The 72,089-nt window shown below is 33.5% G+C and overlaps 4 protein-coding genes and 1 long non-coding RNA gene across 11 annotated transcripts; 2 read left to right on the plus strand and 3 right to left on the minus strand.

Annotated features, from left to right (window-relative positions):
- Window positions 1-1,050: 1,050 nt before the first annotated feature.
- LOC145141275 (uncharacterized) lies at window positions 1,051-4,444 on the minus strand. Of its 7 annotated transcripts, none has more exons than XR_013722557.1 (8): window positions 4,203-4,444; window positions 2,914-3,044; window positions 2,766-2,833; window positions 2,505-2,689; window positions 2,308-2,345; window positions 2,093-2,172; window positions 1,403-1,918; window positions 1,051-1,248 (listed from the first exon to the last, which is right to left on the minus strand). It is a non-coding gene; the product is annotated as an uncharacterized LOC145141275 (long non-coding RNA). The 7 variants fall into 7 exon arrangements; XR_013722559.1 differs by having other exon boundaries at window positions 1,403-1,476; window positions 1,841-1,918; window positions 2,766-3,044; XR_013722556.1 differs by adding an exon at window positions 4,047-4,111 and having other exon boundaries at window positions 2,766-3,044.
- Window positions 4,445-28,041: 23,597 nt separating this feature from the next.
- EMB2737 (embryo defective 2737) lies at window positions 28,042-31,186 on the minus strand. The gene is made up of 12 exons (XM_079073612.1): window positions 30,873-31,186; window positions 30,618-30,682; window positions 30,340-30,438; window positions 30,130-30,262; window positions 29,982-30,041; window positions 29,795-29,854; window positions 29,577-29,699; window positions 29,416-29,487; window positions 29,195-29,332; window positions 28,503-28,658; window positions 28,318-28,422; window positions 28,042-28,216 (listed from the first exon to the last, which is right to left on the minus strand). Exons 1-12 carry the CDS (start codon window positions 31,095-31,097, stop codon window positions 28,181-28,183), a joined length of 1,272 nt encoding a protein of 423 aa, XP_078929738.1. The 5' UTR covers window positions 31,098-31,186; the 3' UTR covers window positions 28,042-28,180.
- Window positions 31,187-34,878: 3,692 nt separating this feature from the next.
- On the plus strand, window positions 34,879-37,724 carry LOC145140191 (uncharacterized). The gene is made up of 4 exons (XM_079073763.1): window positions 34,879-34,995; window positions 35,098-35,472; window positions 36,612-37,275; window positions 37,345-37,724. Exons 1-4 carry the CDS (start codon window positions 34,879-34,881, stop codon window positions 37,722-37,724), a joined length of 1,536 nt encoding a protein of 511 aa, XP_078929889.1.
- A 1,564-nt stretch (window positions 37,725-39,288) lies between these two features.
- Window positions 39,289-39,801, minus strand: LOC145140192 (uncharacterized). Its single transcript, XM_079073764.1, has one exon. The coding sequence runs from the start codon at window positions 39,799-39,801 to the stop codon at window positions 39,289-39,291; it is 513 nt and encodes a 170-aa protein (XP_078929890.1).
- A 14,002-nt stretch (window positions 39,802-53,803) lies between these two features.
- LOC145138772 (putative bifunctional methylthioribulose-1-phosphate dehydratase/enolase-phosphatase E1 1) lies at window positions 53,804-56,467 on the plus strand. The gene is made up of 9 exons (XM_079072794.1): window positions 53,804-54,051; window positions 54,131-54,274; window positions 54,678-54,857; window positions 54,926-55,081; window positions 55,203-55,352; window positions 55,522-55,623; window positions 55,767-55,876; window positions 55,950-56,068; window positions 56,194-56,467. The coding sequence occupies exons 2-9, from the start codon at window positions 54,170-54,172 to the stop codon at window positions 56,289-56,291; spliced, it is 1,020 nt and encodes a 339-aa protein (XP_078928920.1). The 5' UTR covers window positions 53,804-54,051; window positions 54,131-54,169; the 3' UTR covers window positions 56,292-56,467.
- The last annotated feature ends 15,622 nt before the right edge of the window (window positions 56,468-72,089 follow it).

The following is a 72,089-nucleotide window of genomic DNA, read 5'->3' on the forward strand; positions in this document are numbered from 1 at the left end:
TAGTACGAGTTTTAGATTTTAAATCAATTTATATGTTCTTAAAAAATGGTAAAGTTGGTTCCATATATACTTTGATTTTATTTTAGAAATAGGACAAGTCTTTAATAAATTTATTAATTAGTCTATTTAAAGTTTTTTTTTTTTTTAAAAGTGATAGAATAACCTAACTTATTAAGTTATCTCGATGTAGGATATATGGTCATTTCTTTGTGCGAAAAAAGAACCAATTTCAATACTAAGAAATAAAGCTATTTTCATACCGAGAAATAACCATATTTTCATAGTAACTATATCTTAGTATAGAAAATGACCATTTTTTACATTGAGTTTGTAGTGCTATTTCTTAGTGTGGAAAATTGTTATTTTTGTTGAAAATCAGAACCAATAGACACGCAATGAAACCAACAAATAATATTGAGAATTATACGTCAATTACTTGCGAATAATAAATCCAATTATTATTAATATGATTACCAAGTTTCGTCCAAAAACCAGATCAATCCTTCTCGATTATATCTTATTATAAGAAAGGTAGAAGAAAAATGTCCAGTTATTAAACGAAAGTAAACGCAAGACAATAATGTAAAACTAACATGTTGATGGCTAATCTTGATCTTAGAGAACTTCACAGATCGGACTACTACAAAAAATATGTCATATAGTGGCACACAAAAAGTGCCACTAAAAACACAAAAAAATGCCACTAAAGTTTTTTTTGATAATCAGTGGCACACATAATAAGTGTCACTAGAAACGCTTCCACTAAAATCTTTTAGTGACACTTTTTGCTTTTGTCTTTGCAGGTTTTTATACTTTTAGTGGCACTTTTTTATTTGTCACAATAGAAGAAAAGTTTTTTATGGCACATATTGTGTGCCATTAAAAACTCATGTGATTTAAGAGTTCATGCTATTTTTAGTTACACATTTTAAGATTTTAGTGGCACTTTTATATTTGCCACAATACATAAAGATATTTTGTGGTACAATTTTCGTCGGTAAATACTGATGAGATTCTATATATTTAAAAGCTACTTATATCTACATAACCTTTATCTAAAATATAAAATAAAATAAATAATTAAATTGTAGTACATAAAAAATAATAAAAACTCCAGTATTTTCATCAATATTGATAAAATTTTTGAATCTAAGAAAATGTCAAATACGGCTAAACATTTGAAAAAAAAGAACCATCTATAGATCATTGGGTACTTGAGGAGTCGCTTGCAATGGCTCGTAGGGAAGCCTGCATAATAAGAACATACAAAAAAAATATAACAATTATTGTTCTGCTTTCAAAATAATAGCAACATACTTTTAAAGTAGGTTGCTATGCTTTGAAAGTATAGCCACCTAAGCACAAAAAAATGAAAGTCATTTGATTTTTAAACTATACGCACTATTTTCATTTTTTCTTTTAGTTGTTGAGGGCACTGCCCTACTGCCAGCTGTACCTAATAGTCCTCACCATGACCTAATTAAGATATCAAAAATTATTATATCATGTACATGCTTTAGAAGAGTATGTTGTAAAATCCCAATGATTATTAGATTTGTTTTTTTAACTATGATAATTACTTCTATATATGATTAAATACAAATCTATGCAACACTGTTTCATTTTTTTCTTAAATTATGTAACAAAGTGGTTTTTTGTTTAAGAGATAAAACCACAACTAAATTTAAGATCAAAACATTCAATATTGCACCAGTAATCTTTATTCCATAATTTAGGAAAAAGGATCCACTTTTTGTTGCATAAATTAGGTAAAATTTTAACTTTGTTTCACAAGTTACGAAAAAAGTGAAACTTTGTTGTATAAATTTTATATACAAACATGCAGTTCCTGTTGAAGAACCGGATGTGAAGGTATGAGGTGCTGCCTTTACAGCCTTTACAGATGAATAAGGACACCCTACATAAAAAATCAATAAAGAGTATTTTGGTCATTTAATATAATTTTCATTCCAATTAATTTGATAGATTTCCAAACCAATAGAAAACAACAAAAGAATGGAATTGAATTCCATTCCATTTCTTGCCAACCAAACGCATGACATATTTAGTTCTTCATATTTGAATTTCTTACATTTTCTAGCACATAGAACCTCATTTACAAAGATTTCAAATGCCTCATATTTAGGAGCATCAAAAGGGTCTAGACATTCACTACAATTTCATATCAAAACCCACAGTTAGAATATATAATATAGGATCTGTATTTTTTACTAGAAAATATGAAATTAAAAAAGGACAAAACATGTATTAAATGAAATACCTAAGCATTAATAAAAGGATACATACCTTTCAATTGCCTATGATTTGCTTAAATTGGATAACACCTGGAAAAACATATTCAAGATTTTGATGAGTATCCCTAAACCATTACATGTTTAGATCTTTAAGAAGTTAGGAAGTTTATAAAAACTGGACTTCCATAAAGAAAGCAAAGGACAAAAAAGTTATTTCATATATAAAAAAGGATGAAAAAGGAAACATACATCATGACAATGGTCCTCTGTCCATTTACTCTTCTAACCAAGTTGACGCGAGGTGAAAAAGGAACATCCGACTTTGACACTACAATCTCAATCTTCATAGGCTTCTCATCTAATTGTACATTGTTGTAATGTTTAAAAGCTTGAAATGCATTACTTCTTCTAGAAAACATCACTTCATATGTTCCCTAAATAAAACAACAAAAAGAATTAAAAAAAATATCTTTTTTATCAAAGAATTTGAGACTCTTTAGTTACACTTACATTTGGATCAACACTTTTGTCATATTGAATTGCATATCTATTCAACTCTCCAATCACATAAAACAGTTCTTGGGATAGGGCCCAAATCAATTGTTAACTTAATGAAAATATATAGAAACAAATTTGTGATAGTTGATAGTTTTTTTACCCTTATATCTTCATCAATGACTCCAATTTCTAAATTGGAGACATAATTTCGTAGTATTATCCATTCCTGGTAGACTTGCTGCTCTTAGGCTGTCTTCCAACAAATCACGTTGCCATGGCAATGGCTTGGGTCTGCGAAAATATTGATGCAAGCATACCGTACGTCAGCATTATAATACCATAATACAAAAATATATATATATATATATATATATATATATATATATATATATATATATATTCACCATTCTTCGTGAGCTAATCAATTATCATGATTCATGGTATCTAGAACTAATCCGAATCATTTTTTTTAAATAAAGATTGGATCTTGAGAATTTAATGATGTATCTTTAACACTTAACATAAATCAAAATACAGGTAAGGATAGTTGGGAGTTGAAGACTAAACCTACTCCTTAAAACATGTGAGATAATGTACAGGAGAAAGCTCCAGTCCTATAGTTCAGAGAATAAATCTCTTTTGTAGAAACTTCATGTAATTAGGAGTATGACAGTAGGATACTCCTCCCTCTATCAAGACTTTGACATTGAGTCTAAATATAGCCATTTTTTGGAGGATATAAAGTACTATATATATGAAACAATTGAACCATCAGTATACAGAAACTTCACAAAAGAGTCCCATGTATCATTCTACTCCAGTAGTGTTCATATAATAACAACTGGTAATACTAAAAGACCGATATTTAATTCCCGGGCTTATCTAGGCAAATAACTAAACCATATCCAAGGTTATTCAAAAATACAATGTTCACCATAACACTTATGACCAATAGCTAATACTTATAAGACGCTAAATTTAAACATAAATGCACTTGCAGATCAAAGATGTAATTTCATAGAAAAGGACCAATGATATAGATTCAATTCAGATATCCGACCCCAAACAAATCACAATTAGAACAACAACATCGATTTAATATGATACCTAATTTGCGTCTATGATGCTATATCTATAAATAAATCAATGCGTGAAAGAATCTAACCCGAATCACAACATATATGAAATAGATCTTTAAATTTAGGGTACAGAAACGACAAAGAATCACTTGCAGAAAACATATGCAGACATCAGGAAGAATTTAAGGCATAAGTTCTTCAGATTTGAACATACATGGGTTTGCCTCCGGTGAGAATTGAATTGAAATCCTTAGGGTTCGTAGCTACTTCCTTTCACAACTATTATGTTGAAATTGGAACTACATACGAGTTTAAAATTGGCAGAAATTACTAGATCAATGGAGGTGAGTTTAAAATTGGCAGAAATTACCAGATCAATGGATCGTACATCCGAGTGTTATGTGTGTATGTTGGGAGAATTCGAAGCTAGGAGCAAAAGATGAAAAAATAATGTCGAGACTAGCAACGGTGAACAAATGTGACGGCGACGATGGATGCACGCGACGTCGGCGGTGAAGCAATCGACGATGACACATATGCAGCAGCAGTGACGATGGTGACGCTGGAGCAGGGGCGATGACGTTAGCTGAAGATTCGGTTGAACTGATTGTTTGAACTTCGAATCATCGCTTGGGATCAAGCGATCGGTTTTAAGAGTGGGAAGGGGTAAAAGTGTAAAAACAAAGGAAAAAGTAAAATTGTAATTTACTCTTATTTTTTTATAATAATCTAATTATATAATACTTTTAATAAAATAAAATATGATATATTAATATATTATGTCACTAATAATTATAAATATTAGTGAGATAAAATGGGAAGTGCCATTAAATCCATTAATTTTTATGATGGCACATAGAATATGCCACTAAAAACATGGTATAGTGGCACATTAAATATATGTCATTAAAAATATATGCCATTAAATGACATTTTGTTTGTAGTGGACTCATGTCCTTAAAGGTTTTTACTTCGCTTCTATCGGTTGTAAGCAACAGAGTAAAACTCCAGGACTTAATGCAGATTACCGAGTTTCCAACAGCAATGGAGAACGATAAACGCAAAGTGAATACTGAGAAACTGGGAAGAAATCGCCAAGAATACTGAGAGGGATTTGAATTTCGTGTGTCAAGTACGACTCAGGGAGTTGTATTTATACGTGTCGAAACCCTAGAAGGCAATAAAAGGGACCCTTATGGGCCGGCCCCCTAGAACCCTAGGGCGACGACTTGCTCTCCAAGCAAGTCATTTTCTAAGCCTTTTAGAACATTTTGTTGCCTTATTCACGAAGTCAATGTTGGTCAAACGTTTGACTGGATTGGTCAAACCGACTTGACCCGAACTCGTCAAAAATAAAAGCTCCTCAGCTCCCAGCAACCGATGCGTCGTGCCAAGTGCGCCTAAATCACGCCATTTTGCGCATTGTGGCATCGTCTAGGCTAGGCTAGGCGCGCGCGTGGGCTTGGCCTATTCATTTGATCCACTAAAGCTTTTGAAGGCCTATCAAGGGAAAAACCTTATAAACCCACTAAATGTTTCTTCCCCCACCAATATGGGATAGAGGAAACTTGTCAACTTGCAATATTTCCTCTATAATTTCCAACAATCCCCCACCAAGTTGGAAAGTTTCCTTTCACTCAGATGCATGATGTCACTTGGGTGTCACGAAGATTAAACCCTAATTTAATGAGAACAAACAAGAAGAGAACAATTTAATGGTATCCTTATAGGTTTAAACCATGAACCTTGTGACCTCTCCGGTTTACCCCCACACATCAGATGTCGTCTTTGCGTTCTCCCTGAGCGCTAATATGGTCATGCGCTATAAATCCTTTAATAACCCTTTAGAAGATAAACCACTAATCTTCACTTGAGGCGATACCACCTCTAGATCATATAGGCAAAGTTTCACAACATCTTCGTTGCTTATATGTCTCCAAAACTTTTTTAAGAGCCTTGACTCAACCTCGTTCTCGGTAACGACATACTATCCTACCTCACATGGATCTATCATTAATGATAGTACCTTCTATCATTAGTGACTTTGTTGTTACCCTTTAAACTTGAGAATTAGAAGCATTAATGCCAAGTTAGGTTTCCATCACTAAGAAATTCTACTGTGGTTTTAGACCCATGACTCTCGTGGTAGATCTAACCAAATCCCTAGTTAGAGGTTTGGTAAATGGATCTGCCAAGTTCCTACTTGTCTTGACATAGACAACCTTAATGGTACCACTTTCAGTTAGTTGTCTCACAAAATTGTGTCTCAGACCTACATGTCTCGACTTCCCATTATATACCGCATTATATACTTTAGACAGTGTGGCCTCACTATCACAGTACATGGGTATAGAAGGCAATGGAATATCCTACAGAGGGATATTGTAACGCCCTATATTTCAACCCAAATTTTTTCAATTAAAACTTTAAGTGTTTATTCAAATCACAACTACAATATCTTAAAAAATTTATCAGAGTATCATTTAAAATTTATCATGTACACAAGTCCGCATTGATGCGATGCTATCGAGCTGTGCCCCTCATTTATTATAAAAAAAAACCTGAAACATTTAAACCACTAATCGTAAGCACAAAGCTTAGTGAGTTTCCCAAAATACCACATACAACACATCACAAATAAACAGCTATGGGTTATCAACAACCCTAGGGACTATCAGCAGTCCTAGTGGGCTAACAAGACGCCCGGTAGGTTATTAGCAACCCTGGAGACTATCAGCAGTCTCAGTTACATATAAACAGCATAACACAATAATAACAGCTAGACCCGGCTGGTCATCACATATACTGCTATTCTACCACTCAGGCTCATAGAAACATGCAAGAGTCACAAAGACAGCTAGCATCCTACATACATAATGTAGTGAGCCGGCATTGGTGCCTTTGACTCATGAGCACCGGGAGAAGACTCACCTCAAACAGCTGTAACAACCAGATAAATTCTCGAACTGCCGATCCGGGAAACCTCCGCACTAAATATCATCAAAATAATATCCTAATTAATAATCAGGACATAAACGGCAAATCAGTCCCTGCCCAAAGTCACCCAAAAGCCTCGAGTGGCCCAAAATCCCAAATGGTGCCCAAATCCCATTATGGGTCCAAACCCCTAATAGTCCAAAAATGGCCCAAAACTCTGAAGTCAACAAAAGTCAACAGTCTTGGTCTGTACACGGAGGGTACAACTCTTACGCGGGGCGTACTACTCGAACCAACGTGATCGGGAGTCGTTCCTGACTACGCAGGGCGTAGCCATGAGTACACCCAGCATACACGGTCTGACCCTAAACTCCCAAATAAAATGTCTTATTCCTTTAAGACACCTATTCCAACCTCGGATTTGGCCTCTAAAGAATGTCTTAATCCATAAAGTCTCTGACTTTAAGCCTTACTCTCTAGTATGCCCAACGTGTGTTGCCTCTGTCCCAACTCAAAGCCTTACTTAAACGGATGAAACCCTAAAAAATAGGGTTTGGCATCTCTTACTTCGTCTTTCCTTTAAGTTATCCGTTTAAGTAAGGCTTTGAGTTAGGGTCAAATTTGGTGCTTTTTGATCCCTAAATAGGGATGAAACCCTAAAAAATAGGGTTTGGCATCTGCTTGCGTAAGCCCGACGTACTCTCTAGTACGCCCAATATACGTTGCCTCTGTCCCAACTCATTTAACGGCTTACGCCCAGCGTACGCGGCTTAGCCCAAAATCCTCAAAATTCAACCTGTCATAACTTCTTCGTTTCAACTCTTATTTCGACAATCTTTATATCCATGGAAAGGTATTGAGAAGCTCTACAACACTATCTAATTACTTTTTCCTCAAAACACATCGAATTAAATTCCACAATTTATAAAAGAAGTCTGAAACACTACTTTCCCATTTTACCCTTTGACTCCAAAGCACAAACCGAACTCTTAGATCACACAAACTACATTACCCACATCCAAATGGGTCTAAACCTCTCGTTACCAAAGCCCGAAGCCTTATGATACTTGATCTTCGGGTCACGGCCCGAATTATGAAACGACACGAAACAGTGTGTTACAACTCTCCCCCACTCAAATTAGATTTCGTCCTCAAAATCATTCCTTACTATCTCTTCTGTCGAACCAAACGATCCTGACTGAACTCCCTGAATTACGAAGATGACTGGGAAAGTCACCTCACTCTGATATCCATCTACTCTTACATTACTTCCACAACCACACACAAACCTGGTGAATGTTACGGTTGCTCTGCAGTCTTACATCACGTCCACAACCACAAACTAACCAAAAACACTGCGAGTCAAAACCCTTCCTACCGGTCTCTATCAGGTGTTCGGGTCATGCTTCAGACCCCAAAGCCTTCATCAGACAAGAACAGGCAGAGAGGTCCTAACACAACCCTCGACCTGAACCTAGCCATGAGTCCATATCATTTGCTCCGTTGCTCATCACTGAACAAAGAACATTATTCCTTGCTTAACCCCACCCTTCTCGCAACCAAAACTGGCTCTCTAGTTAACTTAGGATGATACCATGTTGACCGGCCTTCCCAGTTAATCCTTATTCCAACAATATCTTATATGCACCACCCGATTAGTCGTTCAAGGCCCTGCTGGCCAACGGTAGTCTGCTCCACACTCACAATCCTGACCTATCATGGATTCTTCCCAGTCTCAAGGAACTCTGGTGCTCCCTTCAGGTATACCGATCCAAAATTCTAATTATGGGCACAAGTTCTAAAGTGGCTCGCACCTGGAACTGTCCCCAGCATCCCCAAGTGACCATCCATCACTTGGATTCATCTACATTCTTAATAAACTCGTGATCATTGAATTACCAATCCATCCCACACTCTCCCTATCCAAACACTACCATACTCAGCTTGCTGAACTCAGATCCCATGACCAAACACTATCAAGTGCTCACACCCCAAACTAGATGAAGCAATGTACTACTCTCGACAAAGATTGTCGTATCCAAAGTACCTTCCCTTGAAACAATTCCACATTCTTCTACAATCCCAAATGATGACAAGGAACCCAAAAGACCCACAACTGGAACAGATAGATAATCACTTCAATGTTCTTCCTCCTACCAAAACAAACCCGAGTTTGCTATAGACCATAATTCCACAATCCAACAATTCAAGGCAACGTACCCAGAAGCCATGATATACCATAACAGAACATGAAGATTGGTTGTCACAATCAGTGAGCTTTAATTATATAACTCAAAACCTTTGAAGCATCCCCATACATTGAAGATAAACGAGAACAACAAACGATCAAGAATGCACTAACAACAACCCGATAATCCGAAGTTTTCCACTGAACTAAACTCATGCAGGACTACACATACCAAATTCTGAAATTGATTGACAGACCAACGATAGCAATAATCTATACCCTAAGCTAACAAATTCTTTAGCAACCGACACTTGACCGGAGAAACTTAACCACCTCTTGACCAGTTCATCAGCATCCCCGAAGGGGACCATTGGCTACAACGAGCTCTTTGACCAATAGCTTCCTTCCACAAAGATAACTCGTTTATTCTCGAGCACATACAACAAAGGTTAACTTGGTTTACACCCCATCTTGACCATATCTTGAACCAAAGCCCTGTATATCCGGACTATAAATCCCTATAACCCATTCTTATGAAACCGCAAACTCAAACAGATCGATGATCTTTCTAGTAGCATGCCCAGTTCTTCCCCACTTGGGTTCGAACTATCACCAACTGTCGTTGCAGACAAACCAACTCATCCAGTTTCATACCATCCCTGACTCTTGGAATGTATAACACAATGCAAGATAATCTCCCAGATAAAGACCCAGCAACTCAAAGACATTCTGAATCTCATATAGAGACCTCGGAAACTTTCCATACCTAACCGCTTCTATCATCAAGAATCTCATGCAGATGTACAAGCAATAACTCTAATATCCCATTCATAGAATAGATTCTCTATCTAAGAACAATTGGACTACCACAAACTCGCCTCTGATTCCCTGACCTTCACTCCATCGCGGCACGCAATCATGCAACATGAGGCATCATCCTCATAGTCGAGACACAACAAAAGTTGTCGTTCCCGATTCACTTTTCCTGATCATCTGGAACAACCTGCCTGAACACGCTCTAATTGAACTCAAGGAAAGCATACCCCTGGTCCTAGTCTCCACGAAAATAACTCTCTTTACACACATGAAAATTATTGGAAGAACAGAATCCTCATCATAGAAAATGACATCATAAGCCATCGGCCGATCACTCAATCTCAAAACTGCAATCCTCAAGCTGCTCATCCCAACCGCTCCCTCACTGAGTTCCACGAATCAGACTGAAACTACCTCAAGTAGGTCCCCAAGACCTCGAAACCAACTACTCATCTAGGTCTTTACCATTCAACCCCAACTGACATAGCCACTAAGGCCCAAACAATCACCCAACCCGTCTTCTTCCCGGACAACAATAACCGAAAAGCTGATAATACCTAAAATGTTGCAACAGATTCATGGTGCCAAACCATGTTCCTACCCTCAAACAGCTCCTTAGAATTTTCAGGGCTTTCCTTGATTCGAGTACGGATCCTGTGTTTTCAGTAACAAATTGAATCAATCTCAATCGATTCAATCCCTTTACCACTATACACTATTTTAGTGTACAAGCTTTAGGGTTATTTATTTTTTTGGCCTCTACAACCACCAAATTTTGGCGCCATTTTCGGGGATTGGTTTATTTTTAATCAGTTTGTTTCTCTATGCCCAGATCTCATCGTATAGGTACTTTAGTCTACAATCCAGAAATTGCAAAAGAAGCAAGGCGTTTGGAAAAGGAAAGGAGAATAGAATGTGGTCAAATTTCTGACCATAACGTGGACCTGGAGGTTGAAACCCCTTCCTCTAGTAATACCGAAACTGAAGTAGATCCTGATTCTAGCCCCGACCCTCGCCAAGAGATTCTTGAAACACCACCCCTACAACAAAATCCACCTATGATAAACCAAAATCCAATGGCGGAAGGAGAAGAAACTCCCGAGATAACCTTTAGATAAATGATGGAAACCGATGACAAACAAACTCCAACCGGTATCAATTACCCCGTTTTGGAAGGAGGCTCAGAATTGAATTCATGCTTAGTTTATCATCTTCCAACCTTTTGTGGATTAGACAAATGAAGACCCTCATAAGCACTTGAAGATGTTCCACATCCTTTGCACTAGCATGAAGCCACAAGGGTCAACTGATAACCAAATCAAGCTAAGGGCATTCCCCTTCTCATTGGCCGATAGAGCAAAATATTGGCTTTTTTATCTTCTACCGGGGTCGATCAACTCATGGACCGACATAGAAAGAGCTTTCCTTGATAAGTTATATCCCGCCTCAAGAGTCTTACGTACTAGAAATGAGTTTGTGGAATCTATCAAGGTCAAAATGAGACTTTCCATGATTATTGGGACAGGTTCAATAGCTTGTGTTTAAGTTGCCCACAACACCAAATTCTGGAACAACTCCTCATTCAACACTTTTATGAGGGATTTTTGCCAATGGAGAGAATACTTATTGATGCTTCTAGTAGTGGAGATTTCTTTAGTAAAACTCCTCAACAAACAAGACAACTCTTCAACACCATAGCCACAAATTCTCATCACTTTGGCCCCTGCCAAGACATGCAGAGAGACATGCATCAAAAGGTTAAAGAAGTGGAAACATCAAGCTTAGAGGCACAACTTAAAGATTTGACATCCGTTTTTCAAAAGTTAGCCATGGGAGGAACTCCACAACTGATGGTTTGTGGAATATGTGCAACAATGGGACATCCTACGGATATGTGTCCCATTCTTCAAGAATATGCGGAACATGTAAATGCCACATGATAATTTCAAAGCTACCCCAACAAACCATTCAGTTATCAAAATGCTTATAATTCAAGTTTGAAACCTAATCCCAATATAAGTTACAACCCAAGACCACTGCCTCAAAATGAATTTGTTAGACCTTCCTACCCACCACAACAACCCCATTACCAAAATCCACAACTTCATTATCAATCCAAAATTCACCCTTCACATCATCACCAACAACCTCCTCAATCCTAACCTAGTAGCTTTGAAATGTCTCTTGAAGACATTGTCAAGTCTCTTGGCACTAGCACCCAACAATTCCAAAAAGAGAAAAGAACTAGTATCTCCAACCTTGAAGCACAAGTGGGAGATTTAGTTACATCTTTGAGAAAGTTAGAGTCTCATGGAAAATTACCTTCTCAAACCAAAAAGAGCCCAAATGTTAATGTGGTGACCTTGAGAAGTGGTAAACAAACTAGAAAGAGTAGCTCAAAGAAGAAGTCAAGGGGAAATGAGGAAGAAACGGAGAACACCCGCACCATCCAGGATGTGGCAACCTGGGTCGAAAGGCTAGAACAGAGTGGAGCCTCCACTTCCCATCACATCCATGACATATGCGATTTCACTACTATCATGGAAATTTCCCACCACCCTATCCTCCAATTTAGGGCATTTCTGTCCTTACCTTAAGCATTAAGGACAATGCTTGTTATTAAGCTTGGGGTGGGGTATTCCCTTTTACTTTTTACTTTTTCATGTATTTTTAGTTAGGTTGCATAGCATATTAGTTTTTATCTAATTTACATTCATTTTTGTTTATTTATAAAACTCCAAAAAGACTTTATTTTCTTCTTTTCCACTTTTTATTTTAGCATAACATTTAGTTTAGGTTCATTCTCATGCATTTTTGTTATCTGTTTTCTTCTCACCCCCTTGGATTCCATGGAACATGTTCATAGTTATTGTATCATTATTGGTCCAGTATCTTGTTTGTTATCTCACACATCAAACCGGGACCACTAGGCCGCAGTTTGGGACTTCATACTTGGGATCAACTGTTGGAGCTTAAAGCGGTAAGGGATCATTTTCAGGGAAGTTTTCATGAAGAATTATGAATGCAATACTAACAACTATAGGATATATTATAGAAATGGATGTTTTTACCCTGTGGTCCATGATGCTGAGAGGATCACACTTGATCATGTTTTAATTGTTAGGACGAAGCATCGGTGCTTGTCCCCAAGTAGAATCCATATTTGGTCTCTTTACATCACCATATTTTGTGTGACTTTCTTAGGTTCCACATATATACTTTTGGAAACAAATCTCAAGTTAAAAAGTTTTTTTGTTCAAAAATTTTGCTATGTTGCAACATTACCTTCAAGCGTTAGTTATCAAAAATCAAAAAAAAAATTCAAATCAGAAAAGAGAAGCTCAAATAAGCAATTTTAAGTTGTGATTATTTTAGATGGGTGACCGGTTCAATTATTGAACAAGTATTCTTACATTTAATTTGGTCACCCCGCGATTGATATTCATTTAGATAGGTAAGTTTTATTTTATATAGACTGAGTTGTATTTTTTGCAAATTAGTGATGTTAGGGAGTCTGTCAAGTCGGATACAATGGGAGGTTCAGGCCTACACTAAGTGAACTGATTCCTACAATGGTGTCGAGTGATGAATACCAATCACATATGAGAGCATATGTCTGACGTGAAATCATGCAACTTTCATGATAACAGTGTACACTTAAAGAAGAGCTCCATCCGAGCCCATCCATCTACTTTCTCTCTACTACAGAGGTTTTTCATTGTATGCATGTTCCATTGGGGCCGTGATTGACCTTCCCTCCTTAATCGCTTGAAGGAGTTGTTCTAGGCTGTGGTTTATGGTTCTAATGTCAATCGGATGAAAAATTCTTAGGATAATAGCAAGATCAACTCTAACCATGTTGAATAACTTTGACCAGGTTTTGTGGTTATGTCCATTCTTTTTATTTTTAGGATATTTCATCACAAGTTCATTTTAATCTTGTCTTACTTGAGGACAAATAAGTTTCAAGCTTGGGGTGATTTGATAGCTTCATTACTTCTTTTTTATAGTTTATTTTAACATATTTCATTCATAATTTATCTAATCATCTTGCATATTTTCCTTTTTGTTATTTTATGACTATTTCGAGTACTTTCTAGTTTTGTGAGCATAATTACATATTTTAAGGACACTAGCAGTTCGGGAATGTTCTGGAACTTTGGGAAGCAATTAGACATAGAGTACAACAAGTATTATGGGCTTGATAACTAGTGGAGATGATCCATAAAGTAAACTAGTAACCATGAAGCATTGATAAAGATGGGCATGTGGTTAAAAGAAAATGGTGGAACATTTGTGCATTCGGGATAAAAATGATCGGACGAGTACATGAACTTTGGATGATTTGGAGAAGACAAATTGGTCTTAAATTGAAGGAAAGTTGAAGATTTATGGGCTACTATCTGATGGGAAGCGATCTGGCTAGTGGACTAAAGCTTTGATGGCCCAAATCTCAAAAGAGCCCACATTAAGCACCACCCACGTAGCCCACCCGTGCAGTAGCACGTGGGCCGTGCACAAGCCTACAGGGGCATTTCTGGGAATTCATCTTTTGTGCTATATGGGGAAGGTTGGTGTGCATCTTTTTCATACTTCTACACATCCGATTTTAGAGCAATTCTCTAGAGATTTTTTGAGGACTTTGAAGGCCAAGAACACTTGAAGAACATTTCCTTTTACTCTAAAATCTTGCTACATGTTTTTGGTACAATCTACTTTTATTTTGTTTTTTTGAGTTTAGCCATGCTAAGCTAAACTAATCTTGGTTGACTTTGGTGAAATTGCTTGAATGTTTGGTTGAATACTGAAGAACTCCGTGAACTTGTTCTTAGATTTTTATGAAATTGTTTTACATTTTAACTTTTTCTTGCTACTTATATGTCTTTATTCATGAGTTTAAATGTTTATGTAGTGACTAGTTGGCTATTTTTTGATTAAGTAATGGATCTTCAAATTAGCAAGCAACAAATGGTTCTTGCGTTAGTTTTCGCTTCACACAATCATAAAAACATTTTCTCCAACATGGTAGTGAAAGCATTTGACTCCTCTTTGATTTGGTGACTTTTTGGTTCTTAATGCTAGTTAATTTCACTAATTACAAGCTTAATGGAAATTGTGACTTTAACTAAGGAAATATGTTATGAGTTTCTCTAGTTATTTCAATAACTAAGAAAAGTCTAGGTAATCTCAAGCTTCTTGGATTACTATAGCCATATTAGAGATTTATGACAAGTATTGCACCTTGGATTCTAATGATGTATTTACCAAATGTTCAAGTGATAAAACCTTAAGTCAACCATCTTTCTCTCATTGATTTTACATCAAAATTTTTCTTTTTTTAATTGTGTTCTTTAAATCTTAGTTTAAATCTAGTTTTCTTTAAAAATATCAAAAGACTAAAACCCCCATCTTACTTTTATTGTCATTTTATAAGTATTTTACAAAGAGATTAACATTGAGTAACAAATTGAACCAGTCTCCATGGATTCAATCCCTTTACCACTATACACTATTCTAGTGTACAAGTTTTAGGGTTATTTATTTTGTTGGCCTCGACAACCACCAGTTTCGAGGAATTCATTAGATAAGATACTTAGGAAAGTATCTATCTTTATATTTGATCATATACTTTATATTTATTTTCCATAGGATAAATCAGTTCGTTCGTACTTATCCTATAACCTTTTCTTTCATAAGTTCTATTTCTTATCTTCTCATACTTTAATTATCTCATAGGCATTCTCATCTAGGTAGTAAGTTTATATTTCCTTTTTCCTTATTTTCACATACTTTAATTACTCCCTAGACATTCTCCTCTAGGCAAATTAATTTAAAAAGGTTGATGGTTAGTGTTACAATGATTCCCTATAACCGAGCTAAAGGACTTGAAATTTCTCCGCCACGACGCTTCATCGGACATCGTGAAAAATAACTATAAAGTTATGCCTGCTAGGGTTATAGCTATCAACCGCAGGTGGGAGTGTCAATCTCGTATAGATCTATACATACCTTTAACGCTCACTTGAGATTAACTATTATAGGTCTGGGGTAGCCAAATATCAATCAACTATGGATGAATAATATGCCTCATTTAACACATACTTTGTTTAACCCTTTTAAGTATGATTATTTATCTTTGTTCTTCTTTCTTTAGTTTTTCATTTAATTAACTTTTCTTTACATAATTATTCATATATATACTTAACCCTACATATATAATAATTATCATTTTATAGATATTCTTTTATAGTTTATGGTACAGTTAAGTACATTGCCTATCCTTACGTTTCCTTTTGATATAGTTTATTCCATAATTAGTTCGATACGTATGTGTGTATATATATATATATATATATATATATATATATATATATATATATATATATATATATATATATATATTATACCATATCTATAAAATAATTATTATGTTCTTGATATTCTTAGGATATTAGGACAGAGTAACAACTAGGTACAACGCTTATCCTAAAATTTGGCCAGTATAATGACTAGAAACTTGGTTATTCTAGGGAATAGTTCAGCATAACAAATAGGTATAATCCTCGATTTTAATATTAGGCACTATAATGACTAGGCATAATATCATATTTAAAGCTTAGATAGAGTAACTATCAGGCATAATATTATCCTAACGTTTGCATGCAGTTTCAAAACTATTCATATATTACAAGAAATCATCTTTTTTGTAAAATCATTGAAATAGTTTTATAGCATGTATTCCCCCCATAAAACATTTGAAAATGGTAAAAGTAGGGTTGTGAAAATCACCTTAACGACATGATTTAAAAGACTCGGGTTATCGCATTGGGGACTTCCAGCCATCTTGGGAGGAGGAGAGGATTCTGGATCGATTCAAAGAGAAAGTGAAAGAGTTTGAGGTGTGGATTTGGACGAGGTGAAGGCTTCTATTTATAAGGCTGGTGCGCGCTGCGCAATATGTGTACATCGTGCACGAGCCTCCTGGCTCCATCCAAAATTGACACGTGTCTCCTTCCTGGTGGTTCACGTCTGTCGTATCTCGACGAATCAGGGTGTTATACATGTGTATCGTGCGCGGCCTGCCTTACACGCGCACGATTTTTTTTTTGTTAAATTTCATATCTCCAGTGTACGAGCTCCAACCTTTACCCTCTTTATATCTATGTGATGGTCTCAACTAATACTACCACTTTGCTTTAGGTTGTATTGGCTAGTTTTTATGTTTACACATATTAGCCTAACAGGGTAAAATTTAATTCTTTTATAAAAATCATATATTCTTCATACAGACTCTGTTTTCGGTGTTCTTTGTCTTGACGTTCTCACTTTGAGAAGTACTACAATTCTTTTATAAAAATCATATATTCTTCATACAGACTCTGTTTTCGGTGTTCTTTGTCTTGACGTTCTCACTTTGAGAAGTACTACGACTTTCCTTTTGATGACACTAGCCAAAAATCAACCAGTCTCTAAGTATTATTTTGACGTCGTAAATTTTGTTTACGCGGCTGATTTTTTTCTTCTTCTTTTTTTACAAAAGTCATAACTCCTCCAATCGAAGTTAGATTCTTATGAAGTTTATATCCTTGAAATCTCCTCGTAACATACTTTCTTAATATGTTACCCATTATGCTAACTAACACAACTTTTTATGAATTTAATTATGCGATTTGTGTATATTTTGCGTTGTTTTCTCTTATATACCGAGGCTCAAAGCCTTGTGCTTAGTTACTCATCATTTTATGAGTCCTTTTAGAATCGGTGACCGGTCACAATTATCGCAGTTGTCATAGATTTAGCCAATAGATTCTAAACGAAAGTTATAGTACTCATCGATAGCTACGCATGGATATAAAAACCGTCGAAAATGGAGCTCGTATGAGAAAGATACGGTTTTCTGAAGTTTTTCGAAAAGCGCCCCGCGCAAAATAGGTTGTGTGGCACGCAAGCCTTCTAGAAGGGGCAGCATGGACCAGGTAGATTTTGACACATGTCAAAAAGCCAGAGGAGCAACGTCAACTAATAGGCACGGTGCGCCCCCTGTACTCCTATAAATAGCACCTCGTTTGCTCTCATTTCTCTCATACTTCAAGTCTCTTTCTCTCTAAGACATTTTTCCCACCCTTGAGTCCAATTTTTTTTGGAATTCTAAGCACTTTAGCAAGGCTCTGGACCTCCAGATAGGCCGGTGAAATAAAGCTTTCGGTTTCGAAGTTCTGCCTGCAAACTTTCCGGTTTTCGCTAAAATGCGTATAAGTTAAGCTTCACTTACTATGCTTCAAGTGTAACTTATATTTATATGTATAGTCGTTATTATGAATTTATAAATAAGATTTATTAGTGATTCCAAGTCATAATATTGATTGATCTACTTACGAGATTGATGTCTAGGCTAGATCTAATGAGGTGTTTAAAGTGGGATTTCCAAATTTATATGCATAGTCATTATTATGAATCTATAAATAAGATTTATCGGTGATTCCAAGTCATAATACTGATTAATCTACTTATGAGATTGATGTCTAGGTTAGATCTAATGAGGTGTTTAAAGTGTGATTTTCAAACAGTATACTTTATATACCAAACAGACCCTACCTCCGATATGATATTACCTGGTTATTCCTTGCTTGATAAATATTGATGTAGACATTGGGATTAGTGAGGAATCTAGACTATCATTAGTCATCAGGAATATAAGACTAAGAATTAGTGATGTATATACCTAGATCATGTCAAAGGAAAAGCTAAGGTGTTAGGCGAAGCTCCGCCCAAATCACCAGCCATCCGCCTAAGTTAGTTGAATGCATAGTTACTTTCATGAACATGATTTTAATACAAATATTAATTGAGGTATTAAATATCTGTCAGAAGTTAAAATGTGAATTATATGCCTATTTCCTGGAATATATGCTAGATTTATATGATGTGGGAATTAGATATGGTTCTATACGTGATAAAATGTATATAATAATAATAAGCATTATTATTGTTGAGACTATAAATGAAAGTTAATACCTAATACTCCGTGTTAAATATACATACTAAATTAGGATGGTGTTTCCTAAAATAGAGTTGGTATTGGAAGTATATTATAAGCAATGTAGACTTGCTTAGTGATGAGATAAGACTTACAAAGGATGCTTAGTTTGAGTTAAGTAAGGAGATGTTAGATTTAACCTGTATTGTAAGGAGATTACATAGGTAGGAAGTTTGGGATGATTATGGGTATTACAAACTTATTTAGTTATACCCTAAGGGATGCTTAGTTCAATTAAGTTTGAATATTAGGTAGCATCTTATTGGGAGTAAGGGTGTGACGAGATTTGATGATCGGTGGGGTACGTCCTACGTACAGGAGTACTGTATTTGTATTCTCCCCTCCTGAAATTATAATTCACTGACGATAATGGTGATGATGATCGATGGGGACATTCCACATACATGTGTGCTACATTAGCATTCCCTCTCCTCTATGGATGACCAGATGGTGGGTCTAGATCAGGAAATCAAAAGGTATGTTTGGACATCTGTTGGAGTGCGATACCAACCACAGACGCCCGTCTTGTGGAGAGTTGCAGACTCATAGTCTGTAAGTGTAAATGAATCATAAGATGCGCGCAGGAATATGATTGTGTGTTCATTTGATGTACTTCATTCCCACTTCAGGATTGTCTTTTTTTAATGACTTTCAACTGCCTAAGATTCTCCGAACAAGTATCTTCTGATGAACTTTATATGTCAGCGTTTTCTTTCACGAAGTAGTTGAGGGAACTGCGTAGACTTCCAAATAAAGTGTGTTAGTATAGACCACTACTAGGTATGTCTGATGTTATTTTTCTGGATAGGGTGAGTCTGGGGCTAAAATACCTCAGAGACAGACCACTGCTAGGCACCGTTATCTAGATAACTACCCCTGACTTAATTGACTTGTGGTATTTTTCGTGATAAGATACAGTTCATTCCCCTCATTTGATGTATTTATTGATTCTTGTTTGCTGTCAGGGAATCCCCTGAAGCATTACAGTCAACATGTTGTTCACATTGATCCTTTAGGTTAGAAACTCGTAAGGTCTTTGTATAAGATTCAGTATGGGAGGGTCGACGGGATGGGGTAGAATGTTTTAGTGACATGATATTACGTGTGTTGATGATAACAGATGGTTTTGCAATATATATATATATATATATATATATATATATATATATATATATATATATATATATATATATATATATATATATATTATCACATTTTGGGATTGAAAACCCTATGTATCTCACCAGGTTTCCCAACATGACCCACTCAGTTTATATGTATCACAGGTAGTAGTGCTAAGACTGCTGAAGACTTGAGTAGGATGTTGAATGATTAAATGGAAGATCTGCAATAGAGTTCAGGACCATTAGGTCTTTACGCTATAACATATGTTGTGCATCGATTATGAAATCCTTATAATTATTTTGAGAGAATCATTTGTACTCGAATTGTTTTAATATACTGGGAATTTCCACAATAAAAGTTATTATGATTTCCAAAGCATATAGAAAAAATTTTCGATTCTGAAAATTTGGGGATGTCACACAAACCCTAGGAAACTCTAGGATCGAAAATAAGAGAGAGGACAGGGATTTTTCGAAAATCCTTGTGATTGTACAGGGTTCTCAAGCCTTCTAAAGTTCCCTACTTATAGTTGTAGGAAACCCTAATTTGAATTTAAAATAATAATATTGTAATCCAATTCAAATCACTTTCCGTATCTTCTAACCATAGTCACAGGGATCGCACAACATGCCACGATTTGCACTCCGGATCGCTCGTACCGGTTCGCGGTACATTTTCGTACAGAACGCATGAGGAACACGACTTGGATCGTAAGATTTGACATCTTCAATTTTGTACCTATCGAGCAGCGGGTCACGTTTTTCGGTTTGGGAACACGATTTCAGAACGCCGATTTCACCGATTTTTCAACTTGGGATCGTCGATTTCATCAAATTTTTGCTGATTTCATCAAATTCTCGTCGATTTGGAATGTTTTGGGTTGAAATCGCTTGTCGATTTCGCCAAAGTGGATGTTCATCACATACTTACCGGAAAAATGGGAAGGTCTATTATGTAGATTACTTATATATAGACTTAATTGATTTCACAGAGTCAGATTTACATAATTGATTTCAAATTGATTTCTTTGACATAACCGTTTTTACATTTACAATTGATTTCGTGACTTCTAATTGATTTCTTTGAATTAATTTAATGAATTCACTTATAGCATTGACTTAATTAATTATGATGGCTTTTTACACATCTATTAATTAATTATATTATATATATAGATTTCATTGACTTAATTCATTATGTTGGTTTTTTATTCTTATGTTAATTATATTATATTTTTTTTATATTTTGGATATAATCCAGATAACATGTACAGTGTTCTGCGTATCAAAATCACATTCCGAATGAACCTACTCCCCCTCGTACCGAACTTTAGAGATTCCCGATCCTCGTTCCCGTTTTCGTTCCGCGAACCAGAGTGTTTCACGTTCCATGTGACTATGATTCTAACCTTTATACATTTTCATGAGTTCTAATTAATCGAAAACCATTAATTGAATTAATTCTGATTAATTCTTAATTTATTATTTACTATTTCTAATTAATGTATTAATCATATAATATATTAATATATCATTTATCTCTCTCTTAATATCAATCCAAACTCTTTCTTGGTTATGAGGGAAACCCAAAAAGAACTTACTATTATTCACTCGATTATACCAATTTAGTTAAGACCGTAGACACCTTAATACAACATCTACTTTCTCATGTCACAACATATGTGTAATTGAATTTACAACATTACATGGGTTATGTCTTCCTAACAACTACTTAGCTTTGAATCCTTAGGTTCAATTTAGTCCTACATAAGTGATCAAAAATCCTTTGTTTTGGATATCCATATGAACATGAAACATGAAATTTTTGTCGAGTTATTATGTTTAATAGTCTGTTTATCAATATAGACTCATAGTGACCCAAAAAACAAACAATCTGATTGACTATTAATCCAATTTATGTGTTGCTACATATTTATTGCAAACACCGAATCATTCATGGGACCCTTGGATATCACTTCCACTAATGGTCAGAAGATACAAATCAACTTCGCTATACAAACCCTTACCATTCGCCATATCATACCTAAGTATAATCTATATGGCTGCCAGTTATAAACAACGTTGAAGGGCATCAAAGCATAACATAATAAGGTCAATTCCTATGTGTCTCCATTTCAAGGACATAAGATATTACCATCTTAAAATTACTATTGATTAATTTCATGAAATAATACTATAAGTGAGGGTTAGTCTAATACTTATTCACAATTAATAACATGTGGTTAGTCTCATCACTACGACATATCCATCAATATGGGTGATCTACTAACACCACACATCAGTATTAATTCATTACTTCCTTCCTTAGAGTATGATCAACTATTGATATTTTGAATTTTCATTCAAGGAAGTGTAAAACATGCTATATATAATACATAAATGACTGGGTGATAATAATTGCTCACTAACATATATTTAGATCTCTAATTAATAATCCTTACATCATTTGTTATTTCATATTATATATCAATTTAAATATCAAATCTACCAATACCTATTGTTAGTCTTGAATCACTACTTACTTCTACAAGTATGACTGACTATGGAGGCTTTGGATGATTTAATATTTAGGAAGTCAATTAAAACATGCAAAATTGGAACAACTAATCAACCAATAAAAATGACTTCACCTAAATTATATTAAGATATCTACATAATAATCGTCAAATAACATAAAGATTTATAATGTACAAGTTCCCAAATAAAAATCAAACCAAAATAAATACACTCAAACTAATTTATTTTCAAGTCTAATGCCTATCAACATAGTATAAGAATCATGTTTGTTCTGTGACAATGGTTTAGTGAATGGATCGGTAAGGTTCTCTTCCAATGTAACTCTATTGATTATGATGTCTTTGGCTTCAACAAGATTCCTAGGGAAATGGTACTTTGTAAATATATGCCTTGTACACTTGTGGGCTTTGGATTCTTTAGCCAAGGCGATTGCACCCTCATTTTCATAGAAGATCTCAACATGACCATCAATACTTGGAATAACACCGAGATCTCTGATGAAATTCCTCATCTACATGACCTTCTTTTCAGTTTCATTAACTACAATTTACTTATCCTCTATTGTTGAATTTGTTATCATATCTTAGATGGAGCTCTTTTATACCTCCATAAGCCAAGAACATGTCCTTTATCCTCCATAGGTACTTGAAATGTTCTTGATAACAATCCAAAGATTTTCACTAGGATTAGCTTGATAATGAATTGTCATGCTCAAAGAACACGAGACATTAGCCCTTATACATATCATAGCATATATATACAATCCCAAAACCAAAACATATGGAACAAAAATCATTCTCTCTAGCTCATTTGTAGAACTAGGACATGCATCTCTGCTCAATGTCACACCATGCTACATAGGCACAAACCCTTTCTTAGAGTCCTACATCTTTTCTTCAAGACTTTATCCATGTATGTACTCTCACTCAATCCAACGATTCGCTTATATCTATCTCTATAGATCTTTATACCTAGTATGTATGTTTCTTCTCTTAATTCTTTCTAAGATAAACAATCCCCAAGCAAAGTTTTCACACTTCGCAAAGTTGGGACATCATTTTCTGTAAGTAGTATATCATTGACACATAGTATAAGGAAGAAAACAACAGCACTCCCACTAGCTATAATATATATATATATATATATATATATATATATATATATATATATATATATATATATATGGCTCATCTTCACTCCTTAAAATACCGAACTCTTTGACTTTCTCATCTAAGAAAAGATTCCAACTACGAGATGTTTTTATAAGTCCATAAACTGAATTTTCAGACGTTCACGCTCTATTTGGATACTTATACTATACAAAATCCTCTAGATGTGTCAAATACACATCCTCTGATAGTTTCACATTAAGGAACTTGACTTTTACATCCATTTTCTATTTCATAATCATGTAATGATGTTATGGAAAATAATATCCTAATAGATTTAAGCATCCCCATTGAGCAGAGATGTGTGTCCTAGTTCTCCCTAGCATCACCTTGAGTATGAGTAAAACCTCTTACAACCAGCCGTGATTTGTATGTATATACCTTACCATCCATGCATATCTTCTTCTTGAAGAATTATTTACATCTGACGGTTTTAAGGTCATATGTTTGATCAACCAAGCTCCAAACTTGGTTAGCATACATGGATACCATTTTGCTCTCCATAATCTTATTCTATTTGGCAGACTCAAGGCATATCATGCCTTCCTGATAGTTGGTAGGCTCATCATGACGTACTATATCAGATCTCTGGACAAGAGGTGGAGGTATGTCATATTCCTATACAACTTTTTTATGAGGCTCAATAGCTTTTTTCAACCTCTAGTTGAGAGCTAGTGTTAACATTGGGACCTTTGTTGGTTTACTCTAGAATTTTTTCTTAAGATTAATTTGGCTCCCATTGGTCTCTTTAGATATAAACTCCCTTTCACAGAAGACTGTCCATTGAGGAAAAAAAATTTGTTCTCTGAAGGTTTGTAAAACAAATATGCAAAATATCTAGCATGATATCCAACATTATAATATCTCTTTGATTTAGGTTCTAACTTGTCGCAAACTTCACGATGGATGTAAGACTCACAACCCCAAAATTTCAAATGTGATAATGAGGGAGTATCTTCAATGTTTCAGATGGTGTCTTGGAAACCTTCTTAGTTGGTACAAGGTTCAAGACTTTAGCACCAGCCTATAAGGCGTAGCCATAGAAATTGATCAAAATCGTAGAATGACTTGTCATGGATCAAATATATCAAGTAATGTTTTGTTTCTCTTCTCAACTACACCATTATGTTACAGTGTTCCATGATAATTCAAATGTGAAACAATTCCATAGTTCCTTAGGTAATCATTGAATTATTGACTAACATATTCCCCACCCTTATCGGATCATAGGACCTTAATTCTTTTTCCTATCGAATTCTCTACCTCGTTATAGAATGTCCTCAACACCTCAAATGTTTTAAATTTATGTTTAATAATATAAATAACCATATCTAATGAAGTAATCAATAAATGTAACAAAGTATCTCTCATCATGTCTCGTAGCTGATCTAAATGGTTCATATACATTGGTGTGTATAAGATCCAAGATAACCTTACCTCTTTCACAGCTTTTTATGAATAACGCCTTTTTCATCTTCCCTAATAAACAAGACAAGCATACATCATCTGTAACATCCCTCATATGGGCCCATTTGAAATATCCATTAGTAAAATCTTTTATAAATGATAGTCCCAACGTAGTTCATGCAAGACTCCTATCTTAGATAGTTAGACACCAACCTCTAGAGCCTACAATGTAAGTAATTACCTTTTTATACCTTGTGGATCATAATATGTGTTTACATAGATGTTTGCGTTGGCAAATATGAAATTTCAAGAATTGTGACCATATTTATATTTATAGTTTCATGGTCAAATACAAGACTCCAAGATGAATCTATATATAGCATTTAAGGTACTAAAATTATTTTATTTTTCTAACTATTTCTAAATTATTATCGAAAACCCTATAGGATCATCTTTTTTTTATTTGTGTGCTTTAATTGTGTAAAGTTCTTTTTTTAGGTAAAATGTCATAAAAGCCCTCAAAATTGTAACTTTTTTGGTTTTTACAAAAGTAGTTTTTTATGTCCCTTAATGCCTCATATTTAGTTTTTTCATTTAAAACTTTTAACCGGTTTTCGCTCATTAGTCGGTCAGTATTTCCTCTAAAACTCTTCACACACATCATGAACACACAAACACAAGATGGGTTTGTTTCTCTGTTTGAAGAAACACAATCATACGTGTAGTGTGTGTGACGAGGAGAAAAGAGGGGAAAATTGTAGATCTATGAGCACGCACGCACACCTACTAATCAATTCCAAGGAGGGTGTGGGGTTGTACTTTTTATGCTATGAAATCTGAGAGAAGATGTTAGTAAAATCGAAATGGGTTGTCTCTAGATGAAGGATTGTCAGAACATCATGGAGGAAGTCGGACATTCTATCCTTATTTGGGTAGTGGCGAAGGTGAGTCATCAGAAATACCACCTCCTCCACCGTCGATGAAGCATCATTTCCTGCCACCTCCTTTATCTTTAAACCTCTTCACACACCACCCCCAACTCCATTGGAACGACCACCCCCACCACCATCAGATTAAGCCAAAAACACCAGTGAAAGTGGTGATGGAAGGGTTTACAACAGAGGTAGAGGAGACACCCTTATTTCTCATCATTTTCTTTATTTCATACATGTGTATCGATTTTGGTGGTACACTTGTTTGAGTAAGTTTTTTCTCATGGTGAACATACATAACTAAAGAACTAGTGGCATCAATTTCAGATTGATGAGTGGGGTTGAACCAGAGAGCTGACTTGTTTAGGGAAGACGATGATGGTGGGAACTTTTGTCTATTATGGGTGCAACAACAAAGAATAAGGGGATAGGATAAGGGGGCCCACTAACTTGGCCATGGTAACCAACTAATGAAAGCAAAACCAGATAAAAAATTTAAATGAAAAAATGAGTGCAAATGTGAGGCGGACACAAAAAACGAATTATGGTAAAACCTACAAAAAGTTGCAAACTTAAGGGCTTTTATAGCATTTGTCCTTTTTTGTATGAAAGAAAGGATCCAGATATGCCAAACAAGCTTCAACTTCGTTTGTTTCACCATCCAAAACACTATAGTTTCATTGTTCTCTTATTATGTCACGTGTATAGATTTAACATCTATTCATATTATGTATGTAGATTTAAAAGCATATAGTCGAAACCGGCTTCAGTAGGTTGCCTTGATATGTAAAATTGTTCCTCGCTTACTATTTTGTATGCATAGATTCGAAAGCAGGTTGTTATTATGTGTGTAAAACTATAAGCACATTTATATTATGTGTGTGATTTGAAAGTGTGTTGTTATTATAGAACTGATAAAATATTCATATTATGTGTAAATTTGACTGTTATTATGTGTATACAACTATAACTACTAAACTTCTATGTGTATAAGATTTTAAATAAGTTTCAATAATGTACGGTCCATAGTTAAAGAAACATATTTAAAACCCATGATGTATAGAATAGGGATTTTATAAAAGTATGTGATATAATTATATATCATACTCTTTTTACTTGGTTAAGTTTTGATGAGGGTATTTCTATGTAGTTGTTTTGATTTGGGGTCCAGAACAAAATTTGATGCCAATGAATCATATCATGTTGCTTAAGAGATTCTAAGGGCGATTTTTTTTAAGGAGGGAATATTGTAACACCTAAAATTTTGGCAAGGTGAGGTTTTGAATACTTGGAAATTTGGGTTTTACTGTATTCGTTAGTATGTTTGTATTATAGTATAATATCATGTAATATAAGTTGTCAAAGTTTTGGAAAGTTTTGGAAGTAGGATGTTATAAGTGCTAAATTTCTTAAGTCTTATGTTTCACTTGGGACTCCTTATGTAAGTCCATTTGTTGTGTCGGATTTGAGTGCTTTTGTTATTAAATGTGTGTATGTAATGTCAAAAGAATGTATAAAGATGATAATATGTGGCTGTATACTTTATAAGTAGAATGAAGTGTTGATGATGATCTAAGATGATAAAAGAGCTCATTGGATACTTCTTGGCTATGGTGGAAGTAATCTAATACAATGTAGAGATAATAATATTTAGTTTGATAGTAAATCTCTTGAGCAGATAAAGTTATTGGTGTTGTTGATATACATATGATGCTTCCATCATGTGTTCAAAGTTAGCAACAACATATGGAAAAGATTCAAATATAGTCTTAGAACAAACTATGTGAACAAGAATAAGAGATTGATCAATATTTTTGTAAAATAATTTATACATGTGGTAAGACAAGTCTTTCTAAAGGGTTGTTAGAGTCTAGTAAGAGACTAGTCTGACTTTGTCAGACGTTAAGCTTCTTATTTGATATAGTCTCTAATATGTCTTTTATAGGGTCTGATAAAAGACTGATTTGACTCCATCAACAACTATCACACAACTCGACCGATACACAATCCCAATAAACACAATGTTATTATAGTTTTTTTTTATGTTTTTGTTGTGCATGATTTTGTAATTTTGTAAAACAAATATATATAGTATTTCAAGTATACATTTGCTTACACATTCTAAACTAAAAGCATCTCTTATATATCAAAAAATAAAGCATTTAACCCATACATACTTCTTGACATATTACCTCCCATATCAAAACCACCACCATCTTCTTTGTCGACGAGTCCTCTACCATACATCAAATAAGCAAATTAGTATGTACATTATTATATTATATAAACACGCATTTAAAAAATGATTATGTGAGATATCAAATAATCAATTAAAACCTTTTGATCGTTTTTTGGGGCTCCTATTACTATCGGTTGAGAAAGAACACCATTGTCAATATTCTCAATATAAGGTTGTAGCTTCTCTTCCAACATCTTGTTCAACTAAAAATCACACTTGTTTGGTGAAATTTCACACACAAAGATTAATTTTAATTTTAATAAATTATTATATAACCTTTTACCTTTTCTTGGCGCCATTTTGTCTCCCATTGATCATCTAAAATCTTTTCTGCAATTTCTCTTTGTGCGTTCAAAAGAACTGTCATTTCATATAACTTTTTTGGATCTTTTAAATCTTCCTCACTCCATGAAGATGCATTTAATGGGACATTTAGCTCCTACAAAAAAAAAATTTAAAACTTGTGCAAGTTATACTTTTGGTCCTTGAGTTTAGCTGATTTTTTCGGTTTTGGTCCCTAAAGAAATCGGGTTACCATTTTGATCCTTATTTTGAAGTTTTTCAAGGTTTTGGTCCCTAAGTTGTGTAACTTAACAGTAAAATGACCATTTTGCCCTTGGACCAAACCCAAAAAAAAAAAAAAAACAGTATACCACAAGGATGTATGAAAAAAAAAAAAATAACAAAAACATATATAGTAATTTACTCCAAACCTTAATTAAAAAAAAAATCAGTAAAGATTACAAATTTGGTCCACATGCTATACTTTTTTCAGTTTTGGTCCAAGGGCAAAATGGTCATTTTAAAAAAAATATCACAGCTAGGCTGTTAACTTAGACAATCAGGAAGAAAAAGTGTCATGATTCATGAAGCAGTGAAACAAGGTCCACAAACTGCAACCCGATTCTTTTAGGGACCAAAACCGAAAAAATCAAGTAAACACAGGGACCAAATATGTAATTTATTAGTTTATACCCCCCAGTTTTGAGGTCTTGGTGGTGGATTGAGCTTCATAACTTCTCCTTCTAATTTGGTTTTTGCTTTGTAGTAAGGAATGTTCTTTACAACCACTGGATCATTTCTTGCACGTTCTGGATCCATTGAGATCAATCCCTAAACATGTAAATATAATTAATTAATTAATTAATTAATTTCTCATTTGGGTTTAAAAATTATAAATTATAAATTTATCTCACTTCTTGTAAATACTCCCATCCAGGTTTTCTCATTGCTACAGCATCACGAAGTTGATCATATCGCATATTTTCCTAAATAAAAACAAAAGAAGGTATTTTTTGTTTTTTATTTCTTAATAAAATTGAAATAATTAAAAAAAAAAAAAGAAAGAAAGAAGAACCTTGTATTGCCACCATATTTTTTGTTTGACCTCATCATCATATTCAAATCCTCCCATGATTTGAGGCATTGTGATTAACCAAAATGCAGCAATGCTTGGGTCTTTCATGCTGTCAATAATATGCTGAAATAAAAACAAAAAAAAACAGATGTTTTGAACTGAGGATAATTGTTACAAGAGGAAAAGTGGAAAAGGGTATAATTGTAATTTGCACCTACCTCATAAGGGTAGTCCATTTTTTTCATTATGTTGTAAGCTTTCCATGGTGGCTCGATAATCTGCAAAGTGGATAAATTACTATTTGCTTAAGAACTCAAAACTGAATATATTATAGCTATCCAAATTAAGTGCTTAAACCAATAAGTTCATTAAATTTAAAAAGAAACAGCTTGTTCAGATACTCACATCATCAGCAGATATCCTGACTTGTAATTTATCCTTGCACTCAGGGCATTTCATTACACCCTACAAAAAATTAGTAAGCTAGTTTACATGAAGAAAAGTAAAAAAGTTTATAAATTTTAATTTTTATGTTTAGTGGCTTAATGCTTACAGATCCATCACAGGAATCACAGTCTTTTGATGGCAATGGAACATTTAGATCCATGGTGGCTGGAAGATGAACAAGCTCTGCTCTATTTTCAGCAATGGCATCCGCAATAGCTTCAGCTGTTGCTTTTTCACCACTGAAGAAAAAATTTTAACATAATTAAATCAAGATTATAAAATGAAATCAAGAAAGTATAAAAGATTTTAAACATACCTTCTTAATGTGTAGTTTTTCACTTGATACATGACCTTCCCTGTGCCTCTGCACATGGTGCATCTTAACGCGTTCCATCCATTGCAAGTTTGACAGTTTCTGCAAGTTTGAAGCCACAACAAGCTCATATCATGTAATTTCCAGAATCCAGACATTAAATCTGGAATCAAACTCCTAAAATCATCACTAAATGCATTTTTAAGCTTGGAATTGAAACGAGAACAGGTAGTAATGATAGAATGGAAGAGTTTACATCAATGAAAGAAAGAAAGAAGCACCTTTGACAAATCACTTTTTTCCCTAATTCGAGTGCGATATCACATGTCCCAAGAGCAGCAACTGCCTGAAGATAAACGACGACATACAGGATTATGTTTCAGTAATTTAATCGTATCCCACTGCAAACCCCCAATTCAACAAACCCAAAATGACAATTTGGAGATGAACTTATCTCCGACTAAAACCTCGAATTCAACAAAACCCTAAATGTTTATCATTATCAATGCAGATGAAGCGAAGTGGTAAGAACATACAAAGATTGCAGAATATGAGAGCTTGGAGATGAACTCCGGGATGCCAAAACCACGAGGAGCGGAGCCGGAAATGTCATTAGGGATAGTGAACGGAGACAATACAATTTTGATAGGTAAGTCGAACAAGTTAGCCAAGGGTTCGCTTAAGTGTTGATTGAAGAATCTGACTTGACCATCGAGCAATCCCTTGGCGTTCTTGATGAATTGATTAGTGCCATTCCCCATTGTTGGAAGGGGTAGAACGTCAATGGATAGAGGTAGGTGATGATATACCCCTGACCCAAATGGTCATATCCGGGGACTACGGTGGTCTTGTAACCAAACAGTGTAGTAAATCAAATAGACTTGCCCGCAAACTTAAAAATAAAAAATAGAGAAAATGACAAAAATAGCTAATTATCCTAATCACTTTGCGGAAAATAGCAAAAAAAAATCGAAATTGTAAAAATGGCCTTCAAAATCGCAGATGGGAATGGTCCATCTGCGATTTGACTTTTCCATCTGCGAATGTACAAGTACCTAAAGCATAGTTGTGCTTTAGGTACTTGTACATTCGCAGATGGAAAAGTCCATCTGCGATTTTCACTATACACCTGCGATTTTTCGCAGGAAATTCTATAAAAGGATTTTTTTTTTCCTCATTTTTCACTCTTCAATATAGAAAAACTCTCTCTCTCGGGGATTCCTTTTGACGATTTCTTGAAGAAAATGAACGATTACTTCAACAATCCCGAAAATATGGTTAGATTTTAACTCTTTTTATGTTTATTATTTAATTATTTATTGTATTAGTTAGTGTAAAAAAAAGAAATTATATTGTTTGTGATAGGGTAATTTTGTTGTATTTGATAATTTAATATTTGTTATTACTAAACTTGAAGTTGAAATGCTATTTTGTTAGTGGTTGTATAAATGTACAAGTAGAGATTGCGTAGAGTGTGCATCGGGTAGTTGTACATTTAGTCAAATGGTTAGAATATGCTTATTTTTTTAAGTTAGTAGTTAAATAAATTGTTAGAATAATGTTTACAATATGTTTGGTTAGTGGTTTACAATATGTTTGGTTAGAATATGTTATTTTATATAATTTGAAACTTAAAAATTGTTTGTATATTTCTCGTATAAGTTGAAAATTTGTTAGTTTAGTTGTCGTTTTAGTTGAAAAATTGTTTGTTCTTGTTTATATGGTTAGAAAATGTTATTTGATATAATTAGAAAGATAAAAATCGTTTGTATATTTGTCGTATTACTTGGAAAATTGTTTATATAGTTACCGTTTAAGTTGAAAAATTGTTATAGTATGTTATTGTTTTTTAGCGTAAATATATAAATTATTTATTAAATATTTGTATTTGCATTGTTATTATGTTATTATTGCATTTAATAATAAAATATTTTAAAATGAAATAGTTGTTTAGTTTTCTAATATGTTATTGTGTTTTTTGCAGCATAATTCTAATTATTTCGATGTGAAAGCTATTGTAAACTTAAAGGGATCGGGGTGTAACATATGGGAAGTGTTTGAAGTGTTAGATGGTGTGAGATGTGAAATATTTAGAGATATAGTATTTGGTTATTTGTTGGACGTCCCTCGTTTACAAGGGGACAGATTGTTGTTCCACAAAATGTTCCTTCATCAGATACGGCCGGACGCTGTTTTATCTCCAGATGGAATAAAACGGTTATATTTTAGAGTAGCCGATACGAAATTGTTATATGGGCCGGAAGAGTTTTGTTTGATAACTGGGTTGAAATTTGTGGAGTATCCAAAAAACATCGGGAAAAAAGTGTCAGAAAAAATAGTTAGTACTAAAAAAAGATGTTTATTGCGTGAGCGGCTATTTCCGAACCATACAAATAGTTCGGTGAAAATCGGTGACCTGAAAAGTTTTATTTTAAATCAACCATTTTTAGAAGTTGACGATGCCGATGCAGTTAGAGTATGTTTGATTTACATTTTATGTGAAGGTTTTTTGGGAAAAGAAATAAATGATCGCGTGCCACAAGATTGGTTTTTTTTTGCTGAGAATTTAGATGTTTGGAACATGTATTTTTTCTTTACTTTGATACTTTTATATTATTAATGTTAAGTTATATTATAACTAAATTTTTTTTGTTTTGTTAGTTTCGCTTGGGGTAGCTATTTATGGGATTTTACGTATGATGACCTTGAGGATACATAGAACAAGATAAATAAATATTTATCACTTCCTGAGCGTCGTCAAACTTTAAATACACTGTCTCAGGATTTACGGCTCCAATTAGGGTATAAAAATTTACTTATATTTAAATGGTTTTATTGTTATGATAATTTTTTTAATTTTAACTTTTATTACTATAATTGTAAAAATTGTAGATATGGATATATGAAATGCTTTCGGCTGTTCGTGCGTGTGGATTTGTATTGAGAAAAAATAGAGACATGCCTCGGATGAAACGATGGAGTGGGACAAAAAAATTGAAATTGGTTGATGTGAACAAGATTTTTTCAAAGATACAGGTTTATAAATTTTTTTTAATTATTAATAAAATTCATTATTATACTTTTATATGCAATTTTAATATGTTCTATTTTTTAGGAGGGACAACCACCAAGAAATAAAATGTCACCGAGTGATGATGAGATGACATCTTTTTATTATATGTCATTTCAAGAGTATGTATATGGTGAACGGAAATCAGTTCCATCCCCAGTACGGGACCATTTTAGGAGACAAGACGAATCTTCGTCTAGTATGTCGTCTAGTGGTCGCTCTCATGGTAGAGGTAGGCACAGCGGAAAACCCAACCTAGAGGAGGTGTTGAAACGGCTACATGTACTGGAGCAACATGTGTTTACGAACTGAGAACCTACAGAGGTGTTTGTTGAAGAAGTAAATAATGAAGATCTATGGAATAACATAAGTTTTGAGGAGCCTGCAGTATTCCAAACAAAATTTGATGAACGGGTTAGTTACACGCTACATTATTTTTTTTAATTTATTAACATATATTAATATTTGTGTTCATATTTTATATTTGCAAATTTAGGTTGTAGAAGATGAAGTGATGAATTAAAATAATACAAATGAATATATTTTTGGTGATATTGAAGACGACAAGGTTATTATAGATATTACATTTATGATTTTAATAATTTATTTTTAATGTTTCTTTCGTTAATAACTAAAATGTGTTAATTTTAATGTAGGAGTTAGAGTAGAGGAATGAGAATGCGGGTTGTAGTAGGAACAAATTTGATGATGATGTGTTTGATGTAAATGATAATGAAGCTAAAGAGGTTGTTATACTTACATTTATTTTAATATTTATTTAGTAGATTGAAACATGTTTTAATTAGAGATTTTTGCTTATTAATTTAGGTGTCGGAGGAAGATGAAATACAAATTACGGGAAATGTAGATTATTATGATGCTTATGGTTTTGATGGCAAAGAAGTTACACCCGATAAACCGAGGGCTCGAAATCCATCAAAGTATTTGTGCCCTCCGTACACCGAGGTATTCGTTTAATTTAAAAACTTATATCGTAATAATAGAATTTTTTTTATGTGAATTATTTGAAAGATAGAGATGTAAACATTTCAATATTGTTTTAGCTGCACACAACACCGAAACAAAAAAGAAGAGCAAAAAAGAAGGTTGATATGAAATCAAGAAGCCCCGTTCCTCCTCCAGCATTTGATGTTGCTCACGACTTCTCCGTGTTGCGCCTGCAACCTTACGTAGCAGGCGGTGAGGTTGTGATCCAGAATTATTTATTTCATTCATATGACGTGCAGCATCGTTTGTTTAATTTGGTGTTAGATAGAGAATTTTGGAGCGCCTTGTTTGGGCATACACACGACGGATGGTTGGAGTCAGTGGTAAAATAATACTTAATTTATTTTTTTAAAAGTATTTTCTTTTTTACTTATTAACAAAAGTATCATAATATTGTGCAGCATATCACCCTTTGGTATAGAATACTGATGGAGAGACGTTTTGATAACGACCGACATACAATAATGCCGGCAAATTTTTTTGTTTGCCATGCTTTGGAGGAAGGGCAGGATTGGAGGGCGTTTATGGTTGGTATTGCTAAATACCCCAACTTCATGGTTGCTTGGTGGGATGTCGATACGGTAAACTAAATTTTATTTTTTTAAAATATTATCGTTATTGTCGTTATGTTTTGGTATTCTTATTTCTAAACAAAATTTATTTCTTTTTTTATCCTTATACAGGTCCTATTACCGATTCATTCATCCCCTAATCACTGGTTATTTGGGGAACTTCGATTGGCGAATATGGAAGTCCATATTTATGACAGTCTCGGTAGAGTGACTTATGAAAATTTCAAGCGTGATGGAACCTTTACCAAATTTGAGGCTCGGGTGGCAAATTATTTAGACAAGATTAACTATTGGGCCCGGAGGAACATCCCAAGGATTCCATTGAATATGCAATTCATATTTGAAACAAATGTTCCCCAACAAAGTAGCCATTTGGGAGATTGCGGTGTATTTGTTTGTATGTTTATGGAACAATTAGTTTCAGGCCAACCAATACGTGAACTTATTGACCCAAGGAACGCAGCTTTAGAGTCTCGCCAACGGATGGCAAAAATTTATTGGGGGTCGAGTCTTGGTCCTATGTAGTTGGATCTTATATTTGTATATGTAATTGTATGTTGAATTTAATGACCTAGTAATAACTTAAATACTTACAACATAAGAACGACACCACCATTTGTTTTAAAGTAACAAGTACAATGCTCTAAACATAACAACAAATACAACAATTTATTGATGTAACAAATACTAAAAAGCTTACAACTTGTAAATAATAATCGCCAAAAACATCACCCAACTACAAACCAAGGCTATCTTTAACTGCTTATTTTCTGATTGAAAGAGTTTGTTACTGTTAGCTATTTTAGCTATTATGATAAATGATTGGTCCTTCTCTTCATCAACCCAACTAATAAACCCGCATTTTGGTCCCTGTAAATTTAAACATTGACAATAAAAATTGTTGCTATATAATGATTAGAGTGTAAATATGAATGAAGTTAAGAACATGATACCAAATATGGGCAAGCGTAAAATAATCTTCCTGGGTTTTTAGTTGTACTCGAAATCCTACTGATACGTTCACCTCCGCAGTTACAGTATGCCATTCGCCTTTTTTAGTCTATCTAATATGAATTAATTTCACATATAAATTTAATGGAGTTACATTACACCCATTTATAGAAGAAATTTTATTACAAACAAATATCTTTGACTATGAAATGAATTGGTTTGACTACGAATTTAAAAAGTTGAACTATGAACTGCATACAAGTACATTGTCTTGTCTTGTCGGTCAGTGATGTTTGACTATGAAATGAACTGGTTTGACTACGAATTTAAAAAGTTGAACTATGAAATATGAACTGTAGAGAAACACCAATTTGTATATAATTAAAATTGTATTTGTGTGATGATTATAATACACTTTCATTGCTTGTGAAAATGAGTACTTACACCGAAAGAAGCTTTACTCAGCTACCAATGTTCATGCATAATCTACAAAGAACAAATCCTAATACCTTCACAGCCATCAAGAAAACGGATACCAACCGCTTTCAATTCTGTTTTGTGGCTTTAGGTTGCGTGGTATAACATAATAGTTTTATTGACTTAATTAAGATTTCTTGCTAATGTATCTCGTGTACTCTTTACTTATCAGTAATTTATGTTTGTTTTTTATGCAGATTCGTACCTTTCTTAGGTGCATGATACCGTTGATATATGTGGGCTATTTACCCCTTCTTGGGAGCTATCTGACAACAATGTACTTCGCAGTGGCTTTAGATGGAAATCATGAACCCCTACTCTTAGCAATTGGTTTGGGAGCCTTAGAGTGTGAAGAATCATGGAGATGGTTCATGATGAGGTTAAAAGATTGTTTATGTGAGGATACAGAGGTTGGTTTCATAAGCAACCTATGTGATAAAATAGACTTTGGTATTCAGAGTGCCTACCCAGATTCGTATCATGGATATTGTCCTAAAGATATAGCTCGAAAAATACGTGAGTCTGTCGGACATAACGATACGGAAGTCGAATCGTTGTTTTGGAAGTCATGCAATGCATATAGCGTTCATGATTTTTACTTGTGTCTGGAAAGGTTGCAAAGTGCATGTAGGAAACCACCTTTCTGCACCTTGCTTAGGAGTCCAATTTACTGGCTTGACGATATAGCAATTTCAAAATGGACACGAGCATTTTTCCCAAAAGTACGTTACAATGTTAAATCGATTGACGTCCCTGAAATTTTGCAAATTATATCCACACGTGAGTTTCCTATAACAACGATAATTGAGTTAATCAATACGTCGATACAATCAAAGTATGGTGAACGGGCTGAAGTGGCGGGTAAGGGAGATTGTTATATTTAGTTTTTTTCTTGTGTTATTATTTTTCTAAAATTATCAAATTTTCCAGGGAGGTTGTCTGGTGGGTTGACCCCTTATGTTGACAGTAAGGTTCAAAAACGTGTCAACAAGTCTTATAATTGGATGGCAAGACGTTTGTATGGGGATACATTTGAAGTCGATGACAATTTTGCCACCACCAACGTACAACTTGAACGAAGGTTATGTAGTTGTGGGAAATGGCAAAAAAGCGGTATACCATGTGGCCACGCTATAGCATGTCTAAGAACCCATACGCCTGAAGCCATTCACGAAATGGTTGATTACAAGTTCACTAATTTCGTGTATCGACTTGCATATGGATCTGAGTTGGTGAATACTATACCATCACATGTGCTTTGGGAAATACCAAATGAAACGATGGTCCTGTTACCTCCCTCAATGCAGTAGTTATTCATGTACCCCGTTTATATTTTATGTCTTATTATGTATTAGTTATTTATGTACCCTGTTTTTATTTTATGTCGTGTTATGTATTAGTTATTCATGTACCCCGTCTATATTTTATGTCGTATTATGTATTAGTTATTTATTTTATGTCGTTGTATTAACGATTGAGGAAACAACATACATTAAAAGTAAGGGACATTTATTAAATAGTAACAAAACACACATACAACAACAAGCAACTTAACTAACGAAAAACAATTAACTTAACCAACATGCATATTAAAAATGAGGGGCATTCTTTAAAAGATTCCATGCATCTAAGTGGGTAAACTCGCTACCATCATATTCAAAACGGTATAGTTCCAAAGCCACCTGTCGCAGAATGTCTTCATCCGTATTTGCATGTTCATTATCCAACTCGTTATAAATACGTTGAAATTGTTTCACCTTTATTTTCAAATCCAGAAACTTCGCTTTCGTATGTATTGGATGCATCTCCTATGTTTAATTTCAATTAATAAATGCCCATTGCATTAGTTTCATGTATTTCGTATGTATTGGATGCATCTCCTATGTTTAATTTCAATTAATAAATGCCCATTGCATTAGTTTTCACAATACATTAGAATACATTACTAACAAGAATTCCATGAACCATTACAAACATTACAACAATTACATGAAAAACAATGACATACTACAAACAAAGCATTAAAATAAAAAACAAGTCCATGGGTTTTTATTAACGGAAATTAGAGCGGTCTACATGAAATACTGATTATTTTTTACAACCTTCCAAACTTCCTCATATTCGAAGTCTCTGCCGTCACGCTCACAGATGTAAAAATCTGTAACAACTTCCAAGAACTCTTCTTCGTCTCGACAACGAAGTTTGGTACTTTTCGCATAAATTCGAAGTAGATTGTTACTACTGTGATTCAGTCGACCCTTTTTTTACACCCTCTTCAGCCGGGCCATATATGTCAGATGAAAATTTTGAAGAATTGAAGAAGGCTGAAGAACAACAAGAAGAGGACAAAGAGTCATCCCGACTTCTCACTCAACGTGGTAATGATATTGCATCGGAATGCAAACAAGCTCAAGAATGGATAGACCTCAATAAAAACAAAATCAAAGAGCATGAAGATTGGATAAAAAATACTAAGAAGGCAATCAAAACGACTGAAAAATGGCTTGATGAGAACGATGAGCAGTTGATACACATTATGGTGCAAAAGGATCGTTTGGAAGACAAAATGAGAATTAGGGATGACTATATAACAATGGAGAAAGAGAAGTACCCATTGCAGTTCCCTGAGTTTAAAAATTAGTTACAAAATTGTTGTAATATTATTATGATACAGATTAGGTTGCAAAATGATCGTTTGTTGTTTTTTTTAAATAACATGTTGTAATTGTTATAATCTGCAAACTAAATTTTATAATATAAAAGCTTCATTAATTGTTATAATCTACAAACTAAACTAAAATATGAAAGCATAGCAATGTCTTGTAAGATTTAATAAAAAAATTACAATACATAATAAGTTAACAACTCTTCATTTCAAGGTTGTTTTATATCAAAATCAGCGTCATAGGTTTGTGAGCAACTCGCTGAACCACCAATAGTAAATGTCATTTCTGCAGTAGAAATTGTGTGACGTGCTCCACTACCGGACGCCCTTCCAGTACAATTGTTTCTCGTGTGTCCTAGTTGACCACATGTAGAACACTCTTTTCTAATTGGACCCTCGCCTTGGGATGGAATGCGGTCTGTGTTTCTTGGTCTGCCTGGCTGATGTTTATCCATTATAGGTGGCTTAACAATCATCAAATCATCGGGGATATCCCATTCGGATGGCTTTGGCAAAGGATTTATTGATTCCTCATACGTTTTCCTCAATGTTTCGGTAAAGTAAGCATTTAATGCATACCTCGAGCAGTCTTGGTAATTGTTCACTGTTAAACATCTTATGACATGACCACAAGGTATCCCATCAAGTTGCCAATGCCTACATGTACATGTCATATGTTGGAAATCAACAATCACATTTGTGCCCCCTTTTTGACCTCGCATTTCGTATTTGAGATCATGCGAACATCCCACTTAGTAAAAGTTTTTTTGTTTTCTTTTACAATTTCATTGGCCCAAGGGGTAAGTATTGTTGTTGCTTCCGCTAAAAAAACAGGCAAAATGAAGAAGTTAAGATCAATAACATCAAAATTAATAAAACATTAATATTAAAATTTTACTTAATACCTGCAAAGTTACGTCTTTGAAACCACCATTGTTGCATTGTTGCACGGAAAAAATCGATCAACATAAGTATTGGCACCTTACGTGCGTGTCTAGATAATGCATTTATAGACTCTGCACTGTTGGACGACATAAGATTGTATCGGTTCCCTTTAAAATGTGCCCTTGACCAAGTTTCTGGATTTATACTTTTTAAGTACTCCCATACTGGTTCTTTTGTCTTTTTCATAACATCCATGGCAGCGTGAAAAGCATCAACTGTGTACGCCCTACAAGCCTCCCAAAAAATTCCTTTAACTGTGTTACTCTTCCCGAATCTAGATACTATGTTGAAATATAAATGGACACCACATATTCCATGATGAGCGTGAGGAAAAATGTTGGCAACGGATGTTGCTATAGATGGAGACCTATCAGATATAATTGTAAGCTCCTGCATATTTCCTATGCAATCACGTAGTTTTTGAAAAAACCATGTCCAAGAATCGGTACACTCATTTTTGCATATACCATATGCAACCGGTAATATTTTGTTTTGTCCGTCATTAGTAACTGCAAGTAACATGGTACCTTTGAACTCGCCCTTTAGGTGGGCTCCATCTACTACTAGGGTCGGTTTACAAAATTTGACAAAAGCGCGTACCTACAATACATTGTATATCTATTCAAATACACCAAAATAAAAATGAAAAAATTAATAAAATATTATAATACTAACCGAGCAACCGAGTGCGACGTACAAAAACTCAAAGCGATCATCACCATCTGTTTTAATATGTGTCACCGTACCCGGATTATGTTTGACCAAATTGTGACAATACGCCGGAAGTTTGGTAAAAGAATCCTCTTTCGTACCCCTTAACAACAACAATGCATATTGCTTCGCACGCCATGCCTGATGGTATGAGATATTGATATTCAATTGAGCATTCATATCATTAATAATATCTTTTCCCCGATAAACTCTACTATAGTCTTCAGCCAAAACATCAGCAAGATAGTCACCCAAAACATATTTGTTTGCTTGTCGATGATTAGGTTGCAAAATTGTTGAAGAACATGTGTGTACATCAACAAATTTATTCACTTGGAAAAGTCCATCAGAATTTTTAATTGCTTTTGCTCTTAGTAACCAAGAACAATTTTTCGAAACACACACAACTTCATACCTTGATTTGGTGGATCTACTTGTCCTCGTCTGAAAACCTTCTCGAAGACATTTTTTACCAATACACCGCTTTAAAAGTTCTTTGTTCTTAAATATACTCTCACATTCAATCTTTTGAAGATTCATGTCTACCATCTGTGTTGGGATATCTTCATTAATATCAACTGGGCATGCTGGTACAGGGGGCATACCGTAAAAAAGGTTATCGGGAAACTTAGCTTTAAGTTCATCACCCAACTCATCTCTATCTGAATTGCTTTGTAGGTTGGTTATATCTAAACGTACATCAGCAACATCAACATAATCCCCGTAAACATGCTTTTTTTCATTTTTTGACTCGAATTTTTTTTTTCTTTTTACTTTTATCTACCACACGCCTATTCATAACTTTAACTTCTTGTTCGGCAACATCATCACAACGACCACCCACATCATTAAGATATGTACCAACATCATCATCACCAACATACTTGTAATTCTCAGGATCCACATAGTTAATAGGTGAATAACTAACATTAACATTTTCAGCAACACTGTGAAACTGAGGTACACTAGGAGTATTGAAAGTACCTATCGGATCGTTGCTCCCTTTATAGCTGCATAAATTACCAACCGGCTGATTTCCACTGTGACCACCCTCATTAACCTCATCTACTTCATAACCCACCACAAACACTTTCACAGCCCTTCCTCCACTACATTTGATTACATTTATCAACATTCTAATATCCATGTCTTCAACTATAGCTATATAATAATTTAATTCAAGATGATGGAAACGAAGACTAATTATATATTTGTCTAACAAACCAATTTTGCTTCTCACCAAAGATACAAAATCACTATAACTAATATACTCAGAAAATATCAAAGCAAATTCAGAAATACCTCCCTGTGGACATACGTATTCCAGATTTGTTTCAATAACTTCCCATCTCCCACCGGTTACAAGACAAACCAAATATTCAATCATTTTTTAGAGAGATTTTAGAGAAATTTCCTAAACAAATAACAACTAAACTGATAATTTTCTACAAAAGTTTATATATAGTAACATTATTTCGTAGTCAAACCAATTGATTTCATAGTCAAATTAAAAAAAAATTTAAAAAAAAAACGCAAATTCGCAGATGGAATACAGAGCAAATCGCAGATGGACACAGTCCATCTGCAATTTTAACCCTGAAATGCCCTATATATACAAAAAAAATTAAAAAAAATTCAATCCACCTGCGAATGTACAAGTGGCTAAAGCACACTTGTGCTTTAGCCACTTGTACATTCGCAGATGGAATGTGCAAATCGCAGACGGACCATTCCCATCTGCGATTTTCATGGCCATTTTTGCAAATTCGATTTTTTTTGGCTATTTTCCGCAAAGTGATTAGGATAATTGTCTATTTTTGTCATTTTCTCTAAAAAAATAATAATAATAATAAACAAACAAACAAACAAAAACAAAAACAAAAAAACAAAACAAAAAATATATATATTTTTTTTATTTTTATTTTTTTTAATTAAATATTCTCTTACATTTTATTCCTAACCAGGTTTAAAACCCGCGGAAACCAGGGATTAGAAAGAAAAAAGAAAAAAAACACTTTGTAATTCGGGATTGTAATGACTACTCAAATATATGAAAAAAAAAGTATATTCAAACAGTTATTTTATTCTATAAATTTTTTATTAAAACATTATACTTTGAAAACTTTGAACTGTTTATTTATAGTTATAATCCATACATAATCCATGGTGAACATATCATCACCAACTTTTCCAAACTTAAGCAAAACCGTTTCACCATCACCTTTCCCACCCGGTTGACTCGGGTCCAATGTTGCCACCAACTGAAAATTCTTAACCGATGCAACTGTCACCCACCCATGGAAATTCAAGCACCAACACTGCAAATGTTCATGTCACCTTGGAGCTTTGTTTCTCAAAAGGGTTTAAGTTTGACCAGAGTCAAACTGTTGATCTGGTGATGTGGATGTGGATGTTAGAGAACACACCATTCTTCATGGACCCCTTGATTTCAAAAGATTGAATTTGTATGAAGTTTCTCCAATTTTAAAGTTGCTTGATGGAACTTTTGGGCTTATTTGTTTGCTTGCAATTTGCCTCATGGATTTGTTACTTAAGTGTTTTGCACCATTGTGTGGTGGTTGGTTGTCATATATTGTGAACTTTGTGCCAAGAAAATATGACCTGTGAAGTGATTATTTCCATATTAAGTCATAAAGAAGCATCAATGTATATGTTAATTACAATATCACAAGTGTCGAGATAAAAAAACACCTGGTTAATCCGTTCTAAATCAGATAATCCTTTATGCATCTTATTAGAATATGCTTTTCACGAAAAACATTTTTAGTGAGACCTGCAAATAGGAATTAAAATTAAAAATTCAACATTGTTTTTCTTGCGGTCTGAATGAATCTGAGATCAATAAAAGACAACCCTCAATGTCATAAATGCATTCAACATTGTTTTTCTTGCAAGGATTGTATCTGAAAGGCTGAATAATCAAACAAATATTGTTTGCCCCAACTGGTAACATTTACCATATTACCCTTCTCTTGCAAGAATAAACTGAATACTATGTCTAGTAATATTTACCATTTTACCCTTCTCCACTTCATTTGCTTTAGAAAAGATCATATTGCCCCTATGTTGGAACCTATGTACATAGTTCATATTTACTTACATCACTATATGTAGATATAAAATTGTGTTTTGCTCATATGTAGATATGAAACTGTGTTGGATCACGAAGCTTGAAATCATTATCATTAATTATAATAAACTTAAAAGTATTTGATACATATGTTTACAATTAAAATAATATATATCGCCCATTTTTTTCAGCAGTTTCACAATTAATGTTTGACTGTAATTGTTGTTATATGGAATATTTTTTATAATTATAGCCCCACCATCCCCTAGCCAATCAAAACAAAATATGTTAATAGATAAACAGGGTAATTGGTAATTTGTGCAAATATATGTTGAGTAGGAAAAAATAGGGAGCATGACGACAATATTTTCCTTTGATGGACCCAAAAATGACCATTTGATCTGAAGATTCCATTGTCAAGGAGAGGAGAAAGGTAAGAAGGTTTTCCATGTCCAAGAGTGATGGACTTTATTCCCTGTTGAGTATGAGTATGTATATATTGGACCTGCATTCAAACACATTCAAACACTTGATATCACTAATATACATTCTGCAATTTACAATAAAAAATTTAATTATAGTATCCTACTTTGTCTCATTTGAAAATAGGAACGATCACCAATCAATTATACAAAGAGCATAAAATTCAAACCTTTTTTTCTTCCAAAAATTAAATATCGACTTATAAATCATAATGAGAATCAACCTACTTGCTAGAAACAAATCTCAACGGGTCCAATATTGAAAGATACATATTTTTCACCTTATGGTAATTTTTGTTTCACCTGAGCTTTATAAATCAATTGTGAAAGCATGTTCAAAATTAGGATTTCAATAAATTTCCAAAAATACCCTTTGAAATTACAGTTTATAAATCTGTTTCTTTATAAGTTCTTAAATTTCCAAAAATACTTTTTTCCTTATAGATATTTTAAGAACATCATATGTAAAAATAAAATGACCTATCAAATGATTAGAATAATCACAATTCCTACTATAAAAACCATGTTGGAAATGTTAGCAAAGACAATTCAGCTATGGCTGCAAAAAACCGAATCCAAAAAAAAAAATCAATATTTTTATATTGAAGAAACTCAAAGCTGCACAAATGGTTTAATTGACAAAAATAGATCTAATATCTTAGAAAACAAATAAGAAGCATATACAATTAACATAAAATCAAATTTTCTATATAAAGTCTTGGTTCTTCCAACAACATGTCATTTATACACATAATTATCCTCCAAAAGCTAATCGGATTCTAGAAGGAATAAATAAAACATTGTTTATTTGGTTAAATAAAAAAATAAGAGAACCATGTACTAAACTGTAAACGCAAAGAAGTATACAAATTGAAATAGAGCAAACGTAATTTTAGTAACAATCCATCTCTATAACCAGGTAAGAGAACCATGTACTAAACTGTAAGTATCTTAATGACAAAGTGATTAGAACTATCATAAGCAAAGAAGAGTTAAAAAAAATGAATAACAATCAGAGCCTGAAACACAAGTAAAATTAATATTTTTAATAAATTATGACAAAAGTCCCTAAAATCTTCCTTTTTCCTAAACCTTAACTACACTTTTTTATAAAGAATTCATAACAGGATTAATAGGATATTGAAACTGTGAAGACTTTCTTTTTTCCTGTGTTCCCTAGTATCTCACATGAGTTCTATTTAGAACTGCCAAAAACCAAATCAATTTCAATAGACCTATAACATATACACAACATATTAGACACACATACCCATACCCAGTTAAATGCACAGAAACACAGTTAAACAGACACATATTCATACAAATATCTAGTGTTAGTACACTCATTTGGAGAGAAAGTAGATATTGTATAGCCATCTAAAAAAAGGTGAAGGGTTTATCAAAGAGTTGGAAGTTTACATATCAGAATACACCTAAGTTGATCACGTCCTATAATAAAAAAAATCAAGAAAGAGATCAGAAATCAGGGAAGACATTAATAGAGATCCAATCCCGCTTCTCAATATTAGAGTTGTCGTCTTTTCACCGACAACACAACTTAGTTTAGTGATTAAAGAAAAAGGCAAAAAGATAAACAAATGAAAAGAAGAAGGTATTGCAAGATTAAAACGCAAAAAATACATAGCATCAAAATATTTCAACATACCTTCAAATGAAAAGTAGAGATGAAGCATATGGTTCTATTGATGTGATTAGTTCAGTGGGGGGAAAAAGATACAACTGGGGATGGGGATGATATAAGAGATATGAGCCGAGAATATAAGGGGGTATGACGATGTATTAACGGGTTAGTGGCGGTGGTGATAGAGGTGACGAAGGTGGTGACAGGCGGTGACGTTGATGCTAACAGTAATCATCTAGGGTTTATTTGGTGAAAGAGGATGGTGTAGAAGATGAAGCAAGGATGTGAAATATTTAGAAGGAAGAAACGATAAAGCCAAGATCAAGGAAACCGGGATTCAAATAAAATCCTGATTTTCAGGCTGATAAAATGCTTTCTAATTTGAAATACTGATTTTCAAGAAGGAATGGAGGATTATGGACGAAGAAGGTTGCAGGAAATAGAGTAAAAGGTTAGGAAGGGCAATTTAGGAATTTCATGTAGTAAAAAAAGCAGGAAAAATAACTCGAGGAGGGCGTAGATACATGCCACATGGCATTTTGGTACTGTTTTATTATAAGAGATGATTATCTTCCTAACATATCAAATGTTGACATGTGTCATATTTAATGACACATTTAATGAAATTGATAATATTTTAATACATTTGTTATCATTTAATGTGGATAGGAAAGTAATAGAAAGAGAATGTAGGAGGATTTTTAATTTTTTTTTTTAAATATTATTAAATTATTTTTTTATATTAAAATGGTAGGTAATGAGTCTTAAAACTTATGGATTACAACTTATGAAAATATAAAAAATTTCACATATTAAAAGAATAATATAGTTGGTTTTTATTTTTTAATGGTCGGATGAAAATAATTTAAGCTTTTATGAAGTTAAAAAATTGTAAATTAGACTTTTAAAAAAATATAGCGGTTTTAATATACTAAAAATAATAATATAGTGGTTTTTCTAAAAATTAGATAAAATTATGTTAGGGTTTTATAAAGTTTGCCCTTTAAAAGTGGAGAAACAAAACAAAATAGGATAACTACATTTTTTTTAAACATCGCATATTCTACATAACTCGTGGCATGTTTTTCTATTTAAAAATGTCTTATAACCAAATGATTTCCGATGTGACATACTAAGGGTTAGTCGATAACGTTTTTAAATGTCAAATAGGTGAAACATAGATGTATATGTCGATGACATGGTCATCAAAAGCTACGATGAACAAAGACTACAAAATCACATCAAGGAAACATTTATTACACTCTAGTCTGCTCGGATATAGCTTAACGCCACAAAATATACTTTGAGGTCGAGGAAGGGAAACTCCTTGGATATTTTGTTGTTAAGGGGGGCATCCAGATAAACCCAATGAAGGTAAAGGACTTCCGAGAAACACCTATTCCGAAATAGCTAAAAGATATGTAGTGAATTGCAGGAAAAATGACATTGCTCGATCGGTTTATAGCGAAATCAAAGGAGAAATCCCTCCTTTTTCAAAAAACACAAGGGATGTGCCAAGAAAAGCAACTTCAGTCGGACAACAAAGGTAAAAGAAACCTTGTTAGCGCTAAAATAGCTTATAGAGGCTCTTAAACTTAGGTAGTTCGACACAGAGAAAAACCTTATCGCATTACTTGTCAGGAGTGCCAAAAGCCATCAACGTCATACTAATAGTATCCCAACGCAAGTAACGACCTCCATTATAATTTACACCCATGCCCCATCGTTATTACTTTCTAATATTTGCTATTATGTTTTTACTTTGAATGTAATAATATCTTTACTATTTATGAGTGTAAGTGTGTGATGGTAGATTATCCCAACATGTTAGTGTAGTATCTTTGTAATATGAATGTCTACCACTATGTAGCAGATTAGTTTTACAATCATTGGGTTTACCACAATCTGTGATCTTATATACGATATCACCAGACACGGACATGTTCCAAGCAGAGCTTTCGTTGGATTTTTTTGTGGCGATTGGGTAGGAGGGTTTCTAGGTTGTAAAGTGGGGGCAGCTCCCACCCCGTGGATGGCTTGCTGACTTCAGGTGCTCTATTCGTTAGAAATTGAATAAGAGAAGCAAATATGGGTTATAGTATAGTAGAATCGATATCAGTAATCATCTAGCGGGGACAGTTTCACTTATAGGTTAAGGGTATTGTCCAGGGCGGTTTTAAGGTGGTGCCCGGTGTGACACCAGCAACACCTACCTTTCGTGTACGTAGTGGAAAAAATTTTGAGTTTTTTAAATTTTTACATGTTGTGCCACTATGTAAAAAAATCGTGCAACTACGTAAAAAAATTTGTGCAACTACGTAAAAAAAAATTGTGTCGCTCTATCGGGAATTACCAAGGCCAAAAATATAATTAGAAGTTTGCAACTTATAATTAGCTACATAGGAACCCAATGTTTTAATCCACTAATGTCTATTAATTGTATTTGTAGCCCAATGCCACAAATAAAAAATGAATTGGACAAAATAGCTCAATCCTCAATGCTTGAAAGTGTTCGGCAATTAGAAGAAAGAAAAAAAAAATCATAGCCTCTTGTTTCTTTTTCTTCCCTTCTGTCCGGTGTTGTTCCTTCGTGTTCTTCCCCCTGCATCGACAATTGACAAAGATAAAGGGAAAGGTGTTGTTGCTTGATTACAAAAATCGACTTCATCATTCCTCCAAACCCTAGAAGGCTATAATGAAGCAAGTAAGTATTATTGATATTTTGAAATTTTACTAATTCTTTTAGGTATTCGAAATTGGTATGTTTTTATTGAATTTATTACTTGACTTGGCCACTTGGGTGAAATTGATATGTTTTTATTGAATTTATTATTTGATTAGGTGTAATTCCTATGTTTTATTGAAGTTATTGTTTTATTAGGTTAAATTGCTATGTTTTTATTGAATTTATTGTTTGATTAGGTGATAAGGTGAAATTTCTATGTTTTTATTGAAGTTATTGTTTGATTATGTGAAAGTGCTATGTTTTTATAGGTTAAACTAAGTGGTTTTCTTACCAAAACACCACGACCTAATCCTAATGAAAGTGGTGAAAGATGTTCCTAATTGCCATTGCTCAATCGACTCCAAGTAATTCTCTAAGCCCTAGCCTAATAATGAAGCAAGTAAGTATTATTAATACTTTGAAATTTTACCAATTTGTTTAAATTTTTTGAAATTGCTATGCTTTTATCTTGACCTGGTGAAATTGCTATGTTTTTATTGATGTTATTAACTTATTGCTAATTTTTGTTGAAATTGAAATTGTATGTATAGGTTTATATGAAATTGAAATTGGTCCTTGTATGATTAATTGATTGTTTGATTGTGTTACTTGTTTGGTCTTTGTATGATTGTGTTATTTGTTTAGGTTTTATGAAATTGAAATTGTATGTATAAAATGTTAATTTACTTGTTTAGATTTATATGAAATTGAAATTGTATATAAAATGTTATATGAAATTGAAATTTTTTAGGTTTATATAAAATTTGAAATATATATGATTGTGCTACTTGTTTAGGTTGATATGAAATTGTATTTATAAAATGTAAAATATGTATACTTGTGTTACTTGTTTAGATTTATTAGTTTGAGTGCATGAAGTGATAAAGTGTTTAATTGAAAAGTTAACGTGTTTATCTTTAAATTCATGATGCTATAGAAATATGTTGGTTGTGTTACTTGTTTAGGTTTATATGAAATTGAAATTGTGTATAATACAAAACAAACTAATAAAAGTACGTTGTTATTAAAAATATGATGCTATAATTGTAACATCCGGATTTTTAGGGACATTATTGTGTATGTTAATCTTGAGATTTAAGGAGGGACTCGACGAGTTGAGGGACCAACTCGCCGAGTCAAGTCGGGTTTCTCCCGTGGATTTAATGAGTGGACTCGACGAGTCCGAGGAGAGGGACTCGTCGAGTAGGCGCTGATTTGAGAAACCCTAATTTCCGGGGTTTGGGACCTATTTAAAGGCACCTATAGCCTCATTTGCGGCCACCCTTTCCCTGGAAGCAAACCCTAAAGGTCATTTGAGCTAGAAAGTGAGAGAGAAGCTATCTTGGGATTTTTAGTGCATCATTTGAGAAGAAGAGAAGGAGATCAAGCAAGGATCAAGAGGGGGAAAGTTGGATCCAGTGATAGATCGTCCAGAGCTTCTGAGGAAGGTAAAAGTCTGCACCTTTCTTATTATTTTGGTTAGATCTCATGTGTTTGGAGTTCTAGGGCTTTTACCACCTTTGGTTTGGGACTTTGAGTAAAATGGATTAGCTAGAAGCCTAGTCCTCAGATCTGGACCTTGTGAGGTCCCTAGAGTCCAAAGGTCCCAACTTTATTCATCCAAATGAGGATTGTTGTGCTTAACACCTTAAGAAGGGCTTGTTTTGGCATTTTGAGGCATTTATGCCATGTATGAACGTAAAGGTCGAGACTTTATGTGTCTCTGGTGTATTAAAGGGCTAGATCTAGGGTTTGGAATGAGAGATCTGACTTTGGACGTCTGAATGAGGAATCAGACCGAGGGGACTCGTCGAGTCCATGAGTTGACTCGACGAGTCAGTGAGGGTTTGTCCCGATGAGCTTGAGCATGCGATAGCTCGACGAGTTGGGGGTCAACTCGACGAGCTGAGCTGGACTGTCACGAGATTTATGAGGAAAGTAAGTGGACTCGACGAGTCGCAAGGGTGCACTCGGCGAGTCGGGTCAAACATGGACTGTTGACTCGAGTTTGACTTCTGTTGACTTTGGGGCTTTGATCAACATAAGTAGTAGAGACCATGGAGGGGTAAAATGGTCTTTTATCCACTTCAAAGAGTTAAAGAGAGGAAGAATAGCCTTCGGTCGTTAGAGTTGTGATTAGAGTATCACTTAGAGATATTCATCCCTTGTGTTAGGTGGAGGCTAGTTCGAGATTCGGGAGTGGGGTCTTTACTTGCTGCTGGTCAGGTGAGTCTTCTCACTATACATTACCTAGAGTGGTATTTATGTGTAGACCGGAGGGTCTTGTATGCTATGTGTATATATGAGATTATGTGCATTGTGTTATATGTATGCTATGTGTTGTATAGACCGGACCGGAGGGTCCAACGATACAGACCGGACCGAAGGGTCCAACGAGCTACGGGACTGGAGGGTTCCACTGAGACACATCGACCGGAGGGTCGTACTATAGCCTCGAGTGGAGTATGTGTTGTATGTGGTATTTTGGGGAACTCACTAAGCTTCGTGCTTACCGTGTTATGTGTTATGTGTTTCAGGTATCTCAGAGGATCTCGGGAAGGCACCGACTTGATTGTACACACCAGAGAGAGAGTTATGTTTTGAGGATCCTGGATTACTAATGGAGTTGTGTTTGTAATTTGAATAAACGAGATTTCTATACAATTTTCTATGAAAAGTATGCGTTTTTAGAATGAAAAATTTGTTTGAAAAATTACGGTGTTACAATAATAGAAAAAAACACAAAATAATATTTAAAGTACATTTCTATAATTGAAGAAAAAAACAAAAATGAGATGCTATAAGTACTATAAATATGAAAAAGAAGTGAAAATAAAATGACTTAATAAATAACGTAATAAAAGTACGTTGCTTTTAACATAACTGCAAAACTTATTAATAGCAACATACTTTTATATTATATTTGACCGGAAAAAAAAATTACAACAACACCTACTATCAATTCCTGCGTCCGCCCCTAGTGTCGTTCATCTTTACTATGCATCATAATGTCTAAGAAGACACTTCTATGCTCACCATATATAAGTACTCATTACCTGACCAATAAAACATATATTACTCCAACCAAAATAATTAGGAAGACTGACAAAATTACAATCGAGCTCGAGGAATATGATATAGCATATCGTCACAAAACTAGCCTTAAAGGACAATCGCTATTTAAGTAACGTACAACACAAAGAGCCAGAACCAGTAAGGGATCCTAACATGACGAACAACATAATATCATACATGTGTAGTGTATACACCAATGGCACTTGCATCGAAGAAAGCTTTAGAGGTTGGTTAGTCTTAGTGAGTCCAAAAGGGACAGTCACAAATGCCCTTAATTTGACTTTCACACGTTAAATGATGAAGATACTAATAAAACAATATTGATACACTCGGTGGCAAGTCTAGAACAGAAACGTACGTGGTTCACTATTTAAATAAAATCAATATATCAATAAAATAGTAAAAAAAATACGGGTAATTATATTGGGTTATTTTCTCTTGCAAGTGTATCAAACGATGTCTAATATCTTTAAATATTTTGACACTTGAATCATTATTAACAGTATCTAAAACAAAATTTTCAATATATGACATAAACTATAACTTAAAAATTATATTGGGTTATTTTCTTAATGGGTACTTAAGTATTTGGCCTATTGAGATATAAAATATGAGCTTTAAAAGTTATGAATTATATGAACTTCTTTGTCAAGAAAAACAAGGTAGGTTACTTATAAAATTTTAGATGGTTCATAAATAAATTTTCTATATTAGTTGTATAAAAAAAGAATTAGGTGGATCAAGCAACACACCTTCCCAATATGTATACTCGCCACCGGATACACATACGACTGGGAAGGGAAAATAGGCACATAACACTTAAATGCATTTGTTGACTCGATGCTAGTCGCCAAATAAGTATCAGGAACATACAAAGCAAAGGAGCCATGTATGCACTATAGTTAACAAGTGTCTAGAAACTAGCCAATGGGATAAAATCTTTTTCTAATACAACAATACCCCCAATAAAAAAGCAAGTGAGTGAGGTGCTAACACGTAAAGGCTTCGAAAAAATAGAAATCAAAGTCATTGGAAACAACGAGCCAAACTGAATAACTTTATATTAGCATCCTACCAAAAGACCATTTTGATTCAGAGCTGCCTATTAACGAACTTGCGGTAAACTTATTTCATAAATTTTCATTTTGCTTTATTTCATACGATCAACGATCCTTATATTGACATAATATTTTACAAACAACAAACAACAAAGTAGCTATTGTTAGTCAATTACCTATGTCAGAAATATACCTAACTTTATATTACATAGAGGACATGTATTTGATGTTACTATGTATTATTGAGTACATGTCATGCACACTATACACATATTGTTAGATGTTTGACACTACATACACAATATTACATATAAAAACGATATTTTACGATTATTACATTTTTGACAGACCATAATAAATACTTGAAATAATAGTTTTGTGTCTGCTCTTATCTCTCCCCCATATAAAAGATGACGCCATTGTATGTAGTGTGCATGACATGTACTCAATAATGCATAGTAGCATCAAATACATGTCTTATATGTAATAATGTAAAATTAGGTATATGTCTAGGCATCTAGCGTATTATTGTTTCAAGCACGATACAATTATTATTGTCTGTCAAAAACATAATAATTATAAGATATCGTTTTTTATATGTAATAGTGTGTATGTAGTGTCAGACATATAATAGTATGTTTGTAGTGTGTCTGACATGTACTCAATGCATAGTAGCATTGAATACATTATTACATATATGACGTGTATTTGATGCTGCTATGCACTATTGAGTACATGTCATGTACGCTGCACATATACTATTACATGTTTGATACACGACACACACACACCCAAGCACAGACATTTGAATTCCCGGTTTCGCTTGACCATGAATTCCACCATTAACCCCTAGAAATTCCCCTTTAATCTTGTTTAACTTTCATTTAACCTTAAATTTCACATTAATTTTTAAATACAAAGCTCTAAATTGAGTATTTATATCTATAAATAAAATTAAATTAATCATAAGTATTATTTCAAGGGCGGATATTCCCACCACCCACAGCCGACGACATCCCAAGAATACAAAGAACGCATCGAAACCAAATAACTGATCGCTGAGCTTTGCCGTCAGTTTTACCATTTTGGTTGAGTCTCCGGCACCGGCGGTAGCATCACTGTCAAAGTTCACGACGATTCAATCTCAAATTCCGACCAACTCATCATCATGTCCCCCTCCATCTCTCTCTACATCTACATACACGTGTACATTTGTTTAAATCTCCAGGATATATATTCTGTGGTGATAATTTTTCTTCATATTTCTGATTTTTTTTTTTCAGAAAATTTCAAAATTAGGGTTTTATGAACGAATATGTCAGGTGTCCAAAAGGAAAGAATGGTAGAAAGACGACATCGACATGTATGTGTTATCTCCAACTGGGTCTCTCCTATATTCACCATTACCAAAATCTTCCCCTCAAAAACCTCCTAGATGCTCAGATTGTGCCCCTCTTTTCATGAAGGTACCTACAAATCCAGTAATTGTTTTCATTTCATTTGAATTCACCATCTGTGATTCCATTTCTAGTTGTGCATTTGATCTTTTTATCTGGGTATCAAGATCTTGGATCATGTTCTTGTGTGGTATATGTATATGCTTGCTGATACATTTTCAATTATCACTTTAGGATTTACTACATATAACATCATTTGTTGAGAATTGATGAAAAGGATAAGAGCAAACCACACTATAACATACAAAAACTCTGTATACATGTGATTCAGATCATTGATTTCGAAATTAGGGTTAGGGTTTTACGATTAGAGGATGGGCTCCTAGAACACTCAAAATTTCAACTTTCTTTCCTTAGAATCACCTATAAGTTTCATATCAATTCAACTTTAATACAATTCACAATCCTTCAGGCAAAATGCAACCACTATCTCGTCAATTCAGCCATCAAATTTCACCAATTGGGCATCGACCCATCAATCCCGACCCACGGGTCCATCCATAATCCCAAACGGGTCCCACATCGTTACACTTCAAACACATCTCTCAAGGCCGGGGCACTTTCGTCAAATAACGATACTCCAACTACCCCAGTAAGTAATTTTTATAAACTTTACCACTTTTTTTTGTACGATTAGTAATATAACGAATTTTGTTACAGCGTTGTGTTGTTTTGGACATTGAGGGGACAACTACACCTATTTCGTTTGTTACAGATGTTCTTTTTCCATATGCACGTGATAATGTCGGCATGCATTTGGAGGCAACTTATGATAGTGATGATACTAAAGAAGATATTAAATTGTTACGCACTCAGGTAAGTTTTTATAAATTCAAAAGTAAAATTCCTAAGTGAAATCTTTTTTGGACAAAAATTGCAAAATCAGCTATATTCAGGGACCAAAAATGTAACTTCAATTTGTTTTTTTTGCTTATAGGTAGAGGATGATTTGCAAAATGGAGTTATTGGTGTGGTTCCTATTCCACCTGATGATGCGGAAAAAGAGGAGGTGATAAGTGCATTGGTTGCTAATGTTGAAGGAATGATAAAAGCCGATAGAAAGATTACTTCTTTAAAACAATTACAAGTAAGAAAAACCAACATTTATAAACATGTCTTATATTGAATAAAGTTTTGAACTTTGTAATACATAAATATAAAATAGGAAAATTGTGGTAAAAAGAGTAACGTCTGTTGCTATTTGCGGCAATTTGTCCATAAAAAAATCAGACGGCTAACACTTGATGATGATCCAGGGACACATTTGGCATACCGGGTTTAAAAAAAATGAACTAGAAGGAGTTGTTTATGATGATGTTCCTCAAGCTCTAGAAAGATGGCACGCTTCTGGTGTAAAGGTTGGTTCAAACTTTTGAACCTGAACACCTGAGCCAGGGTCGAGCCTGGATTCAGGTTGGTTCAGAGTTGGCCCATGAATCTTTTTTCATAGGCCAACTCGTGTCTTTACCTGACCTTTAATTTTCAAGAAAATTTTGGTCAGGTGTATATTTATTCGAGTGGTAGCAGACTGGCACAACGGTTATTGTTTGGATATACGAATTATGGTGACTTGAGAAAATATTTATGTGGATTTTTTGACACCACAATCGGGTAATTTTTTTTATGGATATTTTTCCGACCCGTGGATCTTGGATCCGTATCATGAAGTTTTACTATTTTTCAGGAACAAGAAAGAGACAAAAAGTTACATTGAAATCTCCGAGAGCCTTGGAGTTGACAAGCCGTCAGACATTTTATTTGTGACGGATGTTTATCAAGAAGCTGTAGCAGCAAAAGCAGTTGGTACAGTAAAATCAGATGCATTGATGGGTTGTACAACACAACCCATCAATGCATTGTGTGAGCTGGATTAATGTTTTTATTTTATTTTTATTTATTGTGTTGAGGTCTAACCATCATTGTGTTAGGTTTGGAGGTGATGATTTCTGTTAGGCCTGGGAATGGACCGCTTCCCGAGAACCATGGATTTATGTTGATAAAGTCATTTACGGAAATACCCTTTTGAAAGTTCTTTTTGTAGCATGTGGCGTGTATGGTAAGATGTAAACCATGAGCAACTTATGATTGTGTTAGATTTCTCAAGAATATATGTAAGCTGAAAAATACGGATTCTATTAACATTTGAATTTTGAACTTTTGGTCCTTGAAAATATATTTTTGGAATGCTATTTGTCCCTCATCCATTGGCATGTTAAATTCATAAGATGAACTGCATTATCGATTTTTGCTTCACAATAGGGGCTCCAATAAAAGATTTTATTAAAACCACTAGCAAGATGCTAGAGAAAAGAACATTATAAACATATTACAAGTAAAGTTAGATTTTGTAATCAACCAATCCAATTCACCTCACATTTTATGCAGCTAATATGAATTCAAAATTACCATTGGTTGACTATTTTGTCAAAGATGAGAATTTTCTTTGGTTTGTCTTGCCTAAAAAGTAGGGCATTATAGAAATTTCAAAGCATTTAAGCACCCGTAAAATATATAGCACCACCACATTAAATCTTTTCCTTGGAGTTCCATTATGTTGCCACGTGTACGCCCAAGTAATAACATCATTAATCGAAGTCGAGTTCAAGTTATCAACCCCTCATCAACTTGAAATTTGACTCCATAGAGAAATAGCCAAAATGCAAGATGTGAAGAAATGGTAGGTGGTTTCATTGTGATTACCACATAAAGGACATAAAAGGGATTCCACATCAACGCCCATTTTATAAAGATTCGATATAGCCGGGATCCGATTCAAGTGAATTAGCTAAGCCAAAATATTTACCACCACATGTATATAAAGCCCAATTCAAATAAAAAAAGCTTCCTATTCCAAGTCAAGCATCCTCTTTACTAGCCATTACTAACCATTTTACCTAAAAGTAATGATTCCAAAGAGTCTCCAAATAATTAATTACAACTTCCTTTACTTGGAAAAGCGACATAATAATATAGAGTTGATTAAAAAGACAGCTCATTTTACTACCATATAGACACTCTAATTAAATTTTCAAATATTTGTATTGGTTGAAATTGTATTATTTTCCGAGAAAACTGATTATATATAGTTAATTATAGGTTGACTTTTTATAAAGGTGATATAAAGTGTTGTTATATAGACACCTCTACTCAAAAGCCAATAATTATTTTGGCTTTCTTTTTTAATATTATTATATTATTATTATTATTTAAATATTATTTATTTTAATAATATTAGTTTTTTATTAGTACTATTTTATTTTTTTAACATGTTCAATATATATTAAATGGTAATTTTTTTTTCTTAAATCAAATTTTAATGTGTTTTTTTTTCTCAATAAAAGTTATTATACTAAAAAAAAGTGTATATATTTTATATTTAGGCCACTGTTTTTTACGCCCACTTTCCCTCCACGTTATCCACTCACTCGCTTATTTATTTATCTATTTATTGTTAGTACTAGGTTATAACCCGTGTACTATACGGTTGACAAAGTAAAACAATATTAAAATTTAAAAAAAAAATTAATATTAATCATATATATGCAAACAATTATTTTATTAAATAATTATATATTTTGTCTATAACTGTATGATTTTGTAAAATGGTTTAAATATATGAGCAATGTTTTTTATATCTAGATTAGTGATTAAATGATCATGTTGTACAATGAAATATAACATTTAAAAAACGAAATAATAATAATAATATAGACAATCTATGATGAATATAATGTTTTTTTATTTAAAATTAAAAAGTAAGATAATATAGGAAATATACATGAACACTCTTGCATAGGTCTAAATCATATAATTTTCATAAGAATATAACAAAATATACAAAAAATGAAATAGAAATATTGTATAATGTTTTGTTACACATACATGATGTTTATCTCTTTTTAAAATGACCAAAAATTTGAAAAAATATAAGAAATTAATAAGTTAGAGGCAATTTATAAAAAGATGAAACTTAATGGAAAAGTCTCATTTATCTTTGTTTATTAGCATAAGCATGTCAAAGGAAGTCGGTTGCTTCCCTGAAACATAAATTTTAAAAAATCAAGTATACAATGACAAATATCTAAAAAACCAGTAAACATGAAAATCACATAACGTATTAATATTTGCAAAAAAGTTGAATAGCAAGCTATTGGCTTTATCACACATCTCCTCACCAACTACATGGAAGATTTAAAAAAGTTTGTAAAAATCGAATACAAGTAGTCAATGATCAAAATGATTAAGCAATTCAACTAATACTATCAAATGAACTATCAAGTAGATCGACTCATTTACTACATAAAAAGTATGTTGATATTTCATATATTTAAACATTATTACAAGTATGCATCGTAATGGAAATGTGACAAATAATGAAATCTTTGGTAAAAGATAAACAAATTTCCTACCAAACATTCTAGTATGAGCACCAATGTTACTCACGATCTGCAAGCTTGCAAAGTGAAAAGAAAAGCTCATTTTCATAAAATAAATAAATAAATAAATAATAGACAAACCTGAAAATATATTATAAAGAATCATTAAAAACATATATTTCCGAAAAATAAAAAATAAAAACAAACTATTATAATTGCACAACACATGTTCATTTAAACAAATAAAAAAGAAGATGAAACCATTTTCACATCCATCATTGCCACAAAAAACGGAAAACGCTTAAAAAAACACAACGATTGATAAGAGGACTATAGAAATATCATTAGCACCTGCATAACAATGTAGTCTTTCTCAATTTCATTATTCTTAAATAAAGACCAAAACACCCTCATTATATAACTATAATGTACTGAAACTGTATATAAAATCAATAGGCTGAAACTATAATTTTAATGCTGAAGTTAGGGACCAAACTATAATATACCCTTTTAGATAACATTTTTTTCCCATTGTTGCATCAGACCTCTATAGTGCCACTCCAACAATCCTTTTATATGCAGAGAGGGACAAAACATATATTTCAACCATCCTTTGATAGAGCCCAAGGAGCAAAACTGTAATTTTAGTGTTGATTGCTTATAAATTAAAGATAAAATTTAAAATCATATTTACCTTCTTTCCTTTTGAGAAACATTATGGATTAAATGTTTCACCAGGTAAGTTTTCTTTGCACCCTTACTATCTATATTGCACAGTCATCAATTTTAAGGACTGATATGTGGTTAAAGTTAAAGAGGTAAAAAAACAAAAAAAATAAAAACTTACCCTAACACATCAAATTTCAATATGCTTATTTCCATAATTGAGAGTTCTTTATTCCCCAGTATCCATCACATAGTACTGGAAGTTACAACAAATAATTCTTTTAAAATATAAATAAAATTATTACAAAATGTACCCTTTTTTCCTCTATCTCGGACGATTTTCTTTTCGTTGGGTTGTTTTTCAAATGGAGCATACCTGTCATGTGGTTTTTCTGTCAGGCATGATTTAGATATCTGGTAAAGAAAAAAATTATTTGCAAAACAAAAATAAATCAGTTTACATTTTAATGTAAGTTGGACGTTTCCATCTATTCTTGAACTTTCACAAAGTGGGAAATAGTCTTAATAACATGACATCTAATATAACTCAAATAGCATTTCATTCAAAATCACTTCATATCAACTGCAAACTACAAATGACTACTTGGAAGAAAAGTTAGATATAAGAGGAAAAACATGAAATCAATGTACATACTTTAAATCCTTAAATAAAGATTTCAATACCTTATGACGAATGAAATGACAGGCTGGATCAATTAATTATATATATGATTGGCAATGGCTAAATATAATCCCCGATATATCTGCCTATTGCATGTATTCAATGTTTTATCAACGACTTTAAGAACGTTTTCTCTTCAATGAAAAAAGAGATATGTTTTACTGCAATTTACAAAAAATAGTCAAATTGCAATTGGTTTGACCTCGTAAGTCAAAACAACACTACCAATGGGATTGATAGTGACTGAAGCATAAGTCATCAACTCCTTGAGCTTGACCAACCTGTATACTTGTTGATTGCTTAACCGTTGCCCGTATTATAATGTATGTGTAACTGTACCTGTTCAAAAAAAATCAAGGATTATTGCAAGTAGAAGATTAAAATCTAGTTAATGTTACCTTCAAAAAGAATTGGAAACTCAAACAACATACCAACTTTTAGTTGAAGCTCAACAACATCAAGGCCGGTGGATTCTCATAGACCATAAAGTGCTCCTAGCAGCAAGGACTTACGGTTACTCAGGCCTATGATTCCCATGATTTTGCCTTTACATACATCTTGACTTACATTTCAAAGAATCAAAACTCCTTTCTCTAAATATATCTTCAGATCCTTCACATGAATATTGGCTTGTGATTCATTAAACTCGCCATCTTCGTTTACATTAATAGTGAATGTTTTTGCACATCAACTGTTTGTTAAAATGTCAAAACCAAATAAAAGCGATCAACAAACAATTGACAGAGTTTAAATTACCAAGACCGTGAAAGGGGTTCAATAGAATTAGTCATGAAATTGAAATTACAATGAAGTATTTGTATTAGAACTGTTTTTACCTTCAAATTAAAATCGAACCAACACAGAATAGTGTGATCTCACATAGTATAATCTTCATATCTTCATCCATGTACTTCGAGAACTACTTTAAGGGGTAGGAATTCGAGGAGCTTGGTGGGTAAGAAACGAAGAGAAAAAGCGAGGATTAATTCTGACGAGATATGAAGTCAAATAAAGCCCTAGTCAAACCAATTTAATTTTGGAGCTGATTTGTTTCCTGATTTCTGGCGAATTAGTTTTTGATTTGTTGATGATAATTTCTTACTGATTTTATCGGGTCGGGTGCATTATTAATTAGAAAGAAAGGAAACTGACGAGGAAAATTAGGAAATATAATCGAGGCTAAAATTATGGCAAATAAAGCAGGATAAAATGTTTGAGCGGGAAAAGATAATAGCGGCTTCTTATAAGGAGGACACGTGGCATATAAGGATGTAGAAAAATTGACACGTGGCAGTTTAAAGAGTGTTTTATTAGAAGAGAAGATTCTTTTCTGATGATAAAAAAAATTATACTTTTTTAACATAAGTTGCAAAAGAAACTATAAATATATACAAATGAATGGTGGTGATCCGTTAGATGAGATGGAGGCCAAATGAATGTGAGCCGATAGGGTTTTGAGGTTCTAAGAGGTGATAAATGAAATGAGCTTTTTAAAATATTAATTAAAAAAATAGTTTATAAAATAAAATTTTAATAACAGTTTAAAAGCATACGATTTTTTATAAACAAATATGTGTTATTTAATATTGGGAGTTGATTTGTATACAATAATTTTTATCCATACATAATAATTGATGCTTTAAAATGTTGTACTGTACAACTCTATAATGAATAAATTGTTGTGTATAGTAAAAAACTGTTGTGTACAAATCACTTCCCTTTAATATTTAATAATTACAAGTAAAAAAATTATTTAATTATTAATGGTGTTTGTTAATCATTAATTAATTATTAGAATTGTCTTTTTAATAAAGATGGTCAAAAGTAATGATTGATTGTTTATTTAGCCAAATGAGATGTCTTTTTAGCCAACCCTATATGATAATACTTCCCAAATACATAACGACTTCTATCATCCATCGAAAGAGTATTAGTTCACTTGAAAAGTTTATAGTATGTGCTAATACTATCCAATATATATTTTAAAAGGATTTTTGATTTAGGAACAAAACTTTTCATCTATTAGTTTTCATAAAAGTAAGACACCTTTAAAAAAGTATGCAAACTTATTATTATTATTTTAAAATATTTATATAAATTTGCTAGTATAATGAGTTGAATGATCCCTTAAATTTCATGATTTTTAGAGTTTTTTTTGGGATTTTATAAAAATATATTTTTTTTAAAAAATTTCATGACTATTCATTTTGTAGATAATCAGATTTAAAGAAGTTTAGCTTTTTTGATATTTTCCTACAAAAAAAAAAAACTAAACAACTAAAGGGTAAAAAAAAAGGGGGAAATTAAGTAATCTAACCATTTTTTTTTGTATTTTTGAAAAAAACCATTATATATATATATATATATATATATATATATATATATATATATATATATATATATATATATATATATGCAAAATAACCATCGTTTTCGGAATGAGCCATTTCAGACTGTGTATATGGGTCGACATATGAAAGACCTTCCGGAATGCCCATTCCAGAATAATCCGACTTGTTCCAGATTTCGATTTATAAAACCATTTTTCAGAGTATATTCCGACACATTCCAGATCTCGATTAACAAACAACTCCGACACATTCTGGGTAATACTATATATTTCAGAGTTAAGATATGGAACACTATCAGATATTCAACAAACAAGATATAATTTAAATCAATATGGATCCAAGTTATGCAAGTAATGATGAGCCAAGGTTCTGATACCACTGTTGTATTTTCTATGTATCTAAACACACGATCATGCGCAGAGGAAAAAAAATAATCCTATGTGTCCATGCACCCTAAGGCTCTAAGTTTCATGCTTTTATTACTACTCTACTAAAAGATAAAACATAAAAAAGGAAGAATAACGTACCAGTTATGTAGCCATTGATCTCTATGCTTGGGATTTTGTCCTCCTTAAGGTTGATTGGATGAGAGGACCCAAACCAGAATCTCTCTAATGGTATCACATCCAATGAACACCAAAAAGAGAATAAAAATAACTAGGAGAAGGGATCAAAATTTTACAAACCCTAATAAGGGTTAAGAATTTCGTTTCCTAGGAGAGGAGAACGAAGGAGGCAAAACATCAAGCCAATTGAGCAAATTGAATGAGATCCTAAGCACACTATTTATAGGCCTTGGATCCTTACCCTAATTGCATCTCCATCCAATGTGGGATAGATCCAAATTTCATTCTCCCCTATCCCTTTAGGGTTTTTGGAATATTCAGAATAACCAACTATTGATTAATTAATATTCGTCCCCCTGAATCAATTTAATTCCCAAATAGTTTTTAATTAATAGTTAAATCATAATAATTAATAAAATAAATTCTCGTTTATTTATTCTACTCGTTTGGGTCATGAGGGCAACCTAAAAACACTAAAAACAACAACAGAAGCTTTAAAATTAGAATAAACTTAAAAATCTTTTTTACCCAACAAATATCATTTTGCAAAGCATGAAAAGATTAACAACAAAAATAGAAGGAAAAAGTGATATAACATTTGAGGGTTATGATTTATCTTGGGAGGTTAGAAGTTGATGAAGATGGAAAACGACTCAAAGGAGAGGTTCTCCATAAGTATCCACCAAATAAGGAAAATCCACTTCAAGATACTAGTCTTCACTTATATTAAGTTATTCTGAAGCCGTTAATACTTATACAAAATAAGCCTTAAGGATAAGCAACTTATAAGAACTCTAATACTTTACTACACCCTGCAAGAAGGATGAGAGGGGATAATCTAAAGGCTCTCAGATTTGGTAGCCAAAGAGAGGAAGAAAATAATGAAAAACTAAGCTAGTTTTTGCTTATTTCCCATCTTTATATACTTGTACAAATGTACTAAGTCAATACAAGCAATTAAGGAAAGCATGGGCTACATATGACAAGTATGGAGATGTAATAAATAAGACAACACACAACCTCTTCTACTAGAAAAAAAGCTACGACTTTGGCAAGCAAAGTCAAGATCTTTGAGTGTGTCATACTCCATATCATAACTACTAGTTACATTGCAACTAAATGGTTTACTCTAAGTGCCCAAAATGTTGTACATAACCTCAATATTCATACCATATGATATTTACTAGTTTTTGTTCCCGTTAATTATCATTTCCTAGAAAATATAATTTCCAATATGATGGTAAAATTATTATTTTCATAAAATAATGTTTTTCCAATTAAATACAAGTGTTGATAATATTTATTAATAATCAAATTACTTTAATAAATAATCAATAAGTAGTAAATTACTACAAGGTGTAACCCTATAGGATCATATGTCATTAGCAAATATCATTCTATAATGACTCTTGGGTATAAAGATCTTTCAATCTCCCACTTGCACATGAATCATCATAGATTGATATAGATAGTGGTGAACGTTTAGCAACATTTCACTGCCCCCCAAAAAATACGACGGAGAATGTCCTCCATCAACATCCAATTCCCAAAAGCTCAAAGCTAAAATTGATGTATAAGGTAAGTTCAGTTATCCCTTTATTATATACATCATGTTGAACATGAGATTCAGATCATAATCAATCTCGTTTGGTGTTCAAATTTGGATAACGCACGTTAGATGTATAGCGCTCAACACATAAGCAGAAAACATCCCATCTTAAATACACAAGTCTCTTGCATAGTTCATACCATACCTGAAAATAGTCTTTATAACTGTCCTGTTAAGGATCAACAACTGACCACATCAAAGTATAGCAATCCCTATACTTAAGTCCCACTATGTATCTCAGGTATTAAGGATATAAAGATAATACATCTTTATCCAATATCACTTACAAAACCGATCTATGAGGTGATCTTGATGTCAATCAGTTCAATAACAGTTCTCTGACAAGTACCTATAAATCTTGGTTACAACCACTTGCCTACTTTCATTTAATGAGAGTTAACCAATCCAATTCATATTAATCTTACTTCATAATCGCTCCAACAATTATAAACAACTATGAACTTTAGAATAATAAGATTATTCATGGATTAAATATGTTAATATAGAACGCAACAAGTATTAATGTGATGATAATATCCCAATATATCAAAACAACACAATAGTTGTCACAATGTTCCAATGTCCAAATACTAAATCCAAATCAAATCCCATTTCTAGAATGACAAAGTCTGATAGCTCAAGTGTGACCATTCATGTTCAGCTTAAATAGAAGGACTTTATTAATGGGTCTGACTAAATTTAATTTATGTGAATTCTGCGAATACGACCATCTCCATATTTGACTTTATTCTAAGTATAGTTAAATATATTGGAGAATATGATTGCTGTTTAGATGAAACACAATAGACTAACAGTAAAGACGATTATGGGTTGTTTTTCTATTGGTTCATAGTGATGTTGATTGCAGGGAAATTATACTTGATAGAGGGTGAAACCAATACATGCGCCATATCATATCACAAACGATTGGCGGAAATTTTTTGGGGGTACAGGGATAAATTAAGGGTCTATTTGAACATTGTAGTATAATATAAAACAAATTTAAGTTTATGTAATTATTACTGTAACACCCGTTTCTCAAGTATTTTCATTTATAGCTTAACGTATAATTTTCTTGCAAAATGGTCCTTACGTGGGGCGTAATATACTAGGAAGGGGTGTGAAACGCGGGGGCTTAATGCCCTACACATGGGGTACTAGTCCTACGCAGGGCGTAAGTACGCAGTGCCCAAACCCAAAATTTTAGGGTTTTAACCCTATTTAAAGACCTTAAATCCCTTGAGGCCTCTGTATACTTAGCCTCCACTCTCTCCAAATAGCCAACTCGAAACCCTAATCCCTCGTGAGCTTGTTTTGAGGCTTTTTATGTGTTTTGGTGCATTTTAAAGAAGAAAGAGTCTATCATAGTGGTGTGGTGTGGCTCCAGCGTGAAGATCCAGAACTTTCATCTCATTTACCAACTTCAGGAGGTATAAAGTTCTCACATTTATGGTTCTTTAGTTTAGATCTAGGCTTGCTTCTTGGTTTGTATGATTATGGTCCCATGGTTTTGGTTCTTGTGAGTAAGAGTTACTCCAGAGCTTAGGATTAGCATTTCATGTTGTTTTTGAGGCTCTTATGACATAAAAATGGGATCTTGATGGTTATATTTCACCCATGCATGAGTAGTTAGCCATTAAATAATGTTATGAAACCAGGGTTTGGATTTGGGCTCTCTTTATCCATGCAAAGGCATAACGTTGAAGACTTTATGATTTAGAATGCTCATTAGGGTCAGATCTGAGTATTGAGTGTAAAATCTTAATGAAATAAGTGCTTAATGTGAGTTTTGGAGCTTGAGATAGTACATAATGCATAATCCAGGCTACTCCACGTGTAACATGTTGGAGTCCCATTTTCTGGTTGAGAGCTCTGCGCCCCACATCGTAACAACCCAAAATTTTCAAACTTTTCCAAAGCAATGGTTATAAAATCTTTTGAGGATGTAACCCACATTTAAGAAAAACTCAGTCCCATAAAAACATTTATAATTAAAACATTGGGTGTTACCATTAAGCATCATTACAACCATAACAAGCAAATAAGAATTACATCAATAAAATTAATAAGGAACTTAACAATTTCTACTCCATTCTCTATCTCTTGACTTCTAACTTTCATTTATCATTCCTTCTCCTTAACTGTAACCTGAGATACATGACATTAAAAGAGATATGTAAGACAATAATGTCTCGTGAGCTACATGGATCTATGAGGCAAAAACATTTATCACATTTTCATAAGAACATTTCGTCTTTTCAAAACGTAGTTTTAGACCACAAACATTTCCATGCAATTTCACGGAAAACTATTTTCATACACATTGTAAATATCATTTCAAAAGACATCTTTCCACATTTCATTCTCTTTTATCATTAAGGGGTAATTTCGGTATTAAATCGTTGCCATTTTTATACTTAGGGTACCCCCAAGTCTAGACCAAGGTGGAAAGAACAAATCAATACTTTCCATGATTTACATATTTCATTCTCTAGACCTCTTACATCATTGCCCGAGCATCTTTCATTCTTTCTTTACTTTCCAATTCTTGTCATTACTTCTGTTTCTTATCACTACTTTCCATGATTTACATATTTCATACTTTAGCATCATAGTACTCATTTCAAAAGTAAAACATATATACTTCAAACATTTCAAACACGTTATCAAAACATTCTTTCTTTTAAAAAAATGTTCTTCGCTCTTAAAACATTCTTGCCTTCAAGGAATTCTTTCAAAACATTATTTCCAAAAACATTAAATATTTTCATTTCAAAACTTTTCAGATATCAAAATATTGCGTTTCATCATCATAAAATCAATTCTCCATGTACCCCAAAGTGAGAAAAATGCCAACAAATACTCACCTCAATCACATGTAGGTTAGTTAGTCCTCTTCTAGTTCATTTCCTTTGAGCAACACTCTCAAACACCACTTATATAACAAGTTAGTAAAGGTCAACCAAAATGACCAAAATACCCCTCAAGGTTTCCATTACTAAATTTTATTGCTTTGAGCTATTCCTTATGCAAAAAGATGAACGTAGGTGAAAACCACACATAAATCCGAGTATGTATGCAAAAGTTATGAGGAAAATACTAAAATTTAGATTTTGGTCGAGCCGGGCACTCTGATAACTCTGCGTGGGCCACGTGCTTGACCACACAGGTCGCGTCCTGAAACAACCAAAATACACCCAAAAAGTCACTTTTTGAGTCTTAAACTTGCTTGGATGGTTTTGGTCTTTTAGGTAACCATTTGTAATACTTTTAAAGGTTTTCAAGCACTACTAGATGACATTTTATCATGTCAAACATTCAACTTAATTCATTAAGTCCTCAATCAAAGCGTTATGTTAACAATGTTTACAAACACTCAAATGAAAGGGTTAAGAGCTCAAATTGCTCAAGAACACTCTTTAACCAATATGACTTATTCCCAAATTATTTAATACATCATTGGGTGTTTTCAAGAATATAGTACCATAATTAATCTCATTGCAAGTACTTAATCCAACTATGGAATCCTCAATTCTATTCCATGTTCCTAAATTACCCTTGGGTCAAAACAATCACTAGGTCTGGAACTTCACTAGGATTCCTTCATTTTAATGTTCCAATACATATCTAGAATGTTAATTCATGTTCATGAATGTCATTCACTTCTTAGATGAGATTCATTATGTAATTATCAATAGATTTTCCAAAATGCCCTTATAGTTAAATATTCCATACGTCTATCTAAAGATCATTCAAGACTATGTTTTTGAATCCAAATCATATTATTAATATCAAATCATGTTTATGAGTATCATATACTCATCAAATGCTCATGTTCAAAGTGTTCCATTGTTTCATCACAATTTCCCTAAAACCATCTAAAATCCATGTTTATGCAACATTCTACCATCATAGATGTGTTTGAGCATTCTAATTGGATTTATTGCTTCTAAACATCATCTAGGTCATTGAATCCATTACAATATAACATATAAACATGAAATCCCCAATTTGAATTTCTAGGGTTCATAAGGGTTTTCACCCAAATCCTCAAATCCATCAATGGGATGATTTGATTGAGAATGGGATCATCAAAACAATTCAAGGGAGGTTAGAAAACTAAACCCTAATCATCAAATGAGATGACAATTGCATATAACTCTCAACCCATAGATGAAATTCAAATTCTACACTAAGGGAGGAAGAGAGTATACCTTGAACCACTTGATTTCTTCACAACTTGTAGCAAATGAACCTAGAAAGCTTGAAATCGAATCCTAGGGTTTTTATTATGCTTGAATCGCCATTTCACATATTTCCTTCCCCTCTCATCGATCTCATATGGCTGAAATGAAGATGGTGCACTCTTATTTTTGGATTTTTCACATTTGGTCTATAGTTTACATCTTTTGTCAAATTTGCTATTACTTCATTTATTTTCACACTAGGTGTAAGAACCTTGTACCACACGGGTTGATTAAAAACAAGTTATATATGAAGATATAAATATTAAGTATTTTTTTAAAAGAAAATGTTAAATATGAGGGTGTAAACATTAAGTATTTTTATAGTAAAATTTCAAAATAAATACAAACAAATGATGAATAAATAAATAATTCAATTTATGCTAATAAAACTAACTATGGAGAAATAATTATATTTTTGTCATATTTGTGGTTTAACCACATTTTTTTAGTTTTATCAATGAAAAACAACAAAGTTTGATTATTTTTCCTATGTAGACCATTTTTTGCCTAAAATGACAATGAACTTTGAAAGAAACATGTCAATTTTGAATTATGTATATTGAAGGAAAGATATGAAAATTTGAAAAAAAAAAGAAAAAAATTAATGACATATTAATTACTTTCTATAACCTAAAATTAGAATAGTTAATTAAAAAAATTGAAAACTACCAAAAAATGACAAGTGGAAATTAATTTCTAAGAATTAACCACAAAATTACATGTGTTAAAATTAATGAGAGTGTGACGTGGTAAAAAAAATACCTTTATTTATTAGAGTAGATTTGTCTAAAAGTTTGACATAACAAGTCTTCCTCCATCCATTATATGAATTTGGTGGTCCTTTCCACTAACTAAGTCAACCCTTTGGTCAACCAACTTTGCCAATTTGATACTTTTTTTCACTTCTAACTTTCTAATTTCATATCAACTTATGTTATGATTATTCCTTTATGATTTAACTATATAAATCATTTTCATTTATTTACTTTATAAATTTAAGAACCTAGTCTTAAAATTTAGGATGTTACAATTATCTACCCCTTAAAAGGATTCCGTTATCGGAATAAAATCGTGAGCCACCTCATTAGATCTTTATCCCGTGACTGTTCAATATCTTCCATGGCTACATCACCTTGGTAATTTTGTCACAATTTCAATCCGTTCTAATAATTTGTAGTACATCATTAGGGGCTATTAACCTTCTTGGAAACTTTTACCCCTTAGCCCCCTTTCAACTTTTAACAACATCATGTAATAAGGTTAACCAACCTTAAGTCATACATCCATACATATACCAACAAGTTTTAAGTCATTTATGAAACTTTATCGAGTCCTTCCAACCCTTAAGTCATCATTTGACCATCTCTTTACTTAGGGGTCGTATACTGAAAATCCTGATACGCGGAAAATGTAATCAATGCATCTTCAACCCACTACTGTCGAGCCTCAATCACCTCCATGTGGTGAGCAAGGCAACATATATCAATCTCTGGCTCTGGTCCTGTTGCGCTCCCTAAAGGGAAGGTCTACGTCTCGGGCGCCTCAATGGCTCTGGTGCTGGTGCTATCTCCTCAGCCATTAGTGTGGCATAATTAGGCCATATCCTCAAGATGCCATCATCGCCATGTAATATAACCCTCATCATCTCCAAAAGTTGTTGATTCATAATCTTGATGTCATATCGTACCATCCTCATCGTAATCTCTCTCGTCAACAAGGAATAAGATCAAGCCAATCTAGTGACGAAATGCCCTCCACAAATTGGGCTATCCTAAAGAGCTCCTCTGACCTTACGTGCCAAATACATCGCTGCAACAATTGAGAGGTTCATGTGCCTCCCCGACGTGATAAGTGCCCATTAGTAAAATACATCGGTTGAAGGCACCCTCTCATGATGCTTGTGATGTGTGAGAGAGATAGAAATTAAACTATGCAATAATTGATAAGTAGTCGAACGAATCATATTTTCTCACGTAGTTGATGACACATACACACTACCCGTAAGTTCAGCCTAATGATCACTCTCACTGTAATCCCTTGGTAATGATGTAATACAAGCACTAAGAAACTCCCGAAAGTGGATGCTCCTCGTCTCGGCCTTGGTGTAAATCCCAAATCTTATAGCAAGCTCAATCACGCTACACTCTCTGCTAACACCACTGAGCCTAAACGAAAATGCAGTTCTATCATCATAAGCCTTGGTAGGATCGAAAGTAACTATCACAAAGAACTCCAACAAAAACTCTCCATAAGCAGGCTCCTTAACTTTGAACAAATTGTCCCAACCGCGACATGTAAATACAGTACACCACGTGCGTCCAAGTAGGTGTATGTCAAAAAACCTCTTATCAGGTCATCCTGTTCAGGACGCCAGTTCCCAGTGAAATGATGGTGCTATGTCAATCTCTTGGTGAAGCAAATGACCAAGCCTACTCCGATAACTCGAAAGTGTTTTGGCATTCAAGTTACTCGGGAATTGTAAAAACCGGTGATCAGTCAATTCTTGGGGAGCTTGATCCCGATCACTCCTTTGATTCCGTCTGGCCATCATCCTGTAAAAAGAAACACGGAAAACTAATCAACACAACCTAGTAAAACAGATTATGGAAAAAAAATAAAAGAAAATTATTTTCAAAAAACAATTATATATGTATATGTTGTCATTATAATACCCTCCTATTGATTTTGTATTATGAAAACAAACTTGTTGAAAATGATTATTTTGGAGATAGTTGTGCAAAACTTCAAGAATATAAAAATCGAAATGTTTTACTTGTATATTTTGTTTTCTTTTGAATTTTTGTTTTTTGGACCCGTAGTTGTCATATTCGTTTTCCGTCCCTTGATGGGTCTTTAATTTTTATCTCATTTCATTAAATTTTATTTTTTTAAAACTATCAACTTACATATATTTTAAATGATGAGTGCTCCATTAGAATTGGTAATAAAAGGAAGACGTTGTTGTGGACTTTGATTGACTCGGTGTTATGGAACATTTGAAAAGCCTGGAACAGGTTCGTTTTCAATAAGATGAGGTGAAGTTCAATGTAGCTGGCTAATGACATTCAAATTGAAGTGTTTAATTGGATCAAATATAAAGCAGGGATTATTTCGATAAATTTGTTTGATTGGTGTTCTTCTCCTGTCATTTTTATTGTATAGTGTAACGCTTTTGACGCCTCTTCCGACGTTCAAAAATATATATACATTTTAAATTTTATTCTTCGATCTATATTTTTAATTATCATAAGACTTGAACCGGAAGTAATAACAAATTTCAATATACCTATACTACAGGGTCACATAAGTCATAACCTTTAATATTTG

Source organism: Lactuca virosa, chromosome 9 (assembly GCF_052849685.1).
Source record: "Lactuca virosa cultivar CGN04683 chromosome 9, Lactuca_virosa_CGN04683_v6, whole genome shotgun sequence".
NCBI classification, from domain to species: Eukaryota; Viridiplantae; Streptophyta; class Magnoliopsida; order Asterales; family Asteraceae; genus Lactuca; species Lactuca virosa.

Excerpts from the sequence above, each read along its gene's own strand:
- EMB2737 (XM_079073612.1), bottom strand. The coding sequence starts at position 31,097 with ATGGGGAATGGCACTAATCAATTCATCAAGAACGCCAAGGGATTGCTC. Across the intron at positions 30,439-30,617 it reads AAAAAAGTGATTTGTCAAAG|AAACTGTCAAACTTGCAATG; the intron begins GTGCTTCTTTCT and ends TCAAACTTGCAG. Across the intron at positions 28,423-28,502 it reads CAAAATGGCGCCAAGAAAAG|TTGAACAAGATGTTGGAAGA; the intron begins GTAAAAGGTTAT and ends TGTGATTTTTAG.
- LOC145140191 (XM_079073763.1), top strand. The coding sequence starts at position 34,879 with ATGCCGGCAAATTTTTTTGTTTGCCATGCTTTGGAGGAAGGGCAGGAT. Across the intron at positions 34,996-35,097 it reads CTTGGTGGGATGTCGATACG|GTCCTATTACCGATTCATTC; the intron begins GTAAACTAAATT and ends ATCCTTATACAG. Across the intron at positions 35,473-36,611 it reads TAGAGTCTCGCCAACGGATG|ATTCGTACCTTTCTTAGGTG; the intron begins GCAAAAATTTAT and ends TTTTTTATGCAG.
- LOC145140192 (XM_079073764.1), bottom strand. The coding sequence starts at position 39,801 with ATGCGAGGTCAAAAAGGGGGCACAAATGTGATTGTTGATTTCCAACAT.
- LOC145138772 (XM_079072794.1), top strand. The coding sequence starts at position 54,170 with ATGTATGTGTTATCTCCAACTGGGTCTCTCCTATATTCACCATTACCA. Across the intron at positions 54,858-54,925 it reads ACGATACTCCAACTACCCCA|CGTTGTGTTGTTTTGGACAT; the intron begins GTAAGTAATTTT and ends ATTTTGTTACAG. Across the intron at positions 55,082-55,202 it reads TTAAATTGTTACGCACTCAG|GTAGAGGATGATTTGCAAAA; the intron begins GTAAGTTTTTAT and ends TTTTGCTTATAG.